Source organism: Ixodes scapularis, unplaced genomic scaffold, assembly GCF_016920785.2.
Source record: "Ixodes scapularis isolate PalLabHiFi unplaced genomic scaffold, ASM1692078v2 PGA_scaffold12__126_contigs__length_90152505, whole genome shotgun sequence".
Classification (NCBI taxonomy): domain Eukaryota; kingdom Metazoa; phylum Arthropoda; class Arachnida; order Ixodida; family Ixodidae; genus Ixodes; species Ixodes scapularis.
Window position 1 is genome coordinate 40,960,336 of NW_024609838.1, and position 71,062 is coordinate 41,031,397.

The 71,062-nt window shown below is 46.4% G+C and overlaps 3 protein-coding genes and 1 pseudogene across 3 annotated transcripts; 2 read left to right on the top strand and 2 right to left on the bottom strand.

Annotated features, from left to right (window-relative positions):
- Positions 1 to 1,122: 1,122 nt before the first annotated feature.
- On the bottom strand, positions 1,123 to 17,620 carry LOC121835275 (zinc finger protein 484-like). Its single transcript, XM_042289286.1, has 3 exons — positions 17,450 to 17,620; positions 4,636 to 5,222; positions 1,123 to 1,971 (listed from the first exon to the last, which is right to left on the bottom strand). The coding sequence occupies exons 1-3, from the start codon at positions 17,488 to 17,490 to the stop codon at positions 1,607 to 1,609; spliced, it is 993 nt and encodes a 330-aa protein (XP_042145220.1). The 5' UTR covers positions 17,491 to 17,620; the 3' UTR covers positions 1,123 to 1,606.
- A 2,962-nt stretch (positions 17,621 to 20,582) lies between these two features.
- On the bottom strand, positions 20,583 to 25,017 carry LOC121835207 (annotated as a pseudogene).
- A 3,638-nt stretch (positions 25,018 to 28,655) lies between these two features.
- Positions 28,656 to 29,780, top strand: LOC120837491. Its single transcript, XM_040206896.1, has one exon. The coding sequence runs from the start codon at positions 28,656 to 28,658 to the stop codon at positions 29,778 to 29,780; it is 1,125 nt and encodes a 374-aa protein (XP_040062830.1).
- Positions 29,781 to 29,815: 35 nt separating this feature from the next.
- On the top strand, positions 29,816 to 32,363 carry LOC120837490. The gene has a single exon (XM_040206895.1). It carries the CDS (start codon positions 29,847 to 29,849, stop codon positions 32,361 to 32,363), a length of 2,517 nt encoding a protein of 838 aa, XP_040062829.1. The 5' UTR covers positions 29,816 to 29,846.
- Positions 32,364 to 71,062: the final 38,699 nt, after the last annotated feature.

Consider the following 71,062-nt stretch of genomic DNA (forward strand, 5'->3'; position numbering starts at 1 on the left):
GGAGTCTAAAATAAAAATACAGATTGAATGTGCACAGATACATTGGCACGATTAAAAAAAAAAAAAAACGCATTTCGAGAGTGATCACGAATGTAACCACACACGTACAGCGCAATCGGCGAGTGCCGCGACAACAGCGACAACAATCGCTACAAGAGAATAAATGCAAATATGTAGTAAAATAGAGTATAAAAAGGGTTGAACCACGTGGAGGGTTCGAGAAAAATATATGCTGAAGTCGGGAAGCTGACAAGTCAATAATGTCTTCTTAAATCCTCGTTTGGATCGGATTGTGAAATTAAATAAGACATGTGTAATTAGAGAAAGTATCCCCCTGCACTAACCACCGATCGGCATTTCACTCCAAAAAATTTACTCGTGAAGCACGGTAGAAAGTGGAACTTTTGTTTCGCCATTTAATTACTAATACTATACCAGATTCTGTGTACGATGCCAATGGGTTCCGTCACAAGATTTTACATAACACAGAAAAGTCACCTCAATTGATAATGCTAGGCAGTAGCGTGCGTTTTAGTGGGCTGAGAAAGTTAGACATCAGAGCAAAGTATACAGCGCAGCAAATTACGCAGCATACCATATCATGTATCGAGTCAAGCGAATACACGAATACCAACTCGAATAATTTTGAATACGAAAAGGGAAATGCTCATGTAATCACATAAGACGTCGTTGCACACTGACGTATCTCAAAGGCTTTTTCGGCACACACTCTCATACACACAAAATTCAACAAAATAAGTAAAACACACTAGAAGAGGAGAAAGGAAGAAAAGAGAAGAAAAAAACACGGGTAAAAACAAACGGTACGTTGGCACCGAATACTCTCTACAAACCTGACAGACTTTGAGATGAGGTTCATGAGCAAAATTAGGACGGATAGCAACTTTACGTCTATGTTGCGCCGTCATGGCCAAGTGATCTTTGGGTATTTTATATTAAAACCAGCGGCTCTATATTTTTCTTCTGTTGCTACGCAACTCTAGAAATTGCGCGTAAGGTGGGAAAAAAAGTGCCTAAAACCATTAAAAGAATGAGAAGAGACAAAATGCTGTCTACTGGACAAACGCAAGATCGTTGCACACAAATGTACCTATCGTTTTCTTTTTTTTTGCAAAACATTGAGATGCTTACGAAATGCGGCGAAAGGAACAAAAAGCAGAAACTACGGCAGTCAAGACACAGGTTGGAATTAAAATCGGTACGGTGGCAGCAAGACCCGTCTAAAAAAACATGTAATGTCTCCTAATTGAGGGATACGAACAAAAGTTAGAGGAATAGTGATCCCCTCCCTACGGCGCACAATGTACTTGGGTATAATTGTGCACTCTAGCTAAAAAAGAAAAGCTATAATATTTTTATTTCTGCGCTACACAACTAATACTAAAATCCCATGAAATGAGCAAAAAAAAATGTATTAGACCGTTTGAACGGAAAAAATCAAGACCAGCACGTTAGCACCGAACGTACTCTACAAGACGAGATCAAGATCAGGATTAACCTCTACCTCTACATCCCGCCTCGCCCCCGTAGAGTTTAAGTTAGTTGAGAGTTTAAAAGGTGGCAAACCCTCGAACTTTAATAAGGCCTAATCAACGATCCCTCCGTTCAGGTGGCCCTTGGACAGGGCGAACGGCCCGCTGAGCATGAGGAGCCCCATGGCGGCGTCCCAGGTCAGATCATCTACGTCATCCCAGATGGTGGGCGGCAACTCAGTCTCGGAGACCAGATCATTCGGGGTGTGGGTGCCGAGGCCCTGCTCCGCGGGTCCTCCCACCAGGACACCGCTCGGGCCGGCCTCTTGGAGGTCACGGGTGGAGATGTTCCAGTAGGCGCTCGAGAACTTTCCGAGTGTGACCAGCTGCGCTGTCTTGACAGCGTCAGTCATCTGCTGCTCCGAAATCTTCGGGATCCAGATACGGTTCTTCGCGGGACGGCCGGATACTTGCCGCTCTGTTGAGAGGGAAAAAAATAACAAACACAAAATTGACATCTCGTATTCGAAGTCCGACTCACCCCTTCACTATGCGCGTAACCATTAAGCCGTGGATCCATATTGTTTACTCATCATACAACCCACAGCCCGCAGAAGACTCTGATTGAGACGTGTTTCTTTCCTGTAGGACGGTCCCGCCACACTGATCATAAAAAAGACTCTTTGCAGAGGCGTTCGAAGCACACGGATGTATGGAGCAAACACACTTCGAACATATTCTTGAGGCCGCAGGTAATTCTTTCATCGTGTCTGCAGCAACACCGTTGCTTCTGTAGGATACATTGTATGCGCAGTGCGACCTCGACTTCTAGGAACACTGCATAGAGGTCCGATAGTCTCTTTTTCTTTTTAGGAAATCAACTGACGTCTTCCTTAAGTTCTGGACCGGGTAAATTTTGAAAGCATAGAAATACTTTTTAACGGAACTTACTGAAAAACTGTCATTCAAGCATTCATACACCCAAAGAACACTCCTTTCACGCAGCGCTCACTAACAACTTTGTATTTCGTGTTTTACTTCGGCTTTTACACGAAATACAAAGTTGTTAGTGAGCGCTGTGTGAAAGGAGTGTTCTTTGGGTGTGTGAATGCTTGAATGACAACTTTTCGAGTGCGCTAAACGTCGACAAACATGAACAACCAACTCGCCCAATCTCAAATTCTTACAACTTTCTGAAACCTCGAATTTGTCTGTCTATGCCCCCCCCCCCCCCCCCCCCCCCCCCCAACGGGTAAATTTCCATCGCACGACGTTGGAGAGTCACGGGACACTACGATTTGACACCATAATATTACGTCACGTGAACAGGTCATGTGACCTCAGGCCATTTGACACCATGACGTCAATTTCCCCGCTAAATTTAGGGGGAAATGGACGTGAGGAGCCCTTACGTCTTGTTACATTACACCGAGACGGCACGGTTTCGACCCCTAGTGCCACGTAATATAACGTAGCGTGACGTCAATCGTACCTTTAAATTTAGCGAAGACATTAATAAACGAGGTAAATCTTTCACTCCCCGAAACCCCTGCTTATGTCTTCCGAAAGAATTCAAACGAACGCTCCTAAAATACTGCCGTCCACGCAATATAGATAGGTCAGCGAAGATAACACCTCGTAAACAGCTTTAAAACCTGCGCGTAACGTCACATGACGTCACGTCCGGGGGTCCGGCACGGGCGCTGATTGGATGCGAGTGCGGCGCCAGCGTTCGCGTGGGACTATGATAGCAAACGAGCACCACGGGTGAACGCTGACGCGGCACTCGCCTCCAATCAGCGCCCGTGCCGGACCCCCGGACGTGACGTCATGTGACGTAAGGCGCAGGCTTTAAAGCTGTTCGTAAAACACGCTCTTAAAACCAAAACTTAAAACCATGTGACGTAAGGCGCTGTAGTCACCGTCGAGAACTCAAGAAAGCCAGGACGTGGCATATTATGTTAATGCTTCAAGCTTCGTGATTGGTTCGTATATAACGCATATCTAATCTAAAATGTACCTATATATATCTTAACTTTCTACATAAAGGTGAAAATTAGAAATGCTCCGCGAGGAGTCGGACCTCTTTTACTACTGTTCCTGAGGCGAAGACAGGTATAATGTTTTTTACAAAAAAGTGACAGCGAACACTCAATAAATAATCTTATGTCATATGAGAAAAAAAAAGAAAAAAAGAAGAAAGTGGTTTTTAGGACATAAGAGGCGGAATAAGGCAATAACTTTGAAAGTCCGACAATTATACGTTGAGTCAACGTTGGACCAATACGTGGACACGACAAAAGCCCGAAAATATTCTGAAATACTGGACGACGCTTACACTCTAAAGATGAAAAAAAAGAGAAATTCTGAGAATTTTTTTTTGTTTTGTTTGCAGAACACGAAGACAGCCAATCGCGCTGAAACAGTGGAAGGATCACAGCAAATTAGAAAGTAGATATTACAATTAGTTGTAAAAAAAACCCAATGTGCGAAGGAGTAGTGAACAACTGAATGATGTCCATTGTCCCTGAGTAGATGGAAATGTTTTGATCCACTTGTATCCTGGGCTTCGTAACTTGCTGGCATTCTCCTACGTTTCGCCGTAATTCGTGAACTTACGTTTTACAGAAGAAAAAAAACTATCTACATACATGTTTTTAGAGTAGTCCTTGCACTTTATGTGAATATTTAGCTTCAACGTACACACGCACGAAGAATGCTAAAGTCAAATATGGGGGTTTTACGTGCCAAACCAACGACGGGCATCTGACACGCCCCAGCGGAGGACTGAGGATTAATTTCAACCACCTAAAGATCTTTTGACGTGTAACCGAAAGCTCGGCTACCACGTCGCCTTCTCCGCAATAAGTTTCCGTCCACAAAAAATGCTTGGTTAAATCGAAGGGAGCCACACTGCCCGTACATCATACAAAACACGATGTTCGCTTTCAGACATGATGACAGAATCATGTGCGGAAACTCCTCAAGCATGTCCGGAGCATGTTTGCTTTGTACGCACGTGTGCTTCGAACATGCCTGCTGACAGGTTTTGTATGACCAATGAGTTAGGAGCGTCATGCAAAAAAGAAACATGCCTCACGCAGTGTCTGTGTAATGTCTATTACGAAGTAGCTATACTCACTCAGGGGTGTGCGTTTGGTCCCAGCCTTGGTGGACCCAAGCTTCTTGGCAACGTCGCTCCCGCTCCCTGCGGAGGCGGGCCTGTCAGAACGATCGCTGTTGCCAGTGCCGATGCCGGAGTCCTCATCGGAGGAACTCCCTTCGTCGTCCGACGACGGATCTTGTGGCTTCACCTTCACGATGGCGTGCCTGGCAGCCAGGTGGCGCTCCAAGTTGCTTTTGTGACTCGTTCCGTAGGCGCAGACGTGGCATTCGAACGGCGTCTCGCCCGTGTGCACGCACATGTGGCGCGCCAGAAGGCCCTGCCTGTAGAAGATCTTTGGGCACTCGGAGCATACGAACGTCAGGGGACCTCTGCCGTCTTTGCGGTGAACCAGGTCGCGGTGTGTATCCATGGCGAACCTGCTTCCAAACTCCTGGCCGCAGCATTTTCGCGGTTTGAGTAGGTCTCCGTGTTTCCCGTTCACGTGTCGGGCCATGTTGCTACTCCGGTTGGTGCGGTACTTGCAGCCTGGGTGTTTGCACTCGATTTTGCGAGTGTCGACGTTGTCCTCATCGGACGTCTCGTGGTTAGAGTCATCGTACGACCTAAAAATTTCAGGAGAAAAAGAAGAAAAGAAAAACGGCCATCAACCAAGGCGGCCAATATTTGAAAAACACACACTTCTAATTGACTTTTTGGTCCGTGATATCTGGAGGCCCTAAGAAAAAGTTAAAAGAAGGTTCATTGGTGGATTTTTAGGGAATGCGTTAGCATGACCTTCGGGAAACGCCACACACGCCCTTCTTGGGGAAACGCTAACCCTGACCCCTTCACTTTTCTCTTTTGGATTCCCTTTTGCTACCTCTATATTTTGCTGCCCGTTATTGGCTAGGTTGCGGGGTCAGTGTTAGCGTTTCCATAAGGTCATGCTGACGCATTCCCTGAAAATCTGCGAATGAATTTTATTTTGATTTTTAATCTTTGTCGAATACTTGGTCGGGTCAGAGGTAGCATTTGGTTCACAGTCCATTTTTTTTTTTTTTTTGCACAAACCAAGGCATACGTTCCCCGCAAGTTCAGGCTCGTCCCAGTGTCCGCGCGCGCATAGTCTGAAGCCGGGGTCACTCTGCTTATATACATCATACAAAAGACAGTCTGCCAGACATCAGTCATCGCGATATCCGGGGTTCGAATGCCGCTTTAAGCGCCATGCTACATTCGAACCACGGATCTCGTGGTGACTTGCGTTCTAATCTGTTTCCAAAATATTTTTTGTATGATGTAGAAGCAGTGTGACCCCGGATTAACAATACGTCGGACGTTGCCTCGATGGGGAAGCGTCGTATTACTATGCGTGGCTACGTTCCTCATTGAGACGTATCCAAAAAGTGGTCAAAATATACGCCGGACCAAACCAATTCGGCAAAACGAAAATCGGATCCGACGTCATTGTCGAATGACGAGCGCATTTATTGCGCGCAAATCGCAACTACCACCGATTCTAAGCACCCTCCCCCATTTCAAATGTAGACGTCTAAAAAAGTTTGCATGCGAATGTAACCACATTAATTCTGCGCAAGAAATTAGAAATCGGAGACATGTGATGTCAAGTCTGCTCCCCATCAAGGCCGAGCGCCGTTGTCGCGGTCGGTCCCTGACATTCGGTTTTGCCGTCAGTTGATAGATGACGGCACAAAACGCCAATTGCGCTACCGCGCAGACGATTTACCATATAAGCGAAAATTAAAGGGGGGGGGGGGGGGGGGCGTGCAACAATATCCGGACTTCGGCCGAACATTTGTGGAAGATGCGCTCTGACACTTCTCAAGAAAAGAACAGAAAACTGACTTCGCCCTTGTATCGTAGTTGTGTAAAAAAAATAATAAATATTGGCATTTCGGGCACCCCTCAACTCACTCCCAGTCTTCAGGGTCACACCTGGTCTCCCTCCTAGTGACGTAATTCGGGGTGCCGTGTTAGCTACCCGTATGCTCTCTCTGCTGACATTAGCGGGCGTTATGCTGCAGCTTAGAGCCGAGCGAGGTCACGTAAGCTTCTCGCCGTAGTTCCTTAGGCTGCCACTCGCGGCAGCAGGGGGGGGGGGGGGGAAGCTCGACTTTTCTTTTCCCAATATGCAGCGGAATCGCGAAATTTTTGAATGAAGGAGATGTTTTCTCTATCCTTCGGGACACAATAAACAACGTAAAAACGACGAGGGACAAATTCTATTAATCTTAAAATCGTTGCAACCCCCCTTTAAGGCGTGCTGTGTTCTGTTTCCGGTCAGGCCTTTTCCTGTCTTGCAAGCGCGCCTCGTTGTTTGTTCACGACGTTCAGGCGTTCATAACTTTCCCGTCCACCACGAGCGCAAGGATGACTTCGTAATCAGTGAGCTTAAGACACGCAGTGGTGGTCCAGCCAGCTGTGAGTTTGGAGCAATTTTGAGAGCAGAAACAATCTCGTTATGGAGCACGTTTGTATCAGAAAAAGTCGCTTTTTGAGGTCGCACACACGTAAGATTACCGACAAGCATTCATGCGATCAGTTGCATGATTAAAATCAAAATTTACCAGTTATGCTGTACTTTAGTTGGTGAGAGGTTAAAAGTGGAAGCTCCTTCCTCCTCTTTCCACTTTTGCTGAGCGAATGCTGGAGAGGTCCTCCTCTCCCGCGGTCTTTCCAGTGATGCCCGGCTCGGGGCCGGGCATCACTGGAAAGACCGCGGTCATCTGCGGGCCGGATGGAGCGCGTCCGCGGACCGGGGTTTCGAGACCGCTGCTCTAGATATGGAGGTAAATTAGGACCATATAAAGTCTTATCACAGGAAACGAGCAAATAATCAATAAAAATATTCTGGGTTTTCCCTAATGTATAGACATTTTAACAAGTTGCAGGATCGAGGATGCAGATAATTTGACGCGAAGAAAGGCAACAATTCGTAACCAAGCAGTCCCGACCAAGCATGCTAACGAAATGGGAGCCATGCGCGAGCACATTTCTCTAAAACAGTGTCACGCATCCTAACACGAGCCTGCGTAAAAAAAAAAGGGTTACTTGTGCTTGCTAATCTTCTTTAGTGCGCTTCGAAATGCAACTAAAACTGTTAAGACTGCGGTATGTTAGGAATGTCGGTAAAATTGATGGGAACCCTTCGAAACAATGCCGCTATGGTGACTGGAAGGGAAAGCGTGACGGGCGCCTTAAGCGTGCAGTGATAAAGAGAGACGCGAAACGCGATGAAAATTTTCAGAGAGCCTAGATTGTAGAGGGCGTCCATCTCCAACCATGGGGAGCGTTTGCAGTTTAATGGCGGACGCCACCGGTGAAAATTGGTCGCAAGTGCGCTTGGAGGAAAGCGGGCGGAGAGGCTGAGGCACTCGCAGGACGGCCAACGTGTTGTCTCCTCGTTGCGGCTTGTATTGCAAACACGGCCCATGCACCACGTGACCGTCATCGTGCAGTTGGAAACTCTCTTCAATGTAGGCTCTCAAACTTTTCGGCACCGCTGGACTCGTCTGCTGGCTGCAACGCCCCTAGCTGTCCCCAAACATTTCTTCGCGGAATTTTTATCGCGGGATTTAGGTGCACGACCATATTCAACGGAAGAAACGTGCACAATTCATGTATCTACAAGTGGACAATTTCCAATTGTAGAAATCGGAATTATGTCGCTACAAAAACCTGATTCAAAATATAGAGAAGCTATGTGACCTTTCAACACAGACGCTGCGGGCAGCGCGTGTGTTGCAATGAAAATCTCCGTCACCGCAAGGGGCGCTGCAATCTGCAGGCGAGTCGCTTCCATCACAACTGTGCGCAGCCCTTCGCTCCCGTCCATCACACTTTCCCTTCCATCCACCATAAAGCCGCGGAGCCGGAAGCCTCATGGCCCGCCCGGCCGCCTAGGCTAACAAAACCTTGCACCCTGCCGCTAATTAAATCTACCTGTACGCTTTAAACACCAAAATACCAAGAAAAAAAGTACTTAGTTTCGCAAGTCGACCGCAGCTCGAAACACGTCCGCTCCCGCCAGACCCCACCGGATTCCCACGGTTGCCAACTCTTCCAAAAACCAATTTGTTCGCAGATTTGTTCGCCTTGGCGCAGTTGGGAGGAATTAATCCCTTTGAGCCCAGTGAGGCGCAGGCAAGCGGGAATTTATCAAAATGGCGGAACTGGACCGCCCTTGTGAACGGTGAGCACGGACGCGAAGGACAACGGGAACCACGGCGCTGGGCAGCTTCTGTGATACGGCGGAAAAGGTAGCGGGAGTCGATGTCCAAGGGCACATAAACAGAGTTCGGGACCGCGCAGTGGCGTAACTAGGGTCAGCGGCACCCGTGGCAGTGGCCCGCCGCTACCCCCCCTTCCCCCTCCCTCCTTTCACTGGCTAGCTACACAGCTCTGACCGCTGCACCTGTGACGGTCTCCCTACCCCCTAGTGACCACACTGGGACCGCACATTGGTGCAAGAGCGGCCATCCGGAACTCGAGAAAGAAATCGGCGAGTTTGTCCACAGCGAAAAAAGGGGGCAACCGAGGGCTCGTCCAGTCGTAGTAGAGAGTGAAATAGGTTACTTTATGTTTGGTCAAATAAAGGCGAGAGAGAAGAGGTCAAAGAGCTACCGGCGTTTTCCCCCTTGTTGACATTTTAGAAAGTCCCTGATTTGAGGCTACGCCGGTCTATGCATTGCCCGAACATCAATCGCGCTTCTGTTTTAAACTCCCAAAGTTAAGTAGAGCCACGGGCTATGATGGCTACAATCCCCGGTCATTGGCACACCATTGCTCGGTTATAGGGTGCACGAATACTGTCGGAGGACATATGCAGCTTGCACGGAATCTGGCAAGGTGAGTGCGGCAGCAATGGCTTTCGTAGACCGCGTTTCCCTCTCCGCTAAGCCCTCCGCAACGAAGAAGACGCTACTGCGCCTGCGCGCCGATGGTCCTGGCTGTAGAGTTCCGGGTATCGTAGCGTGTTGCGAAGAGCATTGTGGGAGGCGAAAACATTAGCGAGTTTTAGTAGACCGTGTTTCCCGCTCCACTAAGCCCTTCCGCTACTCGGAGCTCTACAGCCAAGGCCATCGGCGCGCAGGCGCAGTGGCGGTTTCTTCGTAGAGGAGGGCTAGCGGAGCGGGAAAATAAGGAGTTGTAGTAGATCGTTTTTTCTCCTCCGCTACGGTATCCCCGAAGAAAACGCCGCAGCTGCGCATGCGCGCCGCCAGCCTTGTCTGCATAGTTCAAGGTCTTGTGGCGGATTACGGAGCGCTATCCGGGTGCTTAGCGGGCTGCGGAAACGGTCTACTACGATGGACCTTTTTCCAGTACGGAGCGCCTCATGACGGTTTCGCCGCCTACTACAAATGGAGGGCAACCGGACTCGCCTTCTCCCATGGAAACAGATTAGTGTCGCAAGAAAACAGTGCCCCCCAAGAATGGCGAAAGGGCGGTCAAGGGAAAAGGGTGTGCGCGTGCGCAGACGCTTACTGGAAAAACGTCCATTCCCTAATTTACGAAAACCCCCTATTGTGGATTGCGTCCGTAAACTGAACACACTTTTCCCCAACGCCATCCTCTCGGCTGTGCTAGGGACATTTTGTGAATGGAGAGCGCACCGAACGCTGAAACGCCGATGAACATGGGGTACGCTCTCAAGGTGCGTAGAAGTTTTCTGGTGATAATTGGTGTTTCAGCGTGTTACTGAATTTATCTTACTATTGGAGCTACGGAGCTTCTTGGAAAAAATGAGTTAGAAGTGAATTCTAGTATATTTTTACCCCGTGAACCCGAATACCCAAACCATTTGCTGCGTAAGTATTGTTAAACGCGAGAAAAACTCGAAAACAGTCGCTGTCCGTGACGTCATCGACGGCTCTTTTGGCTGCCCAAGGCTAGGGAGGCGGGGCTTCAGTCCTATTTTGAAATTGCTCTTGTGGCTCTCCGGCGCATCGCATTGAAATATAATTTTGATATCTGTTATTCTAAAGGCCAAATGAACGCAATTCAAGCGTTTTTTCTCAAATGTAGAAGTGCCCCATCTTCCCTTTAAAGGTGTGACACTGGCTCGATGTCATCATCTAGAACACTTAGTTGAAGGCTCATTTCCGCCGCCGGGTGTGGCTGAAAATTCTCGAAAAGTTAGTTCTATGTTTTTTTTCTGAATCGCGATCACCTGAGCGATATCGTTGACCTATGCTGACCGTCACAGCACGACAAGATTCTTCTTACTTTCAAAATTATTACATAATGTAGCTGGAAAGAAACCTTCAATTTATGTTGCTGAAAGTTGAAACATGCTCAAGCATGTTTCAACTTGCTTGAATTACTGATCGACTCGCTCCGGCAATAGGCCCATCTCGACTTTGCGCTTTTTAGTAGCGCAGAGTCAAAATAAACTTTGCGCGAAAAAAAAAAAAACAAAAAAAAGCGAACACGTTTATTAACATTGCAGGGAAACATCGAAGGCAGCTCACTCCGACCTTCCGGTGTTTATAAACGTTTTATTTGAGGATCCCGTGTGTCTTTTGTCGAGAACTAAAAGCAGCAAAGTTGGGGCGGGCCTATTGCCGGAGTGACTCTGTTAATGATTCAACGAGTCGAAATCGATGCACGAACATGTTTAGGCTTTTAACAGCAGAAAGTGAAGGTTTATTGCCTGCTACATTATGCACTAATTTTGGAAATCAGAAGAGTCTAGTCGGCGCTCTGACGGTCAACATATTTTCACGGCTCTCTGGTATCGCACAGGAGATCGCGATTCAGGAAAACCAATAGAACTAACCTTTCGACGATTTCCAGCCACACCCGACGGCGGAGAGGAGCCTCCAACAAAGTGTTGTAAATGATAAAATCGAGTCAATGTCACCACTTCAAAATATCAATATTAAGATAAAATCTGTTACGAAAAGCTACAAGCTAAAACAGCAATTAGCACGAGAAACCTTGCACGCACATTGCGAGCATACCCCATGTTCATCGACGATACAGAGTTCGGTGCGCGCTCCATTCCCAAAATGTTCCGAGCACAGTCGAGGGGATGGCGCTGGGGAAAAGTCTGTCTAACTTACGGACGCAACCCACTGCCACCGGAGATCGGGGTTATATGAAAAGCGACGGAACTTAAAGACATTGCAGCCGCAATCGCTTTGTCGGATTCCGTGCAAACTACATAGGTCCTCGGACAATATTCGACGCTCTCTGTCGTTATTCGTGCAGCCTATACACCAACTCAACTCTCCTACGTCACGCCGCGGTGGTGGCGCGCCGGACGCACTTCCGGTCTGCGGCGGTGGGCAGAAGTCGCCGTGCCAGATATGGATTCCTGTGTTCCCTTGGAAGAAACGAGACAAAAAACCTGCCTTCTCGTCAAAATGCTGCGATGGGGGCTGTACCAAGAGAGTCTGGAAAGGTTTGAATATCAGTTTTCATGTGTTTTTGGCCCCTCCGTTCTTCCGAGAACGTGGATAGTAGCCGTGAAAAGGGCAAACCAGACGCTGTCGAACTACGATTGCGTGTGCGAGCAACACTTTGTGGTCGCCAGATGTATTTGCTTTGTTCCAATATGAACGAGAGAAAATCGCCAAGTTGTCCGGACCACCCATGGGCTCAGTGCGTCTTCAAATTCACACGGCCGCCTGATCGTTCGAACTTTCGTCTGCTCTTTCAAACTTGTCTACTTTTTGTCGTCAGCTCGTTCAAACGACAGCGGCCCGTAAACAAAACGTTGACCCGGTAATTTGGATGAAAACTAATTGCAGGCCTCAAAACACTTTTGAAGGTTGCTTTGGGTAAGTAGGCTACTTGTAAACAGATACAAGAAGATGTTGATCATTGTTACCAGTGGCCATCACCGACTTGTAATGCCCGATTCTACTTGCGGTTTTCAGTATTGACGTCCACCATCTCAGCTACGGTCCACGCTTTTGCAGTTCGAGCGACGTCGCGACTGAAAATAGCGAACAGAATCTCATCGTGGGAGTCAGACTTTAGCGCCCAATCTGCGGCGTCCACGTGAAATGAATCGCCGCACGTCACATTATTCACGCAAAGTATTGCCTCGTTAGTTTTCCTGAAGCCGCTCAAGTAGTCAGACATTGTTAGCAGGACGTAAAATCAACAATTCCAAACGCGAAAAAGAGCACGGGGACTCCCACCGACGCCGACAACAACGCAATTCAATGGTTTGTTTATGGGCGACGGCGGGCTTTTTGCCCACCATCCACCGCGCATGCGCGGCGCCGGTGGCGCCCGCCAGGGGCGCTCCGGTTTGTTTGTAAAGGGCTTCACCCTATGCCTACCGAAGACAACATAGATTTAATAAAGTCATTGGGTTTTAGAGACAGCGAAGGGAGAGTGGATTTCAAGACTGTAGAGATTACCAAGCAAAGATTAAGTGAATGGTGTCAGAAATCGAGAGAAAACTAGGTATTTTCTTATCCACTGATGGCAAGGGGGTTTCATAGCCTCACTTTCTTTGCACTGCGGAGTGAATATAGATTTCACATTTAAATATTCTAAGCTTAAATGGTAAAACAAAATGGCTAGGTGGCGTAAGCTACCGCCCGATCCAAAGGGCTCAGCCGTATTCATCCATCCATCCATCCAAACATGAGTTGGTGTATAACCGAGCAACGGTGTCCCGATGACCGGAGGATTGTTGCCATTCAACCCCATGGCTCTAATGAAGTTTACGAGTTTAAAACAGAGAAGAAAGCGCGAACAAAGTTCGGGCAATGCATATACACCCAACACCGGCGAAGCCTCTCATCCCAGAGACTTTCACTCTTTCTACCGCCCCAGCAAGGGGAAAAGTGACGGTAGCCCCTTCCCCTCTTCTCTCTCGCCCTCTTTCAGTAAACGGTCTAGTCGCGTCTCCAGCTCGTTGCTCGTTCTCCCGCGGCGGAAACGGGAATCGCCCTAGTGAGGGTCCCCCGATTCTTCTGCATGTTCAGCGGGCACGGCAAAACTGCGGGCGGTCACGGCGGAACTGCGGGCGGTCACGGCTCGCGAAATGGCATTTCTGAAAGCAAACAACACTCTTCATTGTCCTAACGTAGTGCTGCAGCCGGTACCGAATTGTATCTCACTAGAGAGTTTTAGTATCGCGTAGAGAAGCGAACGCAAGCGCTGTGCGTGCGCCTCGTCGCCAATCCAAGACCGCAATTTTGGGTTCCGCGCACGCGCAGTGTGGAACATGCAAAGCTAACGTAAACACACAGCGCTTGCTTTCGCTCGTATACGCAATACTAAAACTCACAACTGTTTCATCGGCTTCCAACGCCAACGCAACGAGCTGCAGTGAGCAGACGTGCAAGCAGGTAGGCGTTCCTTCGAACTGGAAAGGCTGAGGTTGGCAAAACGACGGCACGTAGAAATGAAAGAGCTAAATGTTATTAAAAATTATTAATGAATTAATAATAATGTTATTAAAAATAAAAATTAATTTTGGTGCATTTGGTCTGGAAGGAGTTTGGCGGCTATTTTGTAACTCCTGCCGTTTGTAAAAAGTCGCGACTTTGATAGCAAAATATGCTTTACCCAAAATTAAGGTAATTTTACATAAATTTCTAAATTAACGAGAATTTTTTTATTGATTTTAGACTTCTTATTTCTATAACTTTGCAATTAATTAAAAATGCTGCATTTGGCACCGGTGATTATAATCAGCTTTCTTTTGATTGTCATACTTGTTGGCGCGTTTGAAATTAGATCATAAGCAACAAATTATATTAGAACTTGAAAAATTGCGTAATAAAATATCTGAATTTTAATATTATTATTATTAATACAAATCACTGCAATGTATGCCCCCAATTAACGCCACGATCACAAAAATACGCCATTTAAACATGATAGCCTTTCCGGAAAGGACTCATTTGTCGTTTTTCTATTTAGCATATGAAAAACTCTGACATCGTTATCAAGATAGACAAACAGTCAAACACTGGATGCAATACACAGCCCTATGCGTCATGCGTCAGAAAACTCTCACACTTCAGCTGTCTGACTCAGATTCAGTCTTTGGGGTATTGTAGTGAGAGCAGCGTTTATTAATTTATACGTTTTCTGGACAGATTGTAAAAATTGGACTGTTGCTGTTATTCTTGCGCTAAGAATAATGTTAAAGCAATTAATCATCTAAATACCGAAAAAACATTAAAAGGGCGCAGTTCATTAAGTCACATGACAATCATCTGAGTGAGAAAAGGTAGCGAGAACGCATAAATATCAGCACTGATTTTTTCATCAACTACAATATATGTTACCTCTAAGGTGTATGAACGACCCTGTCTTTGAAGGGACACTGAAATCTCCAAGACATTTTGAAATGCCTTTATCGAACATGTATATCACAAAATAGTTTCCGCGAACAACTTCTTGAACTAAATAATTACGATGTGAGACATATCTTGAGATATAAAAAAAAAAAAAAATCGAAATTAAAACCAATATCGAGAAATTAAATCCCAAATAGAGGTTAGTTTCGGTTTTCAGTCCAGAATCAAAACGTGCCTCCTGGAGTAAGTATTACGCTAAACACCGTTTTAGTTTTCCGGATAAAGGGACGACCTGAGCTTACACTTGCTTCCTGATATTACCAGAAATAATTTGTGTCGCTCAGTGAAGCCAGCACACTAGAGAGGCTCAGCAGCGGCACGCATCTCTGACCCTCGCTATAACTGCCATTTTGGAAAACGAGTGGCGCCACCTATAGTGAGTTGGATTCGCAGCGGATCGTCGTGAGCCGTCGAGGTGACCGTGGGCCAGAGCTGAAGTTCCTTTCCTCTGTGGTATTTATCTTTGCCCGTTTTCGAGTAAATACGGCAGTAATGAGAAATAAAGATCGGATGAAAATTGTCAGTGGGGTGGGGTCCCGTAAGGCACGTCACGACCCACAATGATACGATATTTCTCCTATCGTAGCGGAAGTTGCGCACCAGATGGCGCGACCCGTCAGGGCGTACTCCATTGCAAGGTCTCTTTGCAAGAAAATGGTAGAGTCATCGCCGGAATGCCGGTGATCGCAGTGACAAAAGGCCCGACAATTTTCACTTGCTCAATATCCGCATAAATTCTCCACGAAACATCTCGCGATATAATTCATCGCGAGCACGACTAACTAGGCCTTTGACGTGGAAAGAAATGACCGCTTGATGAACACCGAGAGCAATGTGTTCGGGCAAATTTACGACAGATTCCTCTCGGTCACGGGTTACGACCTCACCAACGAATTGAAATTTAAGGCAATTGGCCCATGCTACTGAAAATAGCCCGTCTAATGATACAGATATTCGAGAGCTGCGACTGACATCCAACAACGCACAAGAAAGGCACGTTCAAAAGTTATTCCGGTGAAAAAAGCATATCACGATGCTTAAAGTAGTAGGATTATGAAAAAGCGTTTTTCGCTCGCGTCGTTCAATTCCGACGGGTGCGACATAGTACGCGAGGCATTTTGCACGAACACCAAATTTATATGAAAGAAAACTAGGCTTCATGCTAAGCTGAGACGAAGTATAGTTTCATCACTTCGCGACACTGCGCGCAACTCTTAGTGGTATTTCAAAAGCACCTCCTTAAAAATGCCACTGAATACATGCGGTACTCGCTACCGCTTGTATACGGCCCTAAGGTGACACGAATACGCGGGAGCACACAGCGCGTGTGCTTCAAAATTTAAGTACGCGGTGCCAAAGACGCTGGCGCGAATTAGGTTACGCGAGAGCGCAGGCAGATTGAAAGTTAGGCATGGCCACAATCCTGTGTCATTGTTAGCTGCACATAATAAGCAAAAACTGTTTGGTGTGTTTGACTAGACTGCCGGCAGGTAGTCAATTCAAATCTTGGACCAGTGACAAAAGAAATCTTACCGCTCTTCTCGTCAAGGTTCAATAAGACAGCAGCTGTTTTGGGTCACTTCCTACCTGCACTACTGCACACTCACGACAAAAGTTTGGGCCATACTATTTGCTTTCCTTAAAAAAAAAAAAAAAAAGTTTTTTTTTCTTTTTTACAGTTACAGCTGTGAATCATAGCAATATCATAGAGGGGGGGGGATGAGGGCGCGGGCAGTTGAAACATCTAGAATTCACCCTTTACCACGCTGCGCAGCCGCGGAGTAGGTTGATGGGATAAATACTAGGTTCCCAGTGACTACCATCAGGAGTTTATAGATTCTTTAATGTTTTGAGGTTTATCGAAGCAACGCCTGTTTAGAGCATTTGTCGTGGGACGAAATTAGCACTGCCAATAGCAATGGCGCCAATGTCAGATCCGGCTGAATAAATATGAATGGATACAAGCGCGTTCCTTTTCATGGAGCATACGTTTACATCCGGATATATTTCCAATAAGAACACTGCAAAATTAAGCTGCGATTTTTTAAGAACTGTGAATCGAAGACAAATAAACTGCGACAAAATCCAATTTTACAGAAAAAAAAGCAATTAAACTTTGAAAACACGCAATTCTAATTTAGGGAATCTTCTGAGATTGGAAGCCAGAGCTTTGAGTTCCGGGAGCTCGGGCTGCCGCTTTAATCGCCAATTGAGGAAGCGCTACCATGGTCGCAATTTTTGGTGCGCGATCAACGAAGAGTTCAAAATATCGCTCGAATCAAACCAGGGCCGGCTCGCTAGAATCACCGTGTCGACTGAGTCTGTGTGAAAGAAAGCACTGCCAAAGCCAACGCACGAGCGGACTGGCACGGGACGTCGAGTCCCAACCGCTCGCGCGCCACAGTCTTGGCAAGCTTTTTTTCACACTGTCTAAACTAAGACGCGGATTCAGGTCTCCCCTTGTCGTACTTCTGATGAAGATTCCGTACACTTACCGTTCAACTTTCTTAGGAGGGCCTCCAAAATGGCGACCCATGCCTCTTGTCCGAGAGTTGAAGTTCGAGGTGTCCGTTCGGCGACTGGATTAGTCGCCAATTCGGTGTGTCTATTGAGGACGAAAGGTGTCCGTTCGAGGTGTCCGTTCGGCGACTGGACTAGTCGCCAACTCCGTGTGTCGAGTGAGGACGAAAGGTTATAGTCTTGGGAGAAAGTTGCGCCAAAGCACCACCTATGCCTTATCAGATTGTCCGGTTCAAACTGAATGAGTCACAGGGAAAGAGTGAATGTCCTCCACCCTGCGAACCCTTGGGTATGGTCCTTTGTTACCTCTTAGCAGTGTTGGAAAAGCACTTAGAAGAAGTTGTAGACAAACAAAAACAAAAAAAAAAGAGGGAAAGAAAAGATAACTTCTTTTGACCTAAGTGAAAAGAAGTGAAGCACTTAAAAAAAGTTATAGACAAAAAAAAAAAAAAACAGTGAAAGAAGGGATCACTTCTTTTGACCTGAGTCTGCTTGGAGGAGAGGCAAGACATTCACCTTCTGGTCCTCCAGACGGACATGAATTTCCGTGGAACGCATTTTTTTTTAAAGAAAATCTGGGCGCGTCAGCAGTCGAAAACAAAAGTGAAAGAACCTAGACAGACCAAAAGAAGAGACATAAGCGCGAAACACATATACGACGAAACCGTCCGATCCGACGTGCGGACTGCCGGAATGACCTTGGGGGAGAGGGTTTTCGTAGCATCGGAGAGCGTTGAAAACCGTCGCCTCCGACCGTCGCATTGCGCGGTCGAACGTCAGATCGGACGGTTTCGTCGTACATGTGTTTCGCGCTATAGATGTACGTTGGGGGTACGCGTGGCGTCAACGTTGTCATCCGTGTTTTTTATGGGACTTCAGCTGCCGCGCTTTGAGAACTAGTCTGACCACCGTGGATGGAAAAAGCTCTGGAGTAATTGTGTTTAATGACAAAAAGAGAGAACCCCTGAGGATACAAGACAGTGTAATAGACCATGTAGGAAAATACAAATATCTGGCAGTCTGGCTCAATGAGGAAAGGAAATATCTGGAGGAACATGAAGAGAATAAAATTAGAAAAGGGGAAATAAATAATCTATTATGAAACTCAAGGCATTATGGAACTATAATAGATATAAAGGGGTCAGATGTATATGTAAAGGTGTTATGGTACCAGTAGTACTTTTTGGCAAGGGGTTGCTTGCATGAACTCAAAGGTTCAATCAGGGTTAGAGATTTGACAAAAAAACCGTATGCAGATTGGCACTGGGAGCACATGGAAAAACACCAAATAAGGGAGTACAGGGGGACATGGGCTGGTCGTCTTTAAAGAGCAGGAAGGCAATTAATAAGTTGAAATTTGAACAATGGTTGCCCAAATGGATGACACGCGGTGGGCACGGAAGGCATTCAAGTATTTATGCGTGAAAAGTTTAAGTACAAATGAACAAACCGAACCCAAAACTTACATTTAAATTCCCACACAGTAGTGATGGGGTTGAGGAGACTACTATAGTACTAATAGAAAAATTAAAGCGGAAGAAAAAGAAAATAAAAAAAAAACGTGGGAGGTAGAAATGCAGGGAGTATAAGCTCTAACTATGTACAGGCCACAAAAACAGGACATAAGCAAGCAAAATGTTTTTGACAATTCACTGGGAAGTTTTCTAACTGTTTGAGGTGAGAACATGAGTTTTGAGGACGAGTACGTATAGGGCTAAATTTCAGGAGACAGACACATTATATGCCGCTTGCCATAATGTGAGCGAGACACTAGAGCACTTGCTTTTGCAGTGCGCGGGGCTTCGCCCTGCCCTCTCTGAAGGGGTAAAGGATTTGGCCGAGGCCCTGGGTTTTCCCGGCGACGATGGAAGGACGGAAGTGAAAAGGATTACAGTCACAAAGAAGCAATACATTTAATGATGCACAACTAACACTGGTGGGGACAGGCGGAACAGAGGAAAATTGGGACTCCCTCCGGTGTGGCTCCTGTGCAAAAAGTCCCATGTCTCCCAGTGGGTCTGGTGCTGGGATAACGCCAACTAGGTTTGAGCAGAGAAATATTGGCGACACTCTCGCCGAGGGGAAGAGGCGGGGGTGATGTTTTTAGTTTTCTTGGCCGATCCCCCAAAGGTACCCTGGTGATATCTTACACGGCCTGGTGATAGTTAAGGGAAGAAAATTGGCTTATAGAAGCATGGGAGGAATCATATTTTTGTATTTTTAGACTTAGGTTAACTGGCACAAGCTACCACCCGTTACAAAGAGTATAGGCAATAACATCCATCCATCCATCCATTTTTTGGCGGCGGACTGGAAACCGTGGGTACGCCTCAGCAATGCTTGACCGTCGGACGATCTGCCCACAACAGCAGCGGACGCTACTCGCCGTCCCAGCCAATCTCGCTCTGTGAACGCATCACGTGAATGCGTGCGCTGTTCTTCGGCCCACTCGTCTGGAGGGCGGGCGGCGGAGAAAAGCTCACCCCAAAACTGTTCGATGCGGAGAGAAGCTCACCGGCCTTTTGACGGATGGGGAGAAAAGGTCACCTACGAATCTAAGAATCGAACGTTCACTCATGCGAAACACGTTCACTCATCCGAAGTATGCTGGGACGCCTTATGCGCATGCGGTCATTCTGCACTCGTAGCTTCCGATCGGAAGCCTTGTATTTCATCGCTTATTTCTGTTTGTAAAATCCTCGGACAAGTTGTAATCAAATAATAACGATAAAAAGGAAAGTTGTCGCAGATTTAACAAATATTAAAAAAATAACGAAGGATCGTGACCCTAAACGAGGCCAAGGATTGCTTTCACACTGTCAAGCGCGAAAGTAGAGGCGTCCGCTGAGGTAGGTGATAGAGTGACGATTGAAAGCGTGCTTTTGATCTTCTCGCCAAATACGCTTTCGTGTGGAGCGACGGAAAGTTTTTGAAGGTGTTCGGTTTAGAGGTGGCACGAGAGAAACGACGACAATTAAATTCCTGTACTTTTTTATTTCTTAATCAGGCATAATTTCCTGTGTTTACAAGCACTACGGGCAACCTTAAAAAAATATTATTGCAGTTTACAGTTTTGAGGATTCCAGTGTGAGGAAAAGAACAATGTAGTTATGACGTCATGAGACTCATAGAAGCAGGCGCCTTGAAGAATTGAAAGCACTTAGCTGGCGGGAAGGGTGCAACATTTAGAGTATGCGCAGACAAAGACACAATGCAACCGCTAAAAAGAAAGATAAAAAAAAAAAAAAACTGAAGCAGACACAGGATGTTGGAAGGCGTGGTGGCCTTTCTTGACACTTTTATCGTGACACCGAAGTTCGAACTTCCACATTCTCTGTTGTAGAGTGCGCGAGGGGGGGGGGGGGGGGGGGGGCTTAGAATATCAGAATAGAATCAACCACAAGGCAGACATTTGCTTATATTTAATAACAAAAAGGATAACAACGGAATTAGGCATTCCTTGCGTCTAATTTCTGTCTTCCTTAGAGTGGACATCCCGGGGTGCGGCAACCGAAGCCTCCCATCGTCTTTTCTACACGCTACGGCGATCCGACGTACGGTGCCTGAAAGAGAACCCGTAAATAGAAGGAGCGGTTCACGTTTGTTTATCATCCTGCGACTTCAAAATGCACAGAAGGCGGTACTATGACGAGACAGGGTCCAGACCCGCTTTGCGATGTGGTTTTTCTGTTTCCTTAAGCCAGGGCCACACTGCTTGTAATCCATACAAAAGACAGTGTGCAAACATTTCGAAAAAAAAAAAAAAAAACCCACGAGACTGGGACAATAAGGGACGGACAAACATAAAGTCTCTGTTGAGAGTCGAGACTTTGCGTTTGTCCGTCCCTTATTGTCCCAGTCTCGGGTTTTTTTCCGAAATGTTTAACCACCACCAGTTCGTTTGTGTTCTTAAGCCTAGTTCAGACAGTTGCGTTTGACTGCTTTTGACTGCGTTGCGGCAGAGAGAAACCACGACATCCCTGCTGCTTATATCGCGTGCCATGATGATTCCTTGAATTGGAGTCCCCGCTTCATACGAAGCACAGATGTGCCGGTGACTCGCTTTCGGTTCTCGACGCAACGCAGTCAAACGCAAGTGTCTGAACCGGCCTTTACCTTTTGTTCACAGTGCGCAAACATGCGTCACCGCAACGTCCGTGGCTTAAATGCCGCGTGCCAAGTTTGCCCCTCGAACTCATTGCCATGCGGCGTTTGAAGCACGGATCTCGCGGTGCCTCGCGTTCGATTCCGTATGCAGACTGTCTTTTGTAGGATGTATAACCGATGCGACTCTTTCTTCAGTGCTCTGCAGTGGGAGACGGCCCATTCGCCACATGCCCATTCGTCATAGGGCAACTAGTATCAGGCCAGTTTGGCACAGCGGAACATTCGTCATAGGGCGATTCGCCACCCGGACGACCTGTCACACAATAGTTACAAGATAGTAGGGAGTTTCGGAATAACGTACGTGATTTTAGTGCGCGCTAGCACTAAATTCAGCGCTTGCGTTAGCGCATGCAACGCAAGAAAGTTTTGGAATAGCGTTTCTCCGCTGCGACGCAAAAGCCAAGCATTCCGCGCTTGCAACGCCACCAAGATACAGTCACAGTTTTTATTTCACACACGAAATGCTGTAACTTTTAGATTTGTTTAAACGGGAGAATGCGACGCGAGCAGTCGACCGGTCATGTCCGCTTGCCCCGTCTCGGCAAGAGGACTCGTCTCGGCAAAAGGACGCACAGGCTTCCGTGCGGCGGCTATTTCAATTATTAGTTTTCTGAGCGTGGAGGGCCAGCAGAACGCGCGGGTATCCGGCGTTTGTGAGGCGGCTGAGCTGACCCTCCAGGGCTAGATGGGGAGAGGTGTTGGCAGGACTTTATGCGGGTAGAGGAGATGAGACTTTTTGCGATGCCTGCTTTTACAGTCTTTGAGTGGTGGCTTGAAAATGACAGCACCGGCTTCTGCGACCGCTGCCGGAAGCGCCAGCAAGTGCCTCCCTGGGTGGCTACGAGGCGTACATCCAGGAACTGGAGACCCTCCGCCGAGGGGTCCTCCCTGGTGAAGCTCAGGCCGTTTGCGTTGTCTGTGAAGGCCTTCTGGATGGTGGCGGTGGGCGCGCCAGAGTCGTGGAGCACCAGATAATCGTCCACATATCTTACACCTGGGTTCCTGGGGTGAAGCTGTACAGTTGCTCCTTCACGGCCTGATCCACGAAGGAAAGGTAGACCTCACTGAGCGCAGGTGCCAGGCAGGACCCGATGCAGACGCCCGATTTTTGTAGGTATATATTTCCGGGGTCTAGGAGAACTCGTCACAAGCCAACTCGCCACAGCCAACTCGTCATAGGTAAACTCGTCAAATAGGGCAAGTCGTCATAGAGCATCTCGTACACGGGGAAGTCGTAATAGAGGGCAACTGGCCACTTGTCCACTTCGTCACAATTTTACCTTTTTCGCCGATTCTGCTCTCCTGTTCTCCTGATGACATCGGTGATCTTTTCATCGGTGGTGATTTTCGCCTTGCAATGCTTTCTATCTCTACCGGCGTCGGAGTCTCCTCGACTACGCGGGGATACGAATACCCTTCGTACAGAAGCATGGGAGCGCCACGCTGGGTTTTAGTTAGCTCCATCTTAGGAGACGCGGTCGTACTATGTAAAGTTCCGCACTATCGCCGCTACATATATATACGTATTCGAAGCCGATTCAAAGGAAAAGCCTTTTTGTAAAATGTTCCCTTTACCAGAATCTCGGTAGATCTTGTACAATAAAGAACAAAGAAGACGCCTCCAAAGACGAAACCTAGCTGCAACGCTTCCTAGCATCTGGTGTAAAATCTGCATGTCACAGGGTGACCCGTTTCTCATTGTGCAGTACGTTCCGACCACCGTGGTTCCGACCTAGCAAAGCTTCCGAAAAGGGTGTAATAACAAAGGGACGTCGAAAGTAAAGATAACACCGAAAAGCCGATCACAACCGCCACTACAAACAAATAAAAGGAGAGGCCAAGTTTGAAACTGCGACAATTAGTTCGACGCAAAAACTTTTCAGGTTAAAGAACCCCCCCCCCCCTCCCCCCACCCTCTAAAAAAAGTCTGTGACGAACTTTGCAATAACGAGAAAGTCAGTGCGACCACTTCCCCTACTACGGGTTTACCTAGAACGAGATGCCCTCTTTGACCAGTTCACCTATGACCAGTTTCCCTATGACGACTTGGCTGTGACGAGTGGGCCTGTTCCCATATTTCCGTCATGCTCCACCATCGTGGACCGAAGATATACTCTGATTAATTGCAAGAACGCGCTGAGGGGGATGCCGGAAGAATTTTGGAATTTGACGATGCCCTGTGCAGTGATGGCTTTTTCTACCGCATCCAGGAGAATGTTGAAGTCGAGGCTGTAGTACATGTCGGTGATGGCTAGGGAGAATAATGTGGTACATGGGCCTGATGTGTGAAGAAGCTGGAGAGCTGGGGGGGAGTTCCTGAGAGCTGCCTACGCGGAAAGGCTGGTCCAGGGAGACGGCTGCCAGGTGCTTCTGTAGGTAGAGAGCCAGATGCTTCTGCCAGCATCCATTTTCTGATACGATGCTCCTAAGCGGGATCTCCGTCTTGTGGGTCTTGGCGGTGAAAAAACACTTTTAGGTACTGGTTCGCAGGGGCCGACACTCTCGTGAGAGGCGACGAAAAGTTGTTCGACCTGCAGATGTCTTTGACTTCCGAACGGAGGGTGTCGGACGGCCTTTTCTTATCGGGGACGAAGGTTTTCTTGATGGCGAGTTCAACCTTCTCACCGAAGTTAGACTCGTTCAAGACCACAAACACTCCTGTCTTATCTGCCTCCAAAAGCCTCAGGTCAGACTCCCTGAGTTCATTCACCACTTGTGGAAATTCTGGTTTGGTTGGGTAGGTTGCTCCATGCATGCACACCCAACGGGAACCAACACCGAGGAACTCTTGTCGGGCAGGCTCTGTAATTCTCAACGCGATCTGGTGTACCGCTGCGAGCTGATCCACTCTTGACAGTGTGACAGAAGGAGCAAATTCGGGTCCATTTGAGAGCAGCGCCTCGGCTTGCGGTGAAAGGTTCGAGCCCGAGAGATTTAGCGGTGGCTGAAGCTTGGGGCACTGGTTCGCTCGTTTTTCTGTGGATGCGGTTGCAATTACGACCTTCCAAGATGAATCAAGAAGGTCTTGGCCTGACTTGATTAGAAATATGTACGAAGGGTGAACAGTAAAGCGGGCACCGAAGATGCCTGTCATATGAGACCGGGAAGTGATTTCTGCATGACAAGAATTTCCTGCGAGAGCTCGCTGCGTGCTATCTGCATGACTCTGTAGTTGGCAGTCCAGCTGGCAGAGTTGAATCCAAATACCTGGTGGGACGGCGGAGTGAGGGATGGTCTTCCAGAGGTACAGTCCAAAGTATCGCAGGCGCAGGCGGAGGAGATACAGTCTCGAGATGAAGATGGCGGCACGGAGAAAGGGGCCTGGCTGGAAACCCGAAGGTCCGATGCGTGGCGGTTGTGGACGTGACAAACACATAGCTCTCGTAAATAATATACTTGTTAGTGAGCGCGTTGGTAATGATATAAGTTTAGAAAGAGTTATATACGCAAAGACAGAAGACGGGACAACACATCTTTCAACTTTCAACAAACAAATGGTTCATTGCCGGACGCTTCGCCTTCTGAACTCCACTATAGGAGGGGGAAATTTAAAAGGAAAGGGAAGGGGAAGGAGGGGCAAGACAAGGCCCCGCACGGAAGCCTGCCTGGCAAAGGTACACCACAATCCCCTATTTCCACAACACCGCCCACCGACTAAAAACAGTGGCTAGAAGCTTCGACATAGCCGTTGCGTTTTCGTGCCCTTCAAGTTGAGCGCAATGTGCCCGCCTGGTGAACTCTTCCCTCCTCCCAGGATCGACTGTGCCAAGAGGCACGCGGCACCCTTTGTTCCATGTGCGGTCGGACGGGTGTATCCCGTGCCCTTCTCGTGCGGGGCAGAGTACATCGGGCAGACGTGCCGCTGCCTCAACGACCGCCTGCGCGAACATGAAAGAGAAATAGCAAGAAACGACGAGGACTCCCAACACCCCATGGTCCATCAGCTCAAGGTTTGCGCTCCCTGTGCCCCTGAGTTCCCGTCCGCGCGTGTTCTGGGGGCCGACAAAAACCGCTACGGGCGCGATATCGTGGAGGCGTACGCCATAAAAGAGGCGCCGAAGAACATTTAGTCGGCCTCGTTGTCGCTGTCGGAAAGAGAGGTGACATTTCTGAGACCGGAGTTGACGACCTTGACGGGCAGGGCGAGTGACCCTTGCTCCTCAGAAGGAAATCGGGACGCCTCCTTCCTTCCTCTCCTTCCCGTTGTCTCTGCGGTTCCTTTCCCCCAGTTTTTCTCCCGGGGCCTTGTCTTGCCCCTCCTTCCCCTTCCCCCTCCTTTTAAATCTCCCTCTCCTATAGTGGAGTTCCGAAGGCGAAGTGTCCGGCAATAAACTATTTGTTTGTTGAAAGTTGAAAGATGTGTTGTCCCGTCTTCTGTCTTTACGTATATAACTCTTTCTAAACTTATACACAAAATGGTGTTACTTCTTTTTCTTTTTTATTCCTACGAAATCGCATAGAGTCCCTATAAGTCAGAGCCCCAAAATGGCCGATGGAAGTAGTCATCCCCCGTTGTCAGACTGCGCTGCTGTGGTTGCCAGACTGTCAAATACTCTTTAAGAAGGCCAAACTCTCTCAGTATAAACGGCTCTGTCGCAAAGGCCCTCTGGCCCCATCGGAAGACGACGACGACGCTCCAGGCAGGGCGATCGAATTTGTCGAGCTGCTACTTATCCGCGATTTGCGCAGGCTGCAAAGGCTAGAACAGAAAGGCGATTACTGCGAAGGCGATTAGTACGTTGGCACTGACGGACGAAGTTAGTTTCCGCCGCCTGAACCTGGACAAGTCTTTTCGGACGGATCGAGAATTCGGGGTCTGTTAGGCCTAGAGCCAGACAAGTCTGGCGTCGGCAGAGCTGGACGGACTCGACATTGCTGCTGGTGTCAGCTGCGGAAAAGACGGAGGCCCTACGCAAGCAAGCAACGGATCCCAATGGGGGTCCATCGAAGCCTCTGGAAGCGAAGATTCCCGAGCAACGAGCGAAAGCCACCTTCAAGCCAGGCTAAATGGTACGAGGCCCACGTACGTTAAGTCTGCTCGACGGCGGGTCGCGATTAGCGAAGCGGGGGAGGGGCTTCACAAACGAATTCGAAGACCGAGTGCCGAGAGTATCGACACCATAACGTCGGAAGTACCGGAGGACAGCACCGAGAACTCCATGGAAGTCAACGAGACAGAGGGCGGTTCAAGAGGGGAATCCAAGACCTATGAAGGTCCTGATAATGAGGGTGAGCCATGGCAAGAAGTGTATTACCGAAAGCGCAAGGCAAGGAAAGAAACGATGGACGTCGACACGCTTGCTACGACAAGCGCGAAGAAGCTAACGAATCAAGAGGAACGCTATGTGGTCGTCTTCAGGGCCCAAGAACGATACGACCTCACGAGTATTCCTACTAGCACACTTCAAAGAAACTTCTACACCGCACTGAACATCAAGCAGGCACAGTGCACAAGGGAAGAACTGCCGACATTCAGGACGTCAAAAGTCACCAATACAATTTCGGCCATAGTTCGGGACCGCCTGCAGGCACAAACCTTGCTGAAGATTAGAAGCCTCAAGGCGTCAGACAAGGCAGTGACAGTGATCGCCCACGAAATACCCCCGGAGGACACATGTAGAGGAGTGGCAGACGGAGTAGACCCGAAGGAGACTGCGGGCGAACTGCACGAGGCACTCCACTGCAGGACACAAGAAATTCTCTACGCCAGGCCACTGGGCAGCAGAGGGCTGGCACTGGTCACATTCCAGGGAAAACGTCCACCGAGGACGATACTGTACCATGGCTTCATCACCAAGGTGACTCCGTACAAGCCCACTACAGTGATTTGTCGTCGGTGTCAAGGCCTGGGCCACAAGGAAATGGTGTGCACTAGGAAACCAAGGTGCACCGAGTGCGGCTGCATTATTCAAGACGGCCACGTTTGCCAGCGCAAGTACTGCGTAAACTGCCGATCGCTCACGCATCTAGCGACGGACAACAAATGCCCGGCGAAAATTCGGGCAGACAAGATGCTGCAGCAGAAGACCAGAAAGGGCGGGCCGTCAAGTAGGCAAGCAGCCACGGCGACGGGGCAGAGGACGGAGGTAGAACCGCCCCACGTGACCATAGACGAATTTCCACCGCTAGAAGCAAGAAGTAGTGCACTCAAGAGAAATTCACCAGCGCGCAAGAGTAGAAGCAGGAGCGCCGCAGCTGGTAGCACCAGGAATGGCAGGAAGGCGTCGCGAAGTGCGTCACGTGACGAAAAGCCAACCATCACGTTGCGCGGAAGGTCACCGTCAGCTCGACGGGTTCGCAACAATGACAAAAGCTATGCCGAAGCCGCGAAGAAACCGAAAGGCTACTACGCCGATGGTGACGACGAGGTCAAGGCATGGCAAACAGAGCTCCGAGCCATCGAAGCAAGAAAGCAAGCGGACGCCGACAAATGCAGGCGCCTCGAGACTGAACTACTGCAACTTCGACAGAAGATCGAGGAAGAAAGCAGGCGTCGCGAGGCACGAAAAAGCACCATTTTAGGTCACATCAAGACAGCAATAGAGGCCAGGAAGACACAACAAGAGCAGCAAAGAAAACAGCGTGAGCAGCAGGCAGACAGCCCAGCTTCTCGGGGAAGAGATCCAATTCGCGAGGAGAGGACCGAAGGGACGGCGACTGCAAGCAGCTTAACACCGCAGCAACCTACGGGATGGCAAGTGGCATTACAGCGAATGCAAGCCCAGATACAAGCAGAGATGCAGACCCAGATGCAACAGATACAACAGCAAATGTTACAAATGCAACAGATGCTGACGTCCCAGCAGGCTCTACCAACCAGCTGCCCTACGCCACAAGATAGCCAACAATGATGCAAGCAAGGAAGCGCTGAGAATCCTACAATGGAATTGTCGCGGTCTCGCAAGCAGAAGGGCAGAGCTCGTCCAACGACTCAAGAATGAAACTTTTGACATTCTTTTATTGCAAGAAACGAAGTCGGATCAGATCACATTACCAGGATTCAAACAATATTACATGCCATCTATCACGCACACCTACAGGAAGGAAAAGAAAATCCAGGCACAAGCGGCTGTTTTTGTGCAGGCGAAGCTCCCACACATCACCATCGACACATCCCAGTGGTGTACGGAACTCCAAGAAGTTGTGGCGCTACGCGTAGCGCTGCAATTCACGAGCAAGAGGCTCACGGTGGCCTCGGCGTACAACAGGCCGCACACTACGAAGGACTTTTCTTGGATCAGGCACCTACGCAAAGAATATTCTGATGACTTCATGGTCCTGGGAGGCGATCTCAATACACACGTAGAACACTGGGCGATAGGCGACACGGCAAGGGGGGCCGCAGACCTGCGCGACATCACAGAGCAGGCGGATATGGCCCTAATAAACGACTTCAGCAGAGCAAAGAGGTATGCAACGGGAGCAGGGCACAGAGACTCCATCATCGACGTCACGATAGCGCCTGCAAGCACCGCACGGAAGTTACAGTGGTCCATATTAGACGACGCTTGGGGAAGCGACCATTTCCCCATTGTCATGGAGCTGGACATCGGAGCCAAGAGCAGCCCAGGCAAAAAACAGACCAAAACGATCATCTGGGATGACTTTCGGAAGAACATCGAAGACCAGGGAGAAGACTTTGAGTTCCAACACGTCGCAACCCTCCTGACGACAGCGGCCAGGATAGCCGTTGACGAGCGCCAAGTGGACGAGGACACTCCAACGCCAGATACGCATCTTCTCTCATTATGGGACAGAAGAACGGCAGCACTCACAACCTACAGAAAGAAGAAGCTGAGAAAGCATCTCATAAAAGTGAACAAGCTCACCAAAGAGGCAAGCCAGTACGCAAGCCAGCATGGCTTCGACAGATGGATAGAATATTGTGAGACCTTTGATAGACTCACAAACATGGGAGACGTATGGCGGACTTTCAACTCTATGTACGGTAAAAAGAAGGGAGTTAGTCCCGTTCCCGTGATAGCCCTAATGTCAAACGAGAAGATGGAGGACATCCTCAAGCAGCTCGGGGAAGTGTTTTTCCCTCAACCAACCAAAAAGCCCGACCCGAGCACCTACTGGAGGAAGCATACCGGACCGTCCAGGCAATCCGAAGATGAGCCTTTCACGGAATGTTAGATGGATGCAGCAATCAAGCAATGCCGATCAAAGAGTACACCTGGACCTGATGGGATCACCGCCCCCATGCTTAAGAACGCTCCGGAGTCAGCCAGGCGAGCAATGTTGCAATGGTTCAACCAAATCTGGGACACTGGCGATTTCCCGGAAGAATGGAGGATATCCGTGGTGACGCCGATTCCGAAAGCTGGGAAACCCGCGACAGATCCGGCGAACGTACGGCCGATCTCCCTCACCTCTATCATGGGAAAGCTCATGGAGAGAATGGTCCTGGCCAGAATCCAACACAACATACGCCACAAAGGAATACTCCACCCCACGCAGACTGGGTTTCGGGCTAACCTAAGTACCCACGACAGCCTGCTTATGATCTACAACGATGTTATCGATCGGCCGCGAAGCGATGGAAGTCTGAGAGTAATCGTATCAATTGACATCAAGAAAGCGTTTGACAGCGTCCCCCACGAATCTGTAGTCGGCAAGATGGAAGAGCAGGGGCTCACTGGCAAACAATTGGATTTTGTGAAGTCTTTCCTTGCGAACCGCAAGTACAGAATAAAGGCAGGTTACGGAAAGGAAGCGCGAGAAGGCCCGACTAGCGAAAACAACATCGGCGTGCCGCAAGGAGCAGTTCTCTCGCCAACGCTATTTAACATAGTTATGGCACCACTGCACTGGCGGCTCTACAAGATCGAGAAGCTGAAAGCGACGGCGTATGCAGACGACGTCACTATATGGACGCATGAAGGTACGCCAGAGCAACAGGAGGCAGCACTGCAAGAAGGACTAAATACCATCGGCGACTTTTTGAAAGAAGTAGGGATGAGACCATCCCCAGAAAAGACTAAATACACCGTGTTCGGGGCCGGTAACGTCCAAAGAAACCTGCAGCTCACCTTCGCCGGGGACCCAATCGTTCGGGAAGAGAGCATCAAGCTTTTAGGGGTCACCTTCGGAAACTCACCCAGCATCACTGACAAGTGGATGGCCGAGATGAGAAAGAAGTGGAAGCAAGGCCTCAACCTGGTCAGAAGAATCTCCCATCGACTTGGAGGAGCCGGAGAAGCAACGGCAAGGAAGTTAGTAATGGCCACACTGGTCTCGAAAATCACATATGCGGCGCGATTTTATTCATTACGGTCGTGTCACAAGAACCAGTTCCGAGCTATGGTCGGAACTGGTTCTTGTGGCACACTGGCCACACTGGTCTCGAAAATCACATATGGGGCGCGATTTTATTCATTACGGTCGTGTCACAAGAACCAGTTCCGAGCTATGCTCAATGACGCACGAAGAGCCATCTTGGGGCTACCAAGAAGTACAAAAACGGAGAGGATGAGGCAACTCATCTTTTTGCCAGAAATTGAGGACCTACTGGTGCAGCAGACAGTGACGCACACGGCGCGTGTGCATCACACAGAGGAAGGCCGAGCAGTGGCAAGCTACATAGGCATCAAGCTCCCGGAGACCCTAGACCCCCTCCCCCCAAGCAAGGCACCGTGGGATGTGATTAGCGTCACGCAAGGTGCGAAACCCCTTCCAAGAAATATGGACCCGGAGCGACACAAAGCCCGCAGGAAAAGGTACGCCCAACAGCACAAGAAGAAGGTCAAGGAGCTGTTGGCAAGCCAGCACAACACAGTGGTGTACGTCGATGGAGCAACAAAAGGGAAGGAGTATGCCGCAGGAGCAGTCTTCTACAGAGGCGAGGGGGCAACTCCCTTTGAAATTGCCACTAGCAGCGGACTGGGCACGGAGGTCACATCAGACACGGTAGAAGAAGCGGCTCTTCTGTTCACGTTGGGAGTATACGGGCACCTCCCCGGCAAGACGAGAAACCTCATTATCTATACGGACTCCCAGGAGGCGGTACGAAACATGTACAAGCTCAAAGCAACTGCAAGCCCGACGGTACACGCCTTCTTCGACACGGCGCTCAGCCTATACCGGGAGCACGGCACAAGAATCAGTGTACGATGGGTCCCGGGACACCAGGAGATCTCAGGAAACGACATGGCTCACGCAGCGGCACAGTGCGGGATGAGAAGAATTCCTCAGTTGCCATCCCAACAGGCGTCCAACTGCGAAGAGTCAGTCGAACAGCCAGAAAATACGACATGCTACGACCCCGTCGAAGAGCTGCGTAGATGTCGCAAGATGCGAAAGATTCAACTAGCGGAAAAGTGGCAACCCGAGGACTACCCGCTTCCGGCGAAAACCTTCAAGCGAAAGGAAACGGTTCAACTTCGGCGCATCCATACCGAAGGCGCGGTCACGCCAAGGCTCAAGTACCACATCAACCTCTCGCAATTGCGGCGGACGCAGCCGTACGCGGTCCCTCGGGACCCGCGATGTCAGAGATGCAAGGATCCAGAAGCCATTCCCAGGCTCGACCATCTCCTATGGGAATGCCAAGCTCTAGCCTTGTGCAGAGTGGAAGCCATCGAGACGCTACCCGAGGAAGACAGACCCAAGAGACTCGTGGATTGGACGCACCCACAGGGCGAAGCCCAACGCCGGACGAGGATCCTCCAGTCGCTTCTGGACTTCGTAGCCAAGTCCGATCTTGGGGACTCCATATGAAAACACCCCTCATGACCTATCGCACAGTCATCCCTCACCACCCATAATCACGCAAGAACGAGGCTGCCAGATCCGAGGATCACCGCGGCGCGGATAATCTTTCTATTCGTAGTTCTTGGTTTCCAATAAACGTTTTCTACCTACCTACCTGGCCCCATCCCTAGCAAGAAAATAAATAAAAATTAAAAATAAAATTAGCTGGAGATTTAGCGAAAAATTAGTTCTTAATGGGAGGGCAGCAGGCGAGAATGAGGGGAGGGTACGGAGGGGGAGGGAGATACATACCCTCCCCTCCGTACCCTCCCCTCTACCTCATGAAGAGCTGTGCTCTGATTCGGCATTACAGAGAATTGTAAACGTCGTTAATTTTTCTTTTTTGAGCTTGGAGTATAGCGAAAGCTATGGGCGCAAGGTCACAACACTGAGAGGTGCTGATCTTGTTCGGTAGCACGTGCAGCGAAAGCAGCAATTTAAGCTACGATCTCGGACTCGCAGTCCTCACTTCGGTGGACTGTAACCATGGAATTTACAGCCAGGTCAGCGGACTTACCGCGGACCTACGGGTTTCTTCGTAATGACGTCAGGTCACGAGATAAGCATATTTTTCTGGTCCACGAACCTGGTTCCCTTGATTTGTCCGCCGTATGAACACACGAGGGGTGCCAACACTGAAATTAAAAATTTCTCTAGCGAACGCCTGAACTATCCCTATTTTCTCCGAAATTTCCCTCGCTTGCCCCCCAAAAATTACATTAATAAATGTTCATTGTTTTTGCCTCACTTAGATTATTACGATGATAGATATATTATGTATACGCCTCGCCTTACGCCTCGCGTACGTTTAGCAAAAGTTAGTTTATCGGGCCAAAACCGTAACCAAAGCAAATCTGTCGAGAGGAAGTATTACCCTCGGAGATTTAAACTGACAAATGTAACCCTATCCCCGCCTCAGGCGTTATGCACGCCATTAGGACACAGCACCGCTTGATAACTTCAGTAGCGCTTTTTATAATAGTGAGTCGAAAACAAAACGTGTAACACAAGTAAGAGTTCTCAAACTCGAACACACGGCACACGGAAACTAACATTTCGTGCACGGAACTTCACAAAAAAATATTAGTCATGGTAATGACCAACATTTTAGTATCTGTTTAATAATATACAGACGTCGCAGTACTTCTCCTAGTACTCAAGCTTTCTTTTTAGAGAGGGCACCTCGGCGCTTTCAGAAGCTTCCACTTGGCTGAGTCTATTCCTCTATAGTTTTCACGAGGGCCATGAAAACAAATAAAAAATTATTTTGCCAGAAAAAAAAAAAAAGTTGTTCTAGTGCTCTTCAGTTTTTCCAGATGGTCGCACAACAAACGGCTAAACGGCTAGAGGGAATAACTTAAACGTAGCCAAAGCCGCTAAAATACGATGTTACGTCCAAATAAAAACATGATTGACCTATAAAACTCCAGATAAAAATGGTGACAGAAATTTCCTTCGAACTAGCAAGATTTCCCTTATTCCTTATAGACCAGAATATTACGTTAATCTGGGAAATTTCCCTCGGGTTGGCAGCCCTGGAATACACCCACCGGAAGAGTTCTTCATCGCCCAGTTGCTTTCCTAGTGCGCCAGGGGGCGATAGTGCTTGAAGCGAGACAATTCTGCGCAAGTTGAAGGAGTTTTTGAGGCTTTAAAAATCATTTCAAGAACGAATACTTTTTTTTCTAGTGAGTTTTAGCAATGCGTATGCGGAGCAAACGCGAGTACTGTGCGTTTGCGTTGGTGTTGCGTGTTGCACACTGCGCGTTTGGAGGAGCCCAAACTGCGTCTGGAATTGGAGTGGGGTGACGACACGCATACGCAGCGTGGAGCACGCAACGCAAACGCACGGTGGTTACGTCTGCTCTTATACGCAACACTGAAACTCTAAAAATCAATATGATTCAAATCATAGTTATTTTCGCTGGGGCATCCTCCGCACCTCCGCAAAGCCCTCCACAACGAAGAAGCCGCTACTGCGCCTGCGCGCCCATTGCCTTGACTGTAGAGTTTCGGGTATCGTAGCGGGTTGGCGCAGAGCGTCGCGGGACTGCAAAAACGACCTACGAAAACTCCTTATTAACCTTAGTTTTTTTTCCAACGGAAGTTCCCCGATATCCTCGCGGTGCACTTGGTCGGCGAAATGCGCGGACGGACAGCGACGCCGATGTGCGACAGCGGACGATAACCGGCTGCATGTTATCATTGTATTCACCTATTTCTATTTCATTAGGTATTGCAGAGTGAAAGCGCCAGAAACCGGACATGTGCAGAATTGGAGGCACGATCTGCCGTCAAGTCCGGTCGTGTTTATCATTGGGGAGTTCGGCAACCTGCAGTGTCAAAAGCCCCGTGTCGAATGCCCCGCGGCAAATGTCCCGCTATATTTAACATATTAATAATTGTACTGTGTGTATGTCTTGAACTAGTTAAACAGTCGTGTGTAATACGTACGATGGTGTACAATGGTGTATTACTAGTGCGTAGGCACGTTAAAGACCCAAAGCTGTGAGTGCCACCGCAGCCTGGGTTCCTTTACGTGCATCACGCAGTGGTAACATACACACCAGTACGATGCTCACTCAGGTCGAAACGGGCATGGGTGGGGATTGACCCTAGGGTGCCTGGGTTGTGCAGCCCTTTTTGCCTTGCTTCTAATAGTTTCAGAACTTCTTAAAGAAGTGCTCGCCCTTGTCTGAGCCTGCACCCTGAGCATGTATTGGACACAAGGGATGCGTCATAGCTCAGCGTGATCTCGGCTCTCGTACCAATTACCGAGTGCTGCATCCGCGTTCGGCGAGGATTCGGATCAAATTACACGCTTGGTGCCTGTGAAATGGCAACCGCCCTTGTTTCTTGTGGGGCTATGCAAGTTGGCGGGACGAAGGAACCTCGATATCGCTGCCAGCTGCGATTGGTCAGCGCGCAACGTCGCTGACCAATCGCAGCAGGCGGCGATGTTCCGGTCCCGCCTCGTCCCGCCATCTTGCATAGCTCCCTTGATTATGTTTACCCCGAGCTTTCAACGTGCCTTTCAAACTTTTGTAATGCGAAAGCATGAACTCTCCCATGGAGGGAGCTGACGTCATCAGCCGCGAAATGGCAGGCAAATTCCCCTGTCCCCAAAGGAGCGGAGTGAAGCCACGATCTGAAGCATCTTAGCTTTGAAGCCGCGCAAAAAGCCACGCAAAACGACAGCTAAATTCACCTCTTCAAAAGGAGCGAAGTGAAGCCAAATCCATGATGGATTATGCTCCCATTGGCTGGCGCACGAGGTGGTTCTCATTTGAACCCGTTCGCATTTCTACCTTCTCGTTTTTACCTTCTCATTTCAACCCAGCGCCAAACAACTTTCGCGTTTCCCCCTTTCTCATTTAAACCGTTCTCAAAACAAACTTTCGGATTTTGACCCTTCTCAAAACGACTTTTCTCATGTTAACCTTTCTCATTTCAAATTTTCTCAAAACATACTTTCTGGTTTTGACCATTGTCAGAAAGACTTTTCTCATTTTAACCTCTCTCATTTCGAACCCAAATTAATCCAACATCATGATCTCGCAATCTTTCTGCGGTATTTATGGCGAATTCGGGTAATTAATTGCCTTCGAGCCCTTGCCTGTGGCACCGGCGACCAAAAACGCGCCAGCGGCGCATCAAGTGACCCTCTCCACCCGAATGCAAAGCACAATGAACTGGCGTTTTTATTTGACTGGGTCGCTAGTGAGCTCTGTTAACTTCTTCTTCGATCATTGTATGGTAGCACGAGCACGCTGCATACGCCAACAACATAAATTACGACTCTCTCTTTGAGATGTGTGTGAACAGAAGCGGCTTCACAAAACTTTTCAAAATATTGGCATTACCGCTGTCCGTACAGCTGACAGAATATTAAAATATAAAATCAATGAAAAGGCAGATGTATAAATCAGTGTGGTGCTGCCCGCACGCGCGTCAAATTTCAATAAACTTCGTTTGGATTTTCGATTAACTGTTGCCACGGAGGCTTGCCAGCGTCGCTTTCCATGTTCTGTTTACTGTTAGTACCTTTTTTGGAATCCTCAGTCTTCTCATTGCACCCACCCTCCTTGAAACTGTAACGCGTGTTCAAGTTTTAAACTGCATCACTATGCATACTTCTTTTCAGCGGTGTAATAACTTGTTATTACAGAGTTGAAAATAAAGTGATGTATGATGCAGCCCGTGTCTCAGAGCAAACATACCTTGCTCAGGCTAGATAAATTCTTCCAAAAATGTTGACTTTCTTTGAAACATAAATTATCTTTCTCTTCGTTGTTTTTGCTATCTTGTCTCGGAGCACAAAAGGGTGCCTGTCTCGATGGCTTCGTTTGCCACTCGAACCCGCTATTTGCCGCCTCAGCGAGCATTGTTTCGTTTGGTTTCCTATCCCGATTCGAATGTGACGATACCGGATACAGTCTGGCAGACAAGCTGCCCGACCTCTTGGAGCTCGGGAAAACTTCTGCTGGAAAATTGCCGGTACACGTCTGAGAAGCGCAACCCGAAAAGCTTGCACCCGCCAGCCTTTGACCCCGCGAACGCCCTTGCCGAAGATATGGGAAAACTTTTTTTCAGGGAAAATGACCACCCGAATTGGTCATTACAAGCAATAACACACGACTAGCACAATAATCCATCCGCTCCACACGACGACATCTTAACGACATACAGCGACAGAAGAGAAATGAAGTACCGAATTTGCGCTAGCACTTTTGAAACCACGTCACCATGTGACCACGTAGCTACGTCAACAGACTCGGGGTGGCACGCAGGCATAAAGAAAATTGCTTCATGTGCTATGCAAGAGATGGTGCCGCTTCGCTTCATCTTCGACCTTCATCCTCAACTGTTTTTCCTTCATTCTATACCTCACTACGGTGTTCAAATGACAACGGGTTCAAATGAGAAAGGATCGAAACGCGAAAGGTTAAAACGCGAAGGGCGTTTTGCGAATGGGTTTAGACGAGAAGGGTTCAAATGAGAATGGGTTCAAATGAGACGGGTATAAATAAGAAAGGGTCGAAACGCGAAAGGTTAAAACGCGAAGGGCGTTTTGCGAATGGGTTCAGACGAGAAGGGTTCAAATGAGAATGGGTTCAAATGAGACGGGTATAAATAAGAAAGGATCGAAACGCGAAAGGTTAAAACGCGAAGGGCGTTTTGCGAATGGGTTCAGACGAGAAGGGTTCAAATGAGAATGGGTTCAAATGAGACGGGTATAAATAAGAAAGGATCGAAACGCGAAAGGTTAAAACGCGAAGGGCGTTTTGCGAATGGGTTCAGACGAGAAGGGTTCAAATGAGAATGGGTTCAAATGAGACGGGTATAAATAAGAAAGGGTCGAAACGCGAAAGGTTAAAACGCGAAGGGCGTTTTGCGAATGGGTTCAGACGAGAAGGGTTCAAATGAGAATGGGTTCAAATGAGACGGGTATAAATAAGAAAGGGTCGAAACGCGAAAGGTTAAAACGCGAAGGGCGTTTTGCGAATGGGTTCAGACGAGAAGGGTTCAAATGAGAATGGGTTCAAATGAGACGGGTATAAATAAGAAAGGATCGAAACGCGAAAGGTTAAAACGCGAAGGGCGTTTTGCGAATGGGTTCAGACGAGAAGGGTTCAAATGAGAATGGGTTCAAATGAGACGGGTATAAATAAGAAAGGATCGAAACGCGAAAGGTTAAAACGCGAAGGGCGTTTTGCGAATGGGTTCAGACGAGAAGGGTTCAAATGAGAATGGGTTCAAATGAGACGGGTATAAATAAGAAAGGGTCGAAACGCGAAAGGTTAAAACGCGAAGGGCGTTTTGCGAATGGGTTCAGACGAGAAGGGTTAAAATGAGAATGGGTTCAAATGAGACGGGTATAAATAAGAAAGGATCGAAACGCGAAAGGTTAAAACGCGAAGGGCGTTTTGCGAATGGGTTCAGACGAGAAGGGTTCAAATGAGAATGGGTTCAAATGAGACGGGTATAAATAAGAAAGGATCGAAACGCGAAAGGTTAAAACGCGAAGGGCGTTTTGCGAATGGGTTCAGACGAGAAGGGTTCAAATGAGAATGGGTTCAAATGAGACAGGTATAAATAAGAAAGGGTCGAAACGCGAAAGGTTAAAACGCGAAGGGCGTTTTGCGAATGGGTTCAGACGAGAAGGGTTCAAATGAGAATGGGTTCAAATGAGACGGGTATAAATAAGAAAGGGTCGAAACGCGAAAGGTTAAAACGCGAAGGGCGTTTTGCGAATGGGTTCAGACGAGAAGGGTTCAAATGAGAATGGGTTCAAATGAGACGGGTATAAATAAGAAAGGATCGAAACGCGAAAGGTTAAAACGCGAAGGGCGTTTTGCGAATGGGTTCAGACGAGAAGGGTTCAAATGAGAATGGGTTCAAATGAGACGGGTATAAATAAGAAAGGATCGAAACGCGAAAGGTTAAAACGCGAAGGGCGTTTTGCGAATGGCTTCAGACGAGAAGGGTTCAAATGAGAATGGGTTCAAATGAGACGGGTATAAATAAGAAAGGATCGAAACGCGAAAGGTTAAAACGCGAAGGGCGTTTTGCGAATGGGTTCAGACGAGAAGGGTTCAAATGAGAATGGGTTCAAATGAGACGGGTATAAATAAGAAAGGGTCGAAACGCGAAAGGTTAAAACGCGAAGGGCGTTTTGCGAATGGGTTCAGACGAGAAGGGTTCAAATGAGAATGGGTTCAAATGAGACGGGTATAAATAAGAAAGGGTCGAAACGCGAAAGGTTAAAACGCGAAGGGCGTTTTGCGAATGGGTTCAGACGAGAAGGGTTCAAGTGAGAATGGGTTCAAATGAGACGGGTATAAATAAGAAAGGATCGAAACGCGAAAGGTTAAAACGCGAAGGGCGTTTTGCGAATGGGTTCAGACGAGAAGGGTTCAAATGAGAATGGGTTCAAATGAGACGGGTACAAATAAGAAAGGATCGAAACGCGAAAGGTTAAAACGCGAAGGGCGTTTTGCGAATGGGTTCAGACGAGAAGGGTTCAAATGAGAATGGGTTCAAATGAGACGGGTATAAATAAGAAAGGATCGAAACGCGAAAGGTTAAAACGCGAAGGGCGTTTTGCGAATGGGTTCAGACGAGAAGGGTTCAAATGAGAATGGGTTCAAATGAGACGGGTATAAATAAGAAAGGGTCGAAACGCGAAAGGTTAAAACGCGAAGGGCGTTTTGCGAATGGGTTCAGACGAGAAGGGTTCAAATGAGAATGGGTTCAAATGAGACGGGTACAAATAAGAAAGGATCGAAACGCGAAAGGTTAAAACGCGAAGGGCGTTTTGCGAATGGGTTCAGACGAGAAGGGTTCAAATGAGAATGGGTTCAAATGAGACGGGTATAAATAAGAAAGGATCGAAACGCGAAAGGTTAAAACGCGAAGGGCGTTTTGCGAATGGGTTCAGACGAGAAGGGTTCAAATGAGAATGGGTTCAAATGAGACGGGTATAAATAAGAAAGGATCGAAACGCGAAAGGTTAAAACGCGAAGGGCGTTTTGCGAATGGGTTCAGACGAGAAGGGTTCAAGTGAGAATGGGTTCAAATGAGACGGGTATAAATAAGAAAGGATCGAAACGCGAAAGGTTAAAACGCGAAGGGCGTTTTGCGAATGGGTTCAGACGAGAAGGGTTCAAATGAGAATGGGTTCAAATGAGACGGGTACAAATAAGAAAGGATCGAAACGCGAAAGGTTAAAACGCGAAGGGCGTTTTGCGAATGGGTTCAGACGAGAAGGGTTCAAATGAGAATGGGTTCAAATGAGACGGGTATAAATAAGAAAGGATCGAAACGCGAAAGGTTAAAACGCGAAGGGCGTTTTGCGAATGGGTTCAGACGAGAAGGGTTCAAATGAGAATGGGTTCAAATGAGACGGGTATAAATAAGAAAGGATCGAAACGCGAAAGGTTAAAACGCGAAGGGCGTTTTGCGAATGGGTTCAGACGAGAAGGGTTCAAGTGAGAATGGGTTCAAATGAGACGGGTATAAATAAGAAAGGATCGAAACGCGAAAGGTTAAAACGCGAAGGGCGTTTTGCGAATGGGTTCAGACGAGAAGGGTTCAAATGAGAATGGGTTCAAATGAGACGGGTATAAATAAGAAAGGATCGAAACGCGAAAGGTTAAAACGCGAAGGGCGTTTTGCGAATGGGTTCAGACGAGAAGGGTTCAAATGAGAATGGGTTCAAATGAGACGGGTATAAATAAGAAAGGATCGAAACGCGAAAGGTTAAAACGCGAAGGGCGTTTTGCGAATGGGTTCAGACGAGAAGGGTTCAAGTGAGAATGGGTTCAAATGAGACGGGTATAAATAAGAAAGGATCGAAACGCGAAAGGTTAAAACGCGAAGGGCGTTTTGCGAATGGGTTCAGACGAGAAGGGTTCAAATGAGAATGGGTTCAAATGAGACGGGTACAAATAAGAAAGGATCGAAACGCGAAAGGTTAAAACGCGAAGGGCGTTTTGCGAATGGGTTCAGACGACAAGGGTTCAAATGAGAATGGGTTCAAATGAGACGGGTATAAATAAGAAAGGATCGAAACGCGAAAGGTTAAAACGCGAAGGGCGTTTTGCGAATGGGTTCAGACGAGAAGGGTTCAAGTGAGAATGGGTTCAAATGAGACGGGTACAAATAAGAAAGGATCGAAACGCGAAAGGTTAAAACGCGAAGGGCGTTTTGCGAATGGGTTCAGACGAGAAGGGTTCAAATGAGAATGGGTTCAAATGAGACGGGTACAAATAAGAAAGGATCGAAACGCGAAAGGTTAAAACGCGAAGGGCGTTTTGCGAATGGGTTCAGACGAGAAGGGTTCAAGTGAGAATGGGTTCAAATGAGACGGGTATAAATAAGAAAGGATCGAAACGCGAAAGGTTAAAACGCGAAGGGCGTTTTGCGAATGGGTTCAGACGAGAAGGGTTCAAATGAGAATGGGTTCAAATGAGACGGGTACAAATAAGAAAGGATCGAAACGCGAAAGGTTAAAACGCGAAGGGCGTTTTGCGAATGGGTTCAGACGAGAAGGGTTCAAATGAGAATGGGTTCAAATGAGACGGGTATAAATAAGAAAGGATCGAAACGCGAAAGGTTAAAACGCGAAGGGCGTTTTGCGAATGGGTTCAGACGAGAAGGGTTCAAATGAGAATGGGTTCAAATGAGACGGGTATAAATAAGAAAGGATCGAAACGCGAAAGGTTAAAACGCGAAGGGCGTTTTGCGAATGGGTTCAGACGAGAAGGGTTCAAATGAGAATGGGTTCAAATGAGACGGGTATAAATAAGAAAGGATCGAAACGCGAAAGGTTAAAACGCGAAGGGCGTTTTGCGAATGGGTTCAGACGAGAAGGGTTCAAATGAGAATGGGTTCAAATGAGACGGGTATAAATAAGAAAGGATCGAAACGCGAAAGGTTAAAACGCGAAGGGCGTTTTGCGAATGGGTTCAGACGAGAAGGGTTCAAATGAGAATGGGTTCAAATGAGACGGGTACAAATAAGAAAGGATCGAAACGCGAAAGGTTAAAACGCGAAGGGCGTTTTGCGAATGGGTTCAGACGAGAAGGGTTCAAATGAGAATGGGTTCAAATGAGACGGGTATAAATAAGAAAGGATCGAAACGCGAAAGGTTAAAACGCGAAGGGCGTTTTGCGAATGGGTTCAGACGAGAAGGGTTCAAATGAGAATGGGTTCAAATGAGACGGGTATAAATAAGAAAGGATCGAAACGCGAAAGGTTAAAACGCGAAGGGCGTTTTGCGAATGGGTTCAGACGAGAAGGATTCAAATGAGAATGGGTTCAAATGAGACGGGTACAAATAAGAAAGGATCGAAACGCGAAAGGTTAAAACGCGAAGGGCGTTTTGCGAATGGGTTCAGACGAGAAGGGTTCAAATGAGAATGGGTTCAAATGAGACGGGTACAAATAAGAAAGGATCGAAACGCGAAAGGTTAAAACGCGAAGGGCGTTTTGCGAATGGGTTCAGACGAGAAGGGTTCAAATGAGAATGGGTTCAAATGAGACGGGTACAAAAAAGAAAGGATCGAAACGCGAAAGGTTAAAACGCGAAGGGCGTTTTGCGAATGGGTTCAGACGAGAAGGGTTCAAATGAGAATGGGTTCAAATGAGACGGGTATAAATAAGAAAGGATCGAAACGCGAAAGGTTAAAACGCGAAGGGCGTTTTGCGAATGGGTTCAGACGAGAAGGGTTCAAATGAGAATGGGTTCAAATGAGACGGGTATAAATAAGAAAGGATCGAAACGCGAAAGGTTAAAACGCGAAGGGCGTTTTGCGAATGGGTTCAGACGAGAAGGGTTCAAATGAGAATGGGTTCAAATGAGACGGGTACAAATAAGAAAGGATCGAAACGCGAAAGGTTAAAACGCGAAGGGCGTTTTGCGAATGGGTTCAGACGAGAAGGGTTCAAATGAGAATGGGTTCAAATGAGACGGGTATAAATAAGAAAGGATCGAAACGCGAAAGGTTAAAACGCGAAGGGCGTTTTGCGAATGGGTTCAGACGAGAAGGGTTCAAATGAGAATGGGTTCAAATGAGACGGGTATAAATAAGAAAGGATCGAAACGCGAAAGGTTAAAACGCGAAGGGCGTTTTGCGAATGGGTTCAGACGAGAAGGATTCAAATGAGAATGGGTTCAAATGAGACGGGTACAAATAAGAAAGGATCGAAACGCGAAAGGTTAAAACGCGAAGGGCGTTTTGCGAATGGGTTCAGACGAGAAGGGTTCAAATGAGAATGGGTTCAAATGAGACGGGTACAAATAAGAAAGGATCGAAACGCGAAAGGTTAAAACGCGAAGGGCGTTTTGCGAATGGGTTCAGACGAGAAGGGTTCAAATGAGAATGGGTTCAAATGAGACGGGTACAAATAAGAAAGGATCGAAACGCGAAAGGTTAAAACGCGAAGGGCGTTTTGCGAATGGGTTCAGACGAGAAGGGTTCAAATGAGAATGGGTTCAAATGAGACGGGTATAAATAAGAAAGGATCGAAACGCGAAAGGTTAAAACGCGAAGGGCGTTTTGCGAATGGGTTCAGACGAGAAGGGTTCAAATGAGAATGGGTTCAAATGAGACGGGTACAAATAAGAAAGGATCGAAACGCGAAAGGTTAAAACGCGAAGGGCGTTTTGCGAATGGGTTCAGACGAGAAGGGTTCAAATGAGAATGGGTTCAAATGAGACGGGTATAAATAAGAAAGGATCGAAACGCGAAAGGTTAAAACGCGAAGGGCGTTTTGCGAATGGGTTCAGACGAGAAGGGTTCAAATGAGAATGGGTTCAAATGAGACGGGTACAAATAAGAAAGGATCGAAACGCGAAAGGTTAAAACGCGAAGGGCGTTTTGCGAATGGGTTCAGACGAGAAGGGTTCAAATGAGAATGGGTTCAAATGAGACGGGTACAAATAAGAAAGGATCGAAACGCGAAAGGTTAAAACGCGAAGGGCGTTTTGCGAATGGGTTCAGACGAGAAGGGTTCAAATGAGAATGGGTTCAAATGAGACGGGTACAAATAAGAAAGGATCGAAACGCGAAAGGTTAAAACGCGAAGGGCGTTTTGCGAATGGGTTCAGACGAGAAGGGTTCAAATGAGAATGGGTTCAAATGAGACGGGTATAAATAAGAAAGGATCGAAACGCGAAAGGTTAAAACGCGAAGGGCGTTTTGCGAATGGGTTCAGACGAGAAGGGTTCAAATGAGAATGGGTTCAAATGAGACGGGTACAAATAAGAAAGGATCGAAACGCGAAAGGTTAAAACGCGAAGGGCGTTTTGCGAATGGGTTCAGACGAGAAGGGTTCAAATGAGAATGGGTTCAAATGAGACGGGTATAAATAAGAAAGGATCGAAACGCGAAAGGTTAAAACGCGAAGGGCGTTTTGCGAATGGGTTCAGACGAGAAGGGTTCAAATGAGAATGGGTTCAAATGAGACGGGTATAAATAAGAAAGGATCGAAACGCGAAAGGTTAAAACGCGAAGGGCGTTTTGCGAATGGGTTCAGACGAGAAGGGTTCAAATGAGAATGGGTTCAAATGAGACGGGTATAAATAAGAAAGGATCGAAACGCGAAAGGTTAAAACGCGAAGGGCGTTTTGCGAATGGGTTCAGACGAGACGGGTTCAAATGAGAATGGGTTCAAATGAGACGGGTACAAATAAGAAAGGATCGAAACGCGAAAGGTTAAAACGCGAAGGGCGTTTTGCGAATGGGTTCAGACGAGAAGGGTTCAAATGAGAATGGGTTCAAATGAGACGGGTATAAATAAGAAAGGATCGAAACGCGAAAGGTTAAAACGCGAAGGGCGTTTTGCGAATGGGTTCAGACGAGAAGGGTTCAAATGAGAATGGGTTCAAATGAGACGGGTATAAATAAGAAAGGATCGAAACGCGAAAGGTTAAAACGCGAAGGGCGTTTTGCGAATGGGTTCAGACGAGAAGGATTCAAATGAGAATGGGTTCAAATGAGACGGGTACAAATAAGAAAGGATCGAAACGCGAAAGGTTAAAACGCGAAGGGCGTTTTGCGAATGGGTTCAGACGAGAAGGGTTCAAATGAGAATGGGTTCAAATGACAACGGGTTCAAATGAGAAAGGATCGAAACGCGAAAGGTTAAAACGCGAAGGGCGTTTTGCGAATGGGTTCAGACGAGAAGGGTTCAAATGAGAATGGGTTCAAATGACAACGGGTTCAAATGAGAAAGGATCGAAACGCGAAAGGTTAAAACGCGAAGGGCGTTTTGCGAATGGGTTTAGACGAGAAGGGTTCAAATGAGAATGGGTTCAAATGAGACGGGTATAAATAAGAAAGGGTCGAAACGCGAAAGGTTAAAACGCGAAGGGCGTTTTGCGAATGGGTTCAGACGAGAAGGGTTCAAATGAGAATGGGTTCAAATGAGACGGGTATAAATAAGAAAGGGTCGAAACGCGAAAGGTTAAAACGCGAAGGGCGTTTTGCGAATGGGTTCAGACGAGAAGGGTTCAAATGAGAATGGGTTCAAATGACAACGGGTTCAAATGAGAAAGGATCGAAACGCGAAAGGTTAAAACGCGAAGGGCGTTTTGCGAATGGGTTTAGACGAGAAGGGTTCAAATGAGAATGGGTTCAAATGAGACGGGTATAAATAAGAAAGGGTCGAAACGCGAAAGGTTAAAACGCGAAGGGCGTTTTGCGAATGGGTTCAGACGAGAAGGATTCAAATGAGAATGGGTTCAAATGAGACGGGTACAAATAAGAAAGGATCGAAACGCGAAAGGTTAAAACGCGAAGGGCGTTTTGCGAATGGGTTCAGACGAGAAGGGTTCAAATGAGAATGGGTTCAAATGACAACGGGTTCAAATGAGAAAGGATCGAAACGCGAAAGGTTAAAACGCGAAGGGCGTTTTGCGAATGGGTTCAGACGAGAAGGGTTCAAATGAGAATGGGTTCAAATGACAACGGGTTCAAATGAGAAAGGATCGAAACGCGAAAGGTTAAAACGCGAAGGGCGTTTTGCGAATGGGTTTAGACGAGAAGGGTTCAAATGAGAATGGGTTCAAATGAGACGGGTATAAATAAGAAAGGGTCGAAACGCGAAAGGTTAAAACGCGAAGGGCGTTTTGCGAATGGGTTCAGACGAGAAGGATTCAAATGAGAATGGGTTCAAATGAGACGGGTACAAATAAGAAAGGATCGAAACGCGAAAGGTTAAAACGCGAAGGGCGTTTTGCGAATGGGTTCAGACGAGAAGGGTTCAAATGAGAATGGGTTCAAATGAGACGGGTATAAATAAGAAAGGATCGAAACGCGAAAGGTTAAAACGCGAAGGGCGTTTTGCGAATGGGTTTAGACGAGAAGGGTTCAAATGAGAATGGGTTCAAATGAGACGGGTATAAATAAGAAAGGATCGAAACGCGAAAGGTTAAAACGCGAAGGGCGTTTTGCGAATGGGTTCAGACGAGAAGGATTCAAATGAGAATGGGTTCAAATGAGACGGGTACAAATAAGAAAGGATCGAAACGCGAAAGGTTAAAACGCGAAGGGCGTTTTGCGAATGGGTTCAGACGAGAAGGGTTCAAATGAGAATGGGTTCAAATGACAACGGGTTCAAATGAGAAAGGATCGAAACGCGAAAGGTTAAAACGCGAAGGGCGTTTTGCGAATGGGTTCAGACGAGAAGGGTTCAAATGAGAATGGGTTCAAATGACAACGGGTTCAAATGAGAAAGGATCGAAACGCGAAAGGTTAAAACGCGAAGGGCGTTTTGCGAATGGGTTTAGACGAGAAGGGTTCAAATGAGAATGGGTTCAAATGAGACGGGTATAAATAAGAAAGGGTCGAAACGCGAAAGGTTAAAACGCGAAGGGCGTTTTGCGAATGGGTTCAGACGAGAAGGGTTCAAATGAGAATGGGTTCAAATGAGACGGGTATAAATAAGAAAGGGTCGAAACGCGAAAGGTTAAAACGCGAAGGGCGTTTTGCGAATGGGTTCAGACGAGAAGGGTTCAAATGAGAATGGGTTCAAATGACAACGGGTTCAAATGAGAAAGGATCGAAACGCGAAAGGTTAAAACGCGAAGGGCGTTTTGCGAATGGGTTTAGACGAGAAGGGTTCAAATGAGAATGGGTTCAAATGAGACGGGTATAAATAAGAAAGGGTCGAAACGCGAAAGGTTAAAACGCGAAGGGCGTTTTGCGAATGGGTTCAGACGAGAAGGGTTCAAATGAGAATGGGTTCAAATGAGACGGGTATAAATAAGAAAGGGTCGAAACGCGAAAGGTTAAAACGCGAAGGGCGTTTTGCGAATGGGTTCAGACGAGAAGGGTTCAAGTGAGAATGGGTTCAAATGAGACGGGTATAAATAAGAAAGGATCGAAACGCGAAAGGTTAAAACGCGAAGGGCGTTTTGCGAATGGGTTCAGACGAGAAGGGTTCAAGTGAGAATGGGTTCAAATGAGACGGGTACAAATAAGAAAGGATCGAAACGCGAAAGGTTAAAACGCGAAGGGCGTTTTGCGAATGGGTTCAGACGAGAAGGGTTCAAGTGAGAATGGGTTCAAATGAGACGGGTACAAATAAGAAAGGATCGAAACGCGAAAGGTTAAAACGCGAAGGGCGTTTTGCGAATGGGTTCAGACGAGAAGGGTTCAAATGAGAATGGGTTCAAATGAGATGGGTACAAATAAGAAAGGATCGAAACGCGAAAGGTTAAAACGCGAAGGGCGTTTTGCGAATGGGTTCAGACGAGAAGGGTTCAAATGAGAATGGGTTCAAATGAGACGGGTATAAATAAGAAAGGATCGAAACGCGAAAGGTTAAAACGCGAAGGGCGTTTTGCGAATGGGTTCAGACGAGAAGGGTTCAAATGAGAATGGGTTCAAATGAGACGGGTATAAATAAGAAAGGGTCGAAACGCGAAAGGTTAAAACGCGAAGGGCGTTTTGCGAATGGGTTCAGACGAGAAGGGTTCAAGTGAGAATGGGTTCAAATGAGACGGGTATAAATAAGAAAGGATCGAAACGCGAAAGGTTAAAACGCGAAGGGCGTTTTGCGAATGGGTTCAGACGAGTAGGGTTCAAATGAGAATGGGTTCAAATGAGACGGGTACAAATAAGAAAGGATCGAAACGCGAAAGGTTAAAACGCGAAGGGCGTTTTGCGAATGGGTTTAGACGAGAAGGGTTCAAATGAGAATGGGTTCAAATGAGACGGGTATAAATAAGAAAGGGTCAAAACGCGAAAGGTTAAAACGCGAAGGGCGTTTTGCGAATGGGTTCAGACGAGAAGGGTTCAAATGAGAATGGGTTCAAATGAGACGGGTATAAATAAGAAAGGGTCGAAACGCGAAAGGTTAAAACGCGAAGGGCGTTTTGCGAATGGGTTCAGACGAGAAGGGTTCAAGTGAGAATGGGTTCAAATGAGACGGGTATAAATAAGAAAGGATCGAAACGCGAAAGGTTAAAACGCGAAGGGCGTTTTGCGAATGGGTTCAGACGAGAAGGGTTCAAATGAGAATGGGTTCAAATGAGACGGGTACAAATAAGAAAGGATCGAAACGCGAAAGGTTAAAACGCGAAGGGCGTTTTGCGAATGGGTTCAGACGAGAAGGGTTCAAATGAGAATGGGTTCAAATGAGACGGGTATAAATAAGAAAGGATCGAAACGCGAAAGGTTAAAACGCGAAGGGCGTTTTGCGAATGGGTTCAGACGAGAAGGGTTCAAATGAGAATGGGTTCAAATGAGACGGGTATAAATAAGAAAGGATCGAAACGCGAAAGGTTAAAACGCGAAGGGCGTTTTGCGAATGGGTTCAGACGAGAAGGGTTCAAATGAGAATGGGTTCAAATGAGACGGGTACAAATAAGAAAGGATCGAAACGCGAAAGGTTAAAACGCGAAGGGCGTTTTGCGAATGGGTTCAGACGAGAAGGGTTCAAATGAGAATGGGTTCAAATGAGACGGGTATAAATAAGAAAGGATCGAAACGCGAAAGGTTAAAACGCGAAGGGCGTTTTGCGAATGGGTTCAGACGAGAAGGGTTCAAATGAGAATGGGTTCAAATGAGACGGGTATAAATAAGAAAGGATCGAAACGCGAAAGGTTAAAACGCGAAGGGCGTTTTGCGAATGGGTTCAGACGAGAAGGGTTCAAATGAGAATGGGTTCAAATGAGACGGGTATAAATAAGAAAGGATCGAAACGCGAAAGGTTAAAACGCGAAGGGCGTTTTGCGAATGGGTTCAGACGAGAAGGGTTCAAATGAGAATGGGTTCAAATGAGACGGGTATAAATAAGAAAGGATCGAAACGCGAAAGGTTAAAACGCGAAGGGCGTTTTGCGAATGGGTTCAGACGAGAAGGGTTCAAATGAGAATGGGTTCAAATGAGACGGGTACAAATAAGAAAGGATCGAAACGCGAAAGGTTAAAACGCGAAGGGCGTTTTGCGAATGGGTTCAGACGAGAAGGGTTCAAATGAGAATGGGTTCAAATGAGACGGGTATAAATAAGAAAGGATCGAAACGCGAAAGGTTAAAACGCGAAGGGCGTTTTGCGAATGGGTTCAGACGAGAAGGGTTCAAATGAGAATGGGTTCAAATGAGACGGGTATAAATAAGAAAGGATCGAAACGCGAAAGGTTAAAACGCGAAGGGCGTTTTGCGAATGGGTTCAGACGAGAAGGGTTCAAATGAGAATGGGTTCAAATGAGACGGGTATAAATAAGAAAGGATCGAAACGCGAAAGGTTAAAACGCGAAGGGCGTTTTGCGAATGGGTTCAGACGAGAAGGGTTCAAATGAGAATGGGTTCAAATGAGACGGGTATAAATAAGAAAGGATCGAAACGCGAAAGGTTAAAACGCGAAGGGCGTTTTGCGAATGGGTTCAGACGAGAAGGGTTCAAATGAGAATGGGTTCAAATGAGACGGGTACAAATAAGAAAGGATCGAAACGCGAAAGGTTAAAACGCGAAGGGCGTTTTGCGAATGGGTTCAGACGAGAAGGGTTCAAATGAGAATGGGTTCAAATGAGACGGGTATAAATAAGAAAGGATCGAAACGCGAAAGGTTAAAACGCGAAGGGCGTTTTGCGAATGGGTTCAGACGAGAAGGGTTCAAATGAGAATGGGTTCAAATGAGACGGGTATAAATAAGAAAGGATCGAAACGCGAAAGGTTAAAACGCGAAGGGCGTTTTGCGAATGGGTTCAGACGAGAAGGGTTCAAATGAGAATGGGTTCAAATGAGACGGGTACAAATAAGAAAGGATCGAAACGCGAAAGGTTAAAACGCGAAGGGCGTTTTGCGAATGGGTTCAGACGAGAAGGGTTCAAATGAGAATGGGTTCAAATGAGACGGGTATAAATAAGAAAGGATCGAAACGCGAAAGGTTAAAACGCGAAGGGCGTTTTGCGAATGGGTTCAGACGAGAAGGGTTCAAATGAGAATGGGTTCAAATGAGACGGGTATAAATAAGAAAGGATCGAAACGCGAAAGGTTAAAACGCGAAGGGCGTTTTGCGAATGGGTTCAGACGAGAAGGGTTCAAATGAGAATGGGTTCAAATGAGACGGGTATAAATAAGAAAGGATCGAAACGCGAAAGGTTAAAACGCGAAGGGCGTTTTGCGAATGGGTTCAGACGAGAAGGGTTCAAATGAGAATGGGTTCAAATGAGACGGGTATAAATAAGAAAGGATCGAAACGCGAAAGGTTAAAACGCGAAGGGCGTTTTGCGAATGGGTTCAGACGAGAAGGGTTCAAATGAGAATGGGTTCAAATGAGACGGGTATAAATAAGAAAGGATCGAAACGCGAAAGGTTAAAACGCGAAGGGCGTTTTGCGAATGGGTTCAGACGAGAAGGGTTCAAATGAGAATGGGTTCAAATGAGACGGGTATAAATAAGAAAGGATCGAAACGCGAAAGGTTAAAACGCGAAGGGCGTTTTGCGAATGGGTTCAGACGAGAAGGGTTCAAATGAGAATGGGTTCAAATGAGACGGGTATAAATAAGAAAGGATCGAAACGCGAAAGGTTAAAACGCGAAGGGCGTTTTGCGAACGGGTTCAGACGAGAAGGGTTCAAGTGAGAATGGGTTCAAATGAGACGGGTATAAATAAGAAAGGATCGAAACGCGAAAGGTTAAAACGCGAAGGGCGTTTTGCGAATGGGTTCAGACGAGAAGGGTTCAAATGAGAATGGGTTCAAATGAGACGGGAATAAATAAGAAAGGATCGAAACGCGAAAGGTTAAAACGCGAAGGGCGTTTTGCGAATGGGTTCAGACGAGAAGGGTTCAAATGAGAATGGGTTCAAATGAGACGGGTATAAATAAGAAAGGATCGAAACGCGAAAGGTTAAAACGCGAAGGGCGTTTTGCGAATGGGTTCAGACGAGAAGGGTTCAAATGAGAATGGGTTCAAATGAGACGGGTATAAATAAGAAAGGATCGAAACGCGAAAGGTTAAAACGCGAAGGGCGTTTTGCGAATGGGTTCAGACGAGAAGGGTTCAAATGAGAATGGGTTCAAATGAGACGGGTATAAATAAGAAAGGATCGAAACGCGAAAGGTTAAAACGCGAAGGGCGTTTTGCGAATGGGTTCAGACGAGAAGGGTTCAAGTGAGAATGGGTTCAAATGAGACGGGTATAAATAAGAAAGGATCGAAACGCGAAAGGTTAAAACGCGAAGGGCGTTTTGCGAATGGGTTCAGACGAGAAGGGTTCAAATGAGAATGGGTTCAAATGAGACGGGTATAAATAAGAAAGGATCGAAACGCGAAAGGTTAAAACGCGAAGGGCGTTTTGCGAATGGGTTCAGACGAGAAGGGTTCAAATGAGAATGGGTTCAAATGAGACGGGTATAAATAAGAAAGGATCGAAACGCGAAAGGTTAAAACGCGAAGGGCGTTTTGCGAATGGGTTCAGACGAGAAGGGTTCAAATGAGAATGGGTTCAAATGAGACGGGTATAAATAAGAAAGGATCGAAACGCGAAAGGTTAAAACGCGAAGGGCGTTTTGCGAATGGGTTCAGACGAGAAGGGTTCAAGTGAGAATGGGTTCAAATGAGACGGGTATAAATAAGAAAGGATCGAAACGCGAAAGGTTAAAACGCGAAGGGCGTTTTGCGAATGGGTTCAGACGAGAAGGGTTCAAATGAGAATGGGTTCAAATGAGACGGGTATAAATAAGAAAGGATCGAAACGCGAAAGGTTAAAACGCGAAGGGCGTTTTGCGAATGGGTTCAGACGAGAAGGGTTCAAATGAGAATGGGTTCAAATGAGACGGGTATAAATAAGAAAGGATCGAAACGCGAAAGGTTATAACGCGAAGGGCGTTTTGCGAATGGGTTCAGACGAGAAGGGTTCAAATGAGAATGGGTTCAAATGAGACGGGTACAAATAAGAAAGGATCGAAACGCGAAAGGTTAAAACGCGAAGGGCGTTTTGCGAATGGGTTCAGACGAGAAGGGTTCAAATGAGAATGGGTTCAAATGAGACGGGTATAAATAAGAAAGGATCGAAACGCGAAAGGTTAAAACGCGAAGGGCGTTTTGCGAATGGGTTCAGACGAGAAGGGTTCAAATGAGAATGGGTTCAAATGAGACGGGTATAAATAAGAAAGGATCGAAACGCGAAAGGTTAAAACGCGAAGGGCGTTTTGCGAATGGGTTCAGACGAGAAGGGTTCAAATGAGAATGGGTTCAAATGAGACGGGTACAAATAAGAAAGGATCGAAACGCGAAAGGTTAAAACGCGAAGGGCGTTTTGCGAATGGGTTCAGACGAGAAGGGTTCAAATGAGAATGGGTTCAAATGAGACGGGTATAAATAAGAAAGGATCGAAACGCGAAAGGTTAAAACGCGAAGGGCGTTTTGCGAATGGGTTCAGACGAGAAGGGTTCAAATGAGAATGGGTTCAAATGAGACGGGTATAAATAAGAAAGGATCGAAACGCGAAAGGTTAAAACGCGAAGGGCGTTTTGCGAATGGGTTCAGACGAGAAGGGTTCAAATGAGAATGGGTTCAAATGAGACGGGTATAAATAAGAAAGGATCGAAACGCGAAAGGTTAAAACGCGAAGGGCGTTTTGCGAATGGGTTCAGACGAGAAGGGTTCAAATGAGAATGGGTTCAAATGAGACGGGTATAAATAAGAAAGGATCGAAACGCGAAAGGTTAAAACGCGAAGGGCGTTTTGCGAATGGGTTCAGACGAGAAGGGTTCAAATGAGAATGGGTTCAAATGAGACGGGTATAAATAAGAAAGGATCGAAACGCGAAAGGTTAAAACGCGAAGGGCGTTTTGCGAATGGGTTCAGACGAGAAGGGTTCAAATGAGAATGGGTTCAAATGAGACGGGTATAAATAAGAAAGGATCGAAACGCGAAAGGTTAAAACGCGAAGGGCGTTTTGCGAATGGGTTCAGACGAGAAGGGTTCAAATGAGAATGGGTTCAAATGAGACGGGTATAAATAAGAAAGGATCGAAACGCGAAAGGTTAAAACGCGAAGGGCGTTTTGCGAATGGGTTCAGACGAGAAGGGTTCAAATGAGAATGGGTTCAAATGAGACGGGTATAAATAAGAAAGGATCGAAACGCGAAAGGTTAAAACGCGAAGGGCGTTTTGCGAATGGGTTCAGACGAGAAGGGTTCAAATGAGAATGGGTTCAAATGAGACGGGTATAAATAAGAAAGGATCGAAACGCGAAAGGTTAAAACGCGAAGGGCGTTTTGCGAATGGGTTCAGACGAGAAGGGTTCAAATGAGAATGGGTTCAAATGAGACGGGTATAAATAAGAAAGGATCGAAACGCGAAAGGTTAAAACGCGAAGGGCGTTTTGCGAATGGGTTCAGACGGGAAGGGTTCAAATGAGAATGGGTTCAAATGAGACGGGTATAAATAAGAAAGGATCGAAACGCGAAAGGTTAAAACGCGAAGGGCGTTTTGCGAATGGGTTCAGACGAGAAGGGTTCAAATGAGAATGGGTTCAAATGAGACGGGTATAAATAAGAAAGGATCGAAACGCGAAAGGTTAAAACGCGAAGGGCGTTTTGCGAATGGGTTCAGACGAGAAGGGTTCAAATGAGAATGGGTTCAAATGAGACGGGTATAAATAAGAAAGGATCGAAACGCGAAAGGTTAAAACGCGAAGGGCGTTTTGCGAATGGGTTCAGACGAGAAGGGTTCAAATGAGAATGGGTTCAAATGAGACGGGTATAAATAAGAAAGGATCGAAACGCGAAAGGTTAAAACGCGAAGGGCGTTTTGCGAATGGGTTCAGACGAGAAGGGTTCAAATGAGAATGGGTTCAAATGAGACGGGTATAAATAAGAAAGGATCGAAACGCGAAAGGTTAAAACGCGAAGGGCGTTTTGCGAATGGGTTCAGACGAGAAGGGTTCAAATGAGAATGGGTTCAAATGAGACGGGTATAAATAAGAAAGGATCGAAACGCGAAAGGTTAAAACGCGAAGGGCGTTTTGCGAATGGGTTCAGACGAGAAGGGTTCAAATGAGAATGGGTTCAAATGAGACGGGTATAAATAAGAAAGGATCGAAACGCGAAAGGTTAAAACGCGAAGGGCGTTTTGCGAATGGGTTCAGACGAGAAGGGTTCAAATGAGAATGGGTTCAAATGAGACGGGTATAAATAAGAAAGGATCGAAACGCGAAAGGTTAAAACGCGAAGGGCGTTTTGCGAATGGGTTCAGACGAGAAGGGTTCAAATGAGAATGGGTTCAAATGAGACGGGTATAAATAAGAAAGGATCGAAACGCGAAAGGTTAAAACGCGAAGGGCGTTTTGCGAATGGGTTCAGACGAGAAGGGTTCAAATGAGAATGGGTTCAAATGAGACGGGTATAAATAAGAAAGGATCGAAACGCGAAAGGTTAAAACGCGAAGGGCGTTTTGCGAATGGGTTCAGACGAGAAGGGTTCAAATGAGAATGGGTTCAAATGAGACGGGTATAAATAAGAAAGGATCGAAACGCGAAAGGTTAAAACGCGAAGGGCGTTTTGCGAACGGGTTCAGACGAGAAGGGTTCAAGTGAGAATGGGTTCAAATGAGACGGGTATAAATAAGAAAGGATCGAAACGCGAAAGGTTAAAACGCGAAGGGCGTTTTGCGAATGGGTTCAGACGAGAAGGGTTCAAATGAGAATGGGTTCAAATGAGACGGGTATAAATAAGAAAGGATCGAAACGCGAAAGGTTAAAACGCGAAGGGCGTTTTGCGAATGGGTTCAGACGAGAAGGGTTCAAATGAGAATGGGTTCAAATGAGACGGGTATAAATAAGAAAGGATCGAAACGCGAAAGGTTAAAACGCGAAGGGCGTTTTGCGAATGGGTTCAGACGAGAAGGGTTCAAATGAGAATGGGTTCAAATGAGACGGGTATAAATAAGAAAGGATCGAAACGCGAAAGGTTAAAACGCGAAGGGCGTTTTGCGAATGGGTTCAGACGAGAAGGGTTCAAATGAGAATGGGTTCAAATGAGACGGGTATAAATAAGAAAGGATCGAAACGCGAAAGGTTAAAACGCGAAGGGCGTTTTGCGAATGGGTTCAGACGAGAAGGGTTCAAGTGAGAATGGGTTCAAATGAGACGGGTATAAATAAGAAAGGATCGAAACGCGAAAGGTTAAAACGCGAAGGGCGTTTTGCGAATGGGTTCAGACGAGAAGGGTTCAAATGAGAATGGGTTCAAATGAGACGGGTATAAATAAGAAAGGATCGAAACGCGAAAGGTTAAAACGCGAAGGGCGTTTTGCGAATGGGTTCAGACGAGAAGGGTTCAAATGAGAATGGGTTCAAATGAGACGGGTATAAATAAGAAAGGATCGAAACGCGAAAGGTTAAAACGCGAAGGGCGTTTTGCGAATGGGTTCAGACGAGAAGGGTTCAAATGAGAATGGGTTCAAATGAGACGGGTATAAATAAGAAAGGATCGAAACGCGAAAGGTTAAAACGCGAAGGGCGTTTTGCGAATGGGTTCAGACGAGAAGGGTTCAAGTGAGAATGGGTTCAAATGAGACGGGTATAAATAAGAAAGGATCGAAACGCGAAAGGTTAAAACGCGAAGGGCGTTTTGCGAATGGGTTCAGACGAGAAGGGTTCAAATGAGAATGGGTTCAAATGAGACGGGTATAAATAAGAAAGGATCGAAACGCGAAAGGTTAAAACGCGAAGGGCGTTTTGCGAATGGGTTCAGACGAGAAGGGTTCAAATGAGAATGGGTTCAAATGAGACGGGTATAAATAAGAAAGGATCGAAACGCGAAAGGTTAAAACGCGAAGGGCGTTTTGCGAATGGGTTCAGACGAGAAGGGTTCAAATGAGAATGGGTTCAAATGAGACGGGTATAAATAAGAAAGGATCGAAACGCGAAAGGTTAAAACGCGAAGGGCGTTTTGCGAATGGGTTCAGACGAGAAGGGTTCAAATGAGAATGGGTTCAAATGAGACGGGTATAAATAAGAAAGGATCGAAACGCGAAAGGTTAAAACGCGAAGGGCGTTTTGCGAATGGGTTCAGACGAGAAGGGTTCAAATGAGAATGGGTTCAAATGAGACGGGTATAAATAAGAAAGGATCGAAACGCGAAAGGTTAAAACGCGAAGGGCGTTTTGCGAATGGGTTCAGACGAGAAGGGTTCAAATGAGAATGGGTTCAAATGAGACGGGTATAAATAAGAAAGGATCGAAACGCGAAAGGTTAAAACGCGAAGGGCGTTTTGCGAATGGGTTCAGACGAGAAGGGTTCAAATGAGAATGGGTTCAAATGAGACGGGTATAAATAAGAAAGGATCGAAACGCGAAAGGTTAAAACGCGAAGGGCGTTTTGCGAATGGGTTCAGACGAGAAGGGTTCAAGTGAGAATGGGTTCAAATGAGACGGGTATAAATAAGAAAGGATCGAAACGCGAAAGGTTAAAACGCGAAGGGCGTTTTGCGAATGGGTTCAGACGAGAAGGGTTCAAATGAGAATGGGTTCAAATGAGACGGGTATAAATAAGAAAGGATCGAAACGCGAAAGGTTAAAACGCGAAGGGCGTTTTGCGAATGGGTTCAGACGAGAAGGGTTCAAATGAGAATGGGTTCAAATGAGACGGGTATAAATAAGAAAGGATCGAAACGCGAAAGGTTAAAACGCGAAGGGCGTTTTGCGAATGGGTTCAGACGAGAAGGGTTCAAATGAGAATGGGTTCAAATGAGACGGGTATAAATAAGAAAGGATCGAAACGCGAAAGGTTAAAACGCGAAGGGCGTTTTGCGAATGGGTTCAGACGAGAAGGGTTCAAATGAGAATGGGTTCAAATGAGACGGGTATAAATAAGAAAGGATCGAAACGCGAAAGGTTAAAACGCGAAGGGCGTTTTGCGAATGGGTTCAGACGAGAAGGGTTCAAATGAGAATGGGTTCAAATGAGACGGGTATAAATAAGAAAGGATCGAAACGCGAAAGGTTAAAACGCGAAGGGCGTTTTGCGAATGGGTTCAGACGAGAAGGGTTCAAGTGAGAATGGGTTCAAATGAGACGGGTATAAATAAGAAAGGATCGAAACGCGAAAGGTTAAAACGCGAAGGGCGTTTTGCGAATGGGTTCAGACGAGAAGGGTTCAAATGAGAATGGGTTCAAATGAGACGGGTATAAATAAGAAAGGATCGAAACGCGAAAGGTTAAAACGCGAAGGGCGTTTTGCGAATGGGTTCAGACGAGAAGGGTTCAAATGAGAATGGGTTCAAATGAGACGGGTATAAATAAGAAAGGATCGAAACGCGAAAGGTTAAAACGCGAAGGGCGTTTTGCGAATGGGTTCAGACGAGAAGGGTTCAAGTGAGAATGGGTTCAAATGAGACGGGTATAAATAAGAAAGGATCGAAACGCGAAAGGTTAAAACGCGAAGGGCGTTTTGCGAATGGGTTCAGACGAGAAGGGTTCAAATGAGAATGGGTTCAAATGAGACGGGTATAAATAAGAAAGGATCGAAACGCGAAAGGTTAAAACGCGAAGGGCGTTTTGCGAATGGGTTCAGACGAGAAGGGTTCAAATGAGAATGGGTTCAAATGAGACGGGTATAAATAAGAAAGGATCGAAACGCGAAAGGTTAAAACGCGAAGGGCGTTTTGCGAATGGGTTCAGACGAAAAGGGTTCAAATGAGAATGGGTTCAAATGAGACGGGTATAAATAAGAAAGGATCGAAACGCGAAAGGTTAAAACGCGAAGGGCGTTTTGCGAATGGGTTCAGACGAGAAGGGTTCAAATGAGAATGGGTTCAAATGAGACGGGTATAAATAAGAAAGGATCGAAACGCGAAAGGTTAAAACGCGAAGGGCGTTTTGCGAATGGGTTCAGACGAGAAGGGTTCAAATGAGAATGGGTTCAAATGAGACGGGTATAAATAAGAAAGGATCGAAACGCGAAAGGTTAAAACGCGAAGGGCGTTTTGCGAATGGGTTCAGACGAGAAGGGTTCAAATGAGAATGGGTTCAAATGAGACGGGTATAAATAAGAAAGGATCGAAACGCGAAAGGTTAAAACGCGAAGGGCGTTTTGCGAATGGGTTCAGACGAGAAGGGTTCAAATGAGAATGGGTTCAAATGAGACGGGTATAAATAAGAAAGGATCGAAACGCGAAAGGTTAAAACGCGAAGGGCGTTTTGCGAATGGGTTTAGACGAGAAGGGTTCAAATGAGAATGGGTTCAAATGAGACGGGTATAAATAAGAAAGGATCGAAACGCGAAAGGTTAAAACGCGAAGGGCGTTTTGCGAATGGGTTCAGACGAGAAGGGTTCAAATGAGAATGGGTTCAAATGAGACGGGTATAAATAAGAAAGGATCGAAACGCGAAAGGTTAAAACGCGAAGGGCGTTTTGCGAATGGGTTCAGACGAGAAGGGTTCAAATGAGAATGGGTTCAAATGAGACGGGTATAAATAAGAAAGGATCGAAACGCGAAAGGTTAAAACGCGAAGGGCGTTTTGCGAATGGGTTCAGACGAGAAGGGTTCAAATGAGAATGGGTTCAAATGAGACGGGTATAAATAAGAAAGGATCGAAACGCGAAAGGTTAAAACGCGAAGGGCGTTTTGCGAATGGGTTCAGACGAGAAGGGTTCAAATGAGAATGGGTTCAAATGAGACGGGTATAAATAAGAAAGGATCGAAACGCGAAAGGTTAAAACGCGAAGGGCGTTTTGCGAATGGGTTCAGACGAGAAGGGTTCAAATGAGAATGGGTTCAAATGAGACGGGTATAAATAAGAAAGGATCGAAACGCGAAAGGTTAAAACGCGAAGGGCGTTTTGCGAATGGGTTCAGACGAGAAGGGTTCAAATGAGAATGGGTTCAAATGAGACGGGTATAAATAAGAAAGGATCGAAACGCGAAAGGTTAAAACGCGAAGGGCGTTTTGCGAATGGGTTCAGACGAGAAGGGTTCAAATGAGAATGGGTTCAAATGAGACGGGTATAAATAAGAAAGGATCGAAACGCGAAAGGTTAAAACGCGAAGGGCGTTTTGCGAATGGGTTCAGACGAGAAGGGTTCAAATGAGAATGGGTTCAAATGAGACGGGTATAAATAAGAAAGGATCGAAACGCGAAAGGTTAAAACGCGAAGGGCGTTTTGCGAATGGGTTCAGACGAGAAGGGTTCAAATGAGAATGGGTTCAAATGAGACGGGTATAAATAAGAAAGGATCGAAACGCGAAAGGTTAAAACGCGAAGGGCGTTTTGCGAATGGGTTCAGACGAGAAGGGTTCAAATGAGAATGGGTTCAAATGAGACGGGTATAAATAAGAAAGGATCGAAACGCGAAAGGTTAAAACGCGAAGGGCGTTTTGCGAATGGGTTCAGACGAGAAGGGTTCAAATGAGAATGGGTTCAAATGAGACGGGTATAAATAAGAAAGGATCGAAACGCGAAAGGTTAAAACGCGAAGGGCGTTTTGCGAATGGGTTCAGACGAGAAGGGTTCAAATGAGAATGGGTTCAAATGAGACGGGTATAAATAAGAAAGGATCGAAACGCGAAAGGTTAAAACGCGAAGGGCGTTTTGCGAATGGGTTCAGACGAGAAGGGTTCAAATGAGAATGGGTTCAAATGAGACGGGTATAAATAAGAAAGGATCGAAACGCGAAAGGTTAAAACGCGAAGGGCGTTTTGCGAATGGGTTCAGACGAGAAGGGTTCAAATGAGAATGGGTTCAAATGAGACGGGTATAAATAAGAAAGGATCGAAACGCGAAAGGTTAAAACGCGAAGGGCGTTTTGCGAATGGGTTCAGACGAGAAGGGTTCAAATGAGAATGGGTTCAAATGAGACGGGTATAAATAAGAAAGGATCGAAACGCGAAAGGTTAAAACGCGAAGGGCGTTTTGCGAATGGGTTCAGACGAGAAGGGTTCAAATGAGAATGGGTTCAAATGAGACGGGTATAAATAAGAAAGGATCGAAACGCGAAAGGTTAAAACGCGAAGGGCGTTTTGCGAATGGGTTCAGACGAGAAGGGTTCAAATGAGAATGGGTTCAAATGAGACGGGTATAAATAAGAAAGGATCGAAACGCGAAAGGTTAAAACGCGAAGGGCGTTTTGCGAATGGGTTCAGACGAGAAGGGTTCAAATGAGAATGGGTTCAAATGAGACGGGTATAAATAAGAAAGGATCGAAACGCGAAAGGTTAAAACGCGAAGGGCGTTTTGCGAACGGGTTCAGACGAGAAGGGTTCAAATGAGAATGGGTTCAAATGAGACGGGTATAAATAAGAAAGGATCGAAACGCGAAAGGTTAAAACGCGAAGGGCGTTTTGCGAATGGGTTCAGACGAGTAGGGTTCAAATGAGAATGGGTTCAAATGAGACGGGTATAAATAAGAAAGGATCGAAACGCGAAAGGTTAAAACGCGAAGGGCGTTTTGCGAATGGGTTCAGACGAGAAGGGTTCAAATGAGAATGGGTTCAAATGAGACGGGTATAAATAAGAAAGGATCGAAACGCGAAAGGTTAAAACGCGAAGGGCGTTTTGCGAATGGGTTCAGACGAGAAGGGTTCAAATGAGAATGGGTTCAAATGAGACGGGTATAAATAAGAAAGGATCGAAACGCGAAAGGTTAAAACGCGAAGGGCGTTTTGCGAATGGGTTCAGACGAGAAGGGTTCAAATGAGAATGGGTTCAAATGAGACGGGTATAAATAAGAAAGGATCGAAACGCGAAAGGTTAAAACGCGAAGGGCGTTTTGCGAATGGGTTTAGACGAGAAGGGTTCAAATGAGAATGGGTTCAAATGAGACGGGTATAAATAAGAAAGGATCGAAACGCGAAAGGTTAAAACGCGAAGGGCGTTTTGCGAATGGGTTCAGACGAGAAGGGTTCAAATGAGAATGGGTTCAAATGAGACGGGTATAAATAAGAAAGGATCGAAACGCGAAAGGTTAAAACGCGAAGGGCGTTTTGCGAATGGGTTCAGACGAGAAGGGTTCAAATGAGAATGGGTTCAAATGAGACGGGTATAAATAAGAAAGGATCGAAACGCGAAAGGTTAAAACGCGAAGGGCGTTTTGCGAATGGGTTCAGACGAGAAGGGTTCAAATGAGAATGGGTTCAAATGAGACGGGTATAAATAAGAAAGGATCGAAACGCGAAAGGTTAAAACGCGAAGGGCGTTTTGCGAATGGGTTCAGACGAGAAGGGTTCAAATGAGAATGGGTTCAAATGAGACGGGTATAAATAAGAAAGGATCGAAACGCGAAAGGTTAAAACGCGAAGGGCGTTTTGCGAATGGGTTTAGACGAGAAGGGTTCAAATGAGAATGGGTTCAAATGAGACGGGTATAAATAAGAAAGGATCGAAACGCGAAAGGTTAAAACGCGAAGGGCGTTTTGCGAATGGGTTCAGACGAGAAGGGTTCAAATGAGAATGTGTTCAAATGAGACGGGTATAAATAAGAAAGGATCGAAACGCGAAAGGTTAAAACGCGAAGGGCGTTTTGCGAATGGGTTCAGACGAGAAGGGTTCAAATGAGAATGGGTTCAAATGAGACGGGTATAAATAAGAAAGGATCGAAACGCGAAAGGTTAAAACGCGAAGGGCGTTTTGCGAATGGGTTCAGACGAGAAGGGTTCAAATGAGAATGGGTTCAAATGAGACGGGTATAAATAAGAAAGGATCGAAACGCGAAAGGTTAAAACGCGAAGGGCGTTTTGCGAATGGGTTCAGACGAGAAGGGTTCAAATGAGAATGGGTTCAAATGAGACGGGTATAAATAAGAAAGGATCGAAACGCGAAAGGTTAAAACGCGAAGGGCGTTTTGCGAATGGGTTTAGACGAGAAGGGTTCAAATGAGAATGGGTTCAAATGAGACGGGTATAAATAAGAAAGGATCGAAACGCGAAAGGTTAAAACGCGAAGGGCGTTTTGCGAATGGGTTCAGACGAGAAGGGTTCAAATGAGAATGGGTTCAAATGAGACGGGTATAAATAAGAAAGGATCGAAACGCGAAAGGTTAAAACGCGAAGGGCGTTTTGCGAATGGGTTTAGACGAGAAGGGTTCAAATGAGAATGGGTTCAAATGAGACGGGTATAAATAAGAAAGGATCGAAACGCGAAAGGTTAAAACGCGAAGGGCGTTTTGCGAATGGGTTCAGACGAGAAGGGTTCAAATGAGAATGGGTTCAAATGAGACGGGTATAAATAAGAAAGGATCGAAACGCGAAAGGTTAAAACGCGAAGGGCGTTTTGCGAATGGGTTTAGACGAGAAGGGTTCAAATGAGAATGGGTTCAAATGAGACGGGTATAAATAAGAAAGGATCGAAACGCGAAAGGTTAAAACGCGAAGGGCGTTTTGCGAATGGGTTCAGACGAGAAGGGTTCAAATGAGAATGGGTTCAAATGAGACGGGTATAAATAAGAAAGGATCGAAACGCGAAAGGTTAAAACGCGAAGGGCGTTTTGCGAATGGGTTTAGACGAGAAGGGTTCAAATGAGAATGGGTTCAAATGAGACGGGTATAAATAAGAAAGGATCGAAACGCGAAAGGTTAAAACGCGAAGGGCGTTTTGCGAATGGGTTCAGACGAGAAGGGTTCAAATGAGAATGGGTTCAAATGAGACGGGTATAAATAAGAAAGGATCGAAACGCGAAAGGTTAAAACGCGAAGGGCGTTTTGCGAATGGGTTCAGACGAGAAGGGTTCAAATGAGAATGGGTTCAAATGAGACGGGTATAAATAAGAAAGGATCGAAACGCGAAAGGTTAAAACGCGAAGGGCGTTTTGCGAATGGGTTCAGACGAGAAGGGTTCAAATGAGAATGGGTTCAAATGAGACGGGTATAAATAAGAAAGGATCGAAACGCGAAAGGTTAAAACGCGAAGGGCGTTTTGCGAATGGGTTTAGACGAGAAGGGTTCAAATGAGAATGGGTTCAAATGAGACGGGTATAAATAAGAAAGGATCGAAACGCGAAAGGTTAAAACGCGAAGGGCGTTTTGCGAATGGGTTCAGACGAGAAGGGTTCAAATGAGAATGGGTTCAAATGAGACGGGTATAAATAAGAAAGGATCGAAACGCGAAAGGTTAAAACGCGAAGGGCGTTTTGCGAATGGGTTCAGACGAGAAGGGTTCAAATGAGAATGGGTTCAAATGAGACGGGTATAAATAAGAAAGGATCGAAACGCGAAAGGTTAAAACGCGAAGGGCGTTTTGCGAATGGGTTCAGACGAGAAGGGTTCAAATGAGAATGGGTTCAAATGAGACGGGTACAAATAAGAAAGGATCGAAACGCGAAAGGTTAAAACGCGAAGGGCGTTTTGCGAATGGGTTCAGACGAGAAGGGTTCAAATGAGAATGGGTTCAAATGAGACGGGTATAAATAAGAAAGGATCGAAACGCGAAAGGTTAAAACGCGAAGGGCGTTTTGCGAATGGGTTTAGACGAGAAGGGTTCAAATGAGAATGGGTTCAAATGAGACGGGTATAAATAAGAAAGGATCGAAACGCGAAAGGTTAAAACGCGAAGGGCGTTTTGCGAATGGGTTCAGACGAGAAGGGTTCAAATGAGAATGGGTTCAAATGAGACGGGTATAAATAAGAAAGGATCGAAACGCGAAAGGTTAAAACGCGAAGGGCGTTTTGCGAATGGGTTCAGACGAGAAGGGTTCAAATGAGAATGGGTTCAAATGAGACGGGTATAAATAAGAAAGGATCGAAACGCGAAAGGTTAAAACGCGAAGGGCGTTTTGCGAATGGGTTCAGACGAGAAGGGTTCAAATGAGAATGGGTTCAAATGAGACGGGTATAAATAAGAAAGGATCGAAACGCGAAAGGTTAAAACGCGAAGGGCGTTTTGCGAATGGGTTCAGACGAGAAGGGTTCAAATGAGAATGGGTTCAAATGAGACGGGTATAAATAAGAAAGGATCGAAACGCGAAAGGTTAAAACGCGAAGGGCGTTTTGCGAATGGGTTTAGACGAGAAGGGTTCAAATGAGAATGGGTTCAAATGAGACGGGTATAAATAAGAAAGGATCGAAACGCGAAAGGTTAAAACGCGAAGGGCGTTTTGCGAATGGGTTCAGACGAGAAGGGTTCAAATGAGAATGGGTTCAAATGAGACGGGTATAAATAAGAAAGGATCGAAACGCGAAAGGTTAAAACGCGAAGGGCGTTTTGCGAATGGGTTTAGACGAGAAGGGTTCAAATGAGAATGGGTTCAAATGAGACGGGTATAAATAAGAAAGGATCGAAACGCGAAAGGTTAAAACGCGAAGGGCGTTTTGCGAATGGGTTCAGACGAGAAGGGTTCAAATGAGAATGGGTTCAAATGAGACGGGTATTAATAAGAAAGGATCGAAACGCGAAAGGTTAAAACGCGAAGGGCGTTTTGCGAATGGGTTCAGACGAGAAGGGTTCAAATGAGAATGGGTTCAAATGAGACGGGTATTAATAAGAAAGGATCGAAACGCGAAAGGTTAAAACGCGAAGGGCGTTTTGCGAATGGGTTCAGACGAGAAGGGTTCAAATGAGAATGGGTTCAAATGAGACGGGTATAAATAAGAAAGGATCGAAACGCGAAAGGTTAAAACGCGAAGGGCGTTTTGCGAATGGGTTCAGACGAGAAGGGTTCAAATGAGAATGGGTTCAAATGAGACGGGTATTAATAAGAAAGGATCGAAACGCGAAAGGTTAAAACGCGAAGGGCGTTTTGCGAATGGGTTCAGACGAGAAGGGTTCAAATGAGAATGGGTTCAAATGAGACGGGTATAAATAAGAAAGGATCGAAACGCGAAAGGTTAAAACGCGAAGGGCGTTTTGCGAATGGGTTCAGACGAGAAGGGTTCAAATGAGAATGGGTTCAAATGAGACGGGTATAAATAAGAAAGGATCGAAACGCGAAAGGTTAAAACGCGAAGGGCGTTTTGCGAATGGGTTCAGACGAGAAGGGTTCAAATGAGAATGGGTTCAAATGAGACGGGTATTAATAAGAAAGGATCGAAACGCGAAAGGTTAAAACGCGAAGGGCGTTTTGCGAATGGGTTCAGACGAGAAGGGTTCAAATGAGAATGGGTTCAAATGAGACGGGTATAAATAAGAAAGGATCGAAACGCGAAAGGTTAAAACGCGAAGGGCGTTTTGCGAATGGGTTTAGACGAGAAGGGTTCAAATGAGAATGGGTTCAAATGAGACGGGTATAAATAAGAAAGGATCGAAACGCGAAAGGTTAAAACGCGAAGGGCGTTTTGCGAATGGGTTCAGACGAGAAGGGTTCAAATGAGAATGGGTTCAAATGAGACGGGTATAAATAAGAAAGGATCGAAACGCGAAAGGTTAAAACGCGAAGGGCGTTTTGCGAATGGGTTCAGACGAGAAGGGTTCAAATGAGAATGGGTTCAAATGAGACGGGTATAAATAAGAAAGGATCGAAACGCGAAAGGTTAAAACGCGAAGGGCGTTTTGCGAATGGGTTCAGACGAGAAGGGTTCAAATGAGAATGGGTTCAAATGAGACGGGTATAAATAAGAAAGGATCGAAACGCGAAAGGTTAAAACGCGAAGGGCGTTTTGCGAATGGGTTCAGACGAGAAGGGTTCAAATGAGAATGGGTTCAAATGAGACGGGTATAAATAAGAAAGGATCGAAACGCGAAAGGTTAAAACGCGAAGGGCGTTTTGCGAATGGGTTCAGACGAGAAGGGTTCAAATGAGAATGGGTTCAAATGAGACGGGTATAAATAAGAAAGGACCGAAACGCGAAAGGTTAAAACGCGAAGGGCGTTTTGCGAATGGGTTCAGACGAGAAGGGTTCAAATGAGAATGGGTTCAAATGAGACGGGTATAAATAAGAAAGGATCGAAACGCGAAAGGTTAAAACGCGAAGGGCGTTTTGCGAATGGGTTCAGACGAGAAGGGTTCAAATGAGAATGGGTTCAAATGAGACGGGTATAAATAAGAAAGGATCGAAACGCGAAAGGTTAAAACGCGAAGGGCGTTTTGCGAATGGGTTCAGACGAGAAGGGTTCAAATGAGAATGGGTTCAAATGAGACGGGTATAAATAAGAAAGGATCGAAACGCGAAAGGTTAAAACGCGAAGGGCGTTTTGCGAATGGGTTCAGACGAGAAGGGTTCAAATGAGAATGGGTTCAAATGAGACGGGTATAAATAAGAAAGGATCGAAACGCGAAAGGTTAAAACGCGAAGGGCGTTTTGCGAATGGGTTCAGACGAGAAGGGTTCAAATGAGAATGGGTTCAAATGAGACGGGTATAAATAAGAAAGGATCGAAACGCGAAAGGTTAAAACGCGAAGGGCGTTTTGCGAATGGGTTCAGACGAGAAGGGTTCAAATGAGAATGGGTTCAAATGAGACGGGTATAAATAAGAAAGGATCGAAACGCGAAAGGTTAAAACGCGAAGGGCGTTTTGCGAATGGGTTCAGACGAGAAGGGTTCAAATGAGAATGGGTTCAAATGAGACGGGTATAAATAAGAAAGGATCGAAACGCGAAAGGTTAAAACGCGAAGGGCGTTTTGCGAATGGGTTTAGACGAGAAGGGTTCAAATGAGAATGGGTTCAAATGAGACGGGTATAAATAAGAAAGGGTCGAAACGCGAAAGGTTAAAACGCGAAGGGCGTTTTGCGAATGGGTTCAGACGAGAAGGGTTCAAATGAGAATGGGTTCAAATGAGACGTGTATAAATAAAAAAGGGTCGAAAGGCGAAAGGTTAAAACGAGAAGGGCGTTTTGCGAATGGGTTCAGACGAGAAGGGTTCAAATGAGAATGGGTTCAAATGAGACGGGTATAAATAAGAAAGGATCGAAACGCGAAAGGTTAAAACGCGAAGGGCGTTTTGCGAATGGGTTCAGACGAGAAGGGTTCAAATGAGAATGGGTTCAAATGAGACGGGTATAAATAAGAAAGGATCGAAACGCGAAAGGTTAAAACGCGAAGGGCGTTTTGCGAATGGGTTCAGACGAGAAGGGTTCAAATGAGAATGGGTTCAAATGAGACGGGTATAAATAAGAAAGGATCGAAACGCGAAAGGTTAAAACGCGAAGGGCGTTTTGCGAATGGGTTCAGACGAGAAGGGTTCAAATGAGAATGGGTTCAAATGAGACGGGTATAAATAAGAAAGGATCGAAACGCGAAAGGTTAAAACGCGAAGGGCGTTTTGCGAATGGGTTCAGACGAGAAGGGTTCAAGTGAGAATGGGTTCAAATGAGACGGGTATAAATAAGAAAGGATCGAAACGCGAAAGGTTAAAACGCGAAGGGCGTTTTGCGAATGGGTTCAGACGAGAAGGGTTCAAATGAGAATGGGTTCAAATGAGACGGGTATAAATAAGAAAGGATCGAAACGCGAAAGGTTAAAACGCGAAGGGCGTTTTGCGAATGGGTTCAGACGAGAAGGGTTCAAATGAGAATGGGTTCAAATGAGACGGGTATAAATAAGAAAGGATCGAAACGCGAAAGGTTAAAACGCGAAGGGCGTTTTGCGAATGGGTTCAGACGAGAAGGGTTCAAGTGAGAATGGGTTCAAATGAGACGGGTATAAATAAGAAAGGATCGAAACGCGAAAGGTTAAAACGCGAAGGGCGTTTTGCGAATGGGTTCAGACGAGAAGGGTTCAAATGAGAATGGGTTCAAATGAGACGGGTATAAATAAGAAAGGATCGAAACGCGAAAGGTTAAAACGCGAAGGGCGTTTTGCGAATGGGTTCAGACGAGAAGGGTTCAAATGAGAATGGGTTCAAATGAGACGGGTATAAATAAGAAAGGATCGAAACGCGAAAGGTTAAAACGCGAAGGGCGTTTTGCGAATGGGTTCAGACGAAAAGGGTTCAAATGAGAATGGGTTCAAATGAGACGGGTATAAATAAGAAAGGATCGAAACGCGAAAGGTTAAAACGCGAAGGGCGTTTTGCGAATGGGTTCAGACGAGAAGGGTTCAAATGAGAATGGGTTCAAATGAGACGGGTATAAATAAGAAAGGATCGAAACGCGAAAGGTTAAAACGCGAAGGGCGTTTTGCGAATGGGTTCAGACGAGAAGGGTTCAAATGAGAATGGGTTCAAATGAGACGGGTATAAATAAGAAAGGATCGAAACGCGAAAGGTTAAAACGCGAAGGGCGTTTTGCGAATGGGTTCAGACGAGAAGGGTTCAAATGAGAATGGGTTCAAATGAGACGGGTATAAATAAGAAAGGATCGAAACGCGAAAGGTTAAAACGCGAAGGGCGTTTTGCGAATGGGTTCAGACGAGAAGGGTTCAAATGAGAATGGGTTCAAATGAGACGGGTATAAATAAGAAAGGATCGAAACGCGAAAGGTTAAAACGCGAAGGGCGTTTTGCGAATGGGTTTAGACGAGAAGGGTTCAAATGAGAATGGGTTCAAATGAGACGGGTATAAATAAGAAAGGATCGAAACGCGAAAGGTTAAAACGCGAAGGGCGTTTTGCGAATGGGTTCAGACGAGAAGGGTTCAAATGAGAATGGGTTCAAATGAGACGGGTATAAATAAGAAAGGATCGAAACGCGAAAGGTTAAAACGCGAAGGGCGTTTTGCGAATGGGTTCAGACGAGAAGGGTTCAAATGAGAATGGGTTCAAATGAGACGGGTATAAATAAGAAAGGATCGAAACGCGAAAGGTTAAAACGCGAAGGGCGTTTTGCGAATGGGTTCAGACGAGAAGGGTTCAAATGAGAATGGGTTCAAATGAGACGGGTATAAATAAGAAAGGATCGAAACGCGAAAGGTTAAAACGCGAAGGGCGTTTTGCGAATGGGTTCAGACGAGAAGGGTTCAAATGAGAATGGGTTCAAATGAGACGGGTATAAATAAGAAAGGATCGAAACGCGAAAGGTTAAAACGCGAAGGGCGTTTTGCGAATGGGTTCAGACGAGAAGGGTTCAAATGAGAATGGGTTCAAATGAGACGGGTATAAATAAGAAAGGATCGAAACGCGAAAGGTTAAAACGCGAAGGGCGTTTTGCGAATGGGTTCAGACGAGAAGGGTTCAAATGAGAATGGGTTCAAATGAGACGGGTATAAATAAGAAAGGATCGAAACGCGAAAGGTTAAAACGCGAAGGGCGTTTTGCGAATGGGTTCAGACGAGAAGGGTTCAAATGAGAATGGGTTCAAATGAGACGGGTATAAATAAGAAAGGATCGAAACGCGAAAGGTTAAAACGCGAAGGGCGTTTTGCGAATGGGTTCAGACGAGAAGGGTTCAAATGAGAATGGGTTCAAATGAGACGGGTATAAATAAGAAAGGATCGAAACGCGAAAGGTTAAAACGCGAAGGGCGTTTTGCGAATGGGTTCAGACGAGAAGGGTTCAAATGAGAATGGGTTCAAATGAGACGGGTATAAATAAGAAAGGATCGAAACGCGAAAGGTTAAAACGCGAAGGGCGTTTTGCGAATGGGTTCAGACGAGAAGGGTTCAAATGAGAATGGGTTCAAATGAGACGGGTATAAATAAGAAAGGATCGAAACGCGAAAGGTTAAAACGCGAAGGGCGTTTTGCGAATGGGTTCAGACGAGAAGGGTTCAAATGAGAATGGGTTCAAATGAGACGGGTATAAATAAGAAAGGATCGAAACGCGAAAGGTTAAAACGCGAAGGGCGTTTTGCGAATGGGTTCAGACGAGAAGGGTTCAAATGAGAATGGGTTCAAATGAGACGGGTATAAATAAGAAAGGATCGAAACGCGAAAGGTTAAAACGCGAAGGGCGTTTTGCGAATGGGTTCAGACGAGAAGGGTTCAAATGAGAATGGGTTCAAATGAGACGGGTATAAATAAGAAAGGATCGAAACGCGAAAGGTTAAAACGCGAAGGGCGTTTTGCGAATGGGTTCAGACGAGAAGGGTTCAAATGAGAATGGGTTCAAATGAGACGGGTATAAATAAGAAAGGATCGAAACGCGAAAGGTTAAAACGCGAAGGGCGTTTTGCGAATGGGTTCAGACGAGAAGGGTTCAAATGAGAATGGGTTCAAATGAGACGGGTATAAATAAGAAAGGATCGAAACGCGAAAGGTTAAAACGCGAAGGGCGTTTTGCGAATGGGTTCAGACGAGAAGGGTTCAAATGAGAATGGGTTCAAATGAGACGGGTATAAATAAGAAAGGATCGAAACGCGAAAGGTTAAAACGCGAAGGGCGTTTTGCGAATGGGTTCAGACGAGAAGGGTTCAAATGAGAATGGGTTCAAATGAGACGGGTATAAATAAGAAAGGATCGAAACGCGAAAGGTTAAAACGCGAAGGGCGTTTTGCGAATGGGTTCAGACGAGAAGGGTTCAAATGAGAATGGGTTCAAATGAGACGGGTATAAATAAGAAAGGATCGAAACGCGAAAGGTTAAAACGCGAAGGGCGTTTTGCGAACGGGTTCAGACGAGAAGGGTTCAAATGAGAATGGGTTCAAATGAGACGGGTATAAATAAGAAAGGATCGAAACGCGAAAGGTTAAAACGCGAAGGGCGTTTTGCGAATGGGTTCAGACGAGTAGGGTTCAAATGAGAATGGGTTCAAATGAGACGGGTATAAATAAGAAAGGATCGAAACGCGAAAGGTTAAAACGCGAAGGGCGTTTTGCGAATGGGTTCAGACGAGAAGGGTTCAAATGAGAATGGGTTCAAATGAGACGGGTATAAATAAGAAAGGATCGAAACGCGAAAGGTTAAAACG

Excerpts from the sequence above, each read along its gene's own strand:
- LOC121835275 (XM_042289286.1), bottom strand. The coding sequence starts at position 17,490 with ATGGGTCGCCATTTTGGAGGCCCTCCTAAGAAAGTTGAACG. Across the intron at positions 5,223-17,449 it reads CCTCCTAAGAAAGTTGAACG|GTCGTACGATGACTCTAACC; the intron begins GTAAGTGTACGG and ends TGAAATTTTTAG. Across the intron at positions 1,972-4,635 it reads GACCAAACGCACACCCCTGA|AGCGGCAAGTATCCGGCCGT; the intron begins GTGAGTATAGCT and ends CCCTCTCAACAG.
- LOC120837491 (XM_040206896.1), top strand. The coding sequence starts at position 28,656 with ATGCCATCTATCACGCACACCTACAGGAAGGAAAAGAAAATCCAGGCA.
- LOC120837490 (XM_040206895.1), top strand. The coding sequence starts at position 29,847 with ATGCTTAAGAACGCTCCGGAGTCAGCCAGGCGAGCAATGTTGCAATGG.